General features: G+C 41.2%; 1 protein-coding gene and 2 pseudogenes across 1 annotated transcript; 2 read left to right on the forward strand and 1 right to left on the reverse strand.

Moving 5' to 3' along the window:
- The first annotated feature begins 13,107 nt into the window (after positions 1–13,107).
- SPESP1 (sperm equatorial segment protein 1) lies at positions 13,108–50,905 on the forward strand. The gene is made up of 2 exons (XM_012768349.3): positions 13,108–13,391; positions 49,639–50,905. Exons 1-2 carry the CDS (start codon positions 13,328–13,330, stop codon positions 50,718–50,720), a joined length of 1,146 nt encoding a protein of 381 aa, XP_012623803.2. The 5' UTR covers positions 13,108–13,327; the 3' UTR covers positions 50,721–50,905.
- LOC105873424 (band 4.1-like protein 2) lies at positions 28,792–30,644 on the reverse strand (annotated as a pseudogene).
- Positions 32,304–32,905, forward strand: LOC142871415 (TLE family member 5 pseudogene; annotated as a pseudogene).
- Positions 50,906–72,089: the final 21,184 nt, after the last annotated feature.

Consider the following 72,089-nt stretch of genomic DNA (forward strand, 5'->3'; position numbering starts at 1 on the left):
AGATGAGAAGGGCTGCTCGTCTTCTTTACAGCTCCGTGACGAAATGCATGGGTTGTGCAGATAAGCTGCATAGCCACTCCCATCACTAGGTCTTATTTTGGGGGTAGGACTTATATTGCACAAATGCTTAGAAATGCTGCTAGGGCTTGTTTTATAGGTAGGTCTTATTTTCAGGGCAACACGGTATCTGCTAAGGGTCTAGTAGTATCTAGAATATATTAAGAACTCTTACAACTCAACAACAAAAGGAGAAGTAACCCAATCAAAAAATGAGGAAAGGACTTGAATTGACATTTTTCTAAAGAAGATATACAAATAGCCAAAATGCATCTGAAAAGATGCTCAACATCGTTAGTCCTTTGGGAAATGCAAGCCAAAAGCTCAATGAGACACCACTTCATGCTCACGAGAGTAGCTATAATTAAAACAAATATTTCATATGAATGGAATGATACAATGTGTGGCCTTTTGTGACTGGCTTCTTTCATTTAGCCAGTGAAAATTTTCTTTCACACCAGAAAACGACAAATTTTTGTGAGGATGTGGAAATCCAAACCCTTGTATATTGTTTCTAGGAATGCAGAACTGTCCAGCTGCTGTGGAAAAGTTTGGTGGTTCCTCAAAAAGCAACATAAAGAATTACCATTTAGGCGGGGCGCGGTGGCTCACGCCTGTAATCCTAGCACTCTGGGAGGCCGAGGCGGGCGGATTGCTCGAGGTTGGGAGTTCGAAACCATCCTGAGCGAGACCCCGTCTCTACTAAAAATAGAAAGAAATTAATTGACCAACTAAAAATATATATACAAAAAACTAGCTGGGCATGGTGGCACATGCCTGTAGTCCCAGCTACTTGGGAGGCTGAGGCAGGAGGATCGTTTGAGCCCAGGAGTTTGAGGTTGCTGTGAGCTAGGCTGACGCCACGGCACTCACTCTAGCCTGGGCAACAAAAGTGAGACTCTGTCTCAAAAAAAAAAAAAAAAAAAAAAAAAAAAGAATTACCATTTGATCAAACCATTTCAAAGAATTGCCCCAAAGAATTGAAAATAAGTACTGAAACAAATACAGTTACAACCACATTCATAGCAGCACTATTTACAACAGCCAAAAGTGAAAAGAACCCAAAAGTCCATCAGTAGACAAAAAGATAAACAGATTGTGGTGGATACATATAAGGAATATTATTTTGCCAAAATAGGAATTAAGTACTGATACAAGCTATGATATGGAATAACCTTGAAAATGTTATGCTAAGTGAAAGAAGCCAGTCACAAAAGGCCACACATTGTATCATTCCATTCATATGAAATATCCATAGTAGGTAAATCCAAAGAGACAAAGCAGATTGCTGTTTTCCAGGGGCTGCAGTGAGACAGAAATGGGACATAAATGCTTATCAGGTATGGAGTTTACTTTTGGGGTAAGAAAATATTTTGAAACTAAGGCCAAGTGCAGCGGCTCACGCCTGTAATCCCAGCACTTTGGGAGGAGTTGTGGAGGAGACTTGCATGAGCCCAGGAGTTTGAGACCAGCCTGGGCAACCTAGCAGGGCCCTGTCTCTATAAAAAATTACAAAAGGAAATGTTCTGAAACTAAATGGAAGTAGTAGTTGTGCAACATTGTACACTACAATATTGTAAATGTACTAAATGCCACCAATTTATTTATTTTAAAATGGCCAATTTTACATTATATGAAGTTCACATCAAATTTTTTTAGAAGCATCAATGAGATGCTGCCTCCTACTCTTCTTTGATCTCCTACTCAGTGTGAGATTAAAGGGAAATAAAGACCTTAAAATCTGGTCTGTCTTTGTGTGGCCACTGATGCGGAAAAGGTGCCAGGACGCGGCCGCTTGCCACCTCCCTGTCGCTCCACATCTCCCCGGGCCAGCGATGCACGTGGCCAGAGGAAGGGCCCCGGGTGGAGCCTCCTGGGGCCCAGCGAGCCGGAGTGCCTCCGGCCCTCGTGCTGCTGCTTGTTTCCGGCCACGCTGCTTGTGTGATTCTGATTGGATGTTAAAGCTTGTTGCTGATTGGATGTTAAAGCTTGATGTTGATTGGATGTTAAAGCTTGTAGTTGATTGGATGCTTTTTGAGCCCTACCAAGGGTATAAAAGCAGGAGGAGAACAAGAAAGTGGGGGTGTCAGAAGATTGGAAGACGGGAAGAGAGCTGTAGCACTGTGCTGAGCCTGCTGTGCAGGAATAAAGACTGTTCTCCGACTCTGAGTCTTTGTGTGCCACTCAGTTCTTTCTCCGGTCAAGAGCTATAACACTAGCTGTACACGTCGCCACAACATTTTGGTTCCCTGACCGGCAAAGCCGGCTGAGCTGGCCCCTTGAAGCCACCAGGACTGTACCCTTGATGGCGGATGGCGCTGAGCAGCGTCTCTCTCCTTCAGCGCTAAGAGCTGTTGGCTAAGGGCCAAGGCCTTGCTGAGGGAGGGGAAGCAGGGGCACCGACGCAGGCCATGCTGCGCCTGGCAGGTGCTGGCCTCCACGGTGCAGGAGCAGGAGGCTGAGTGGGCTGAGCCAGCTGGAGCGGCAGACCAAGGCCAGGACGTGGGACAAGGTAGGGTCCCCAGGACATGCCTGAGATAGGCCCGTCAGTGGGACAGAAGAGGAACCCGATCAGCTCCTGGGGTGTAGGCCTGTCAGTGGGACGGAAGAGGAACCGGATCAGCTCCTGGGGTGTAGGCCCGTCAGTGGGACGGAAGAGGAGCCTGATCAGCTCCTGGGGTGTAGGCCCGTCAGTGGGACGGAAGAGGAACCCGATCAGCTCCTGGGGTGTAGGCCTGTCAGTGGGATGGAAGAGGAGCCTGATCAGCTCCTGGGGTGTAGGCCTGTCAGTGGGATGGAAGAGGAGCCTGATCAGCTCCTGGGGTGTAGGCCTGTCAGTGGGATGGAAGAGGAGCCTGATCAGCTCCTGGGGTGTAGGCCTGTCAGTGGGACGGAAGAGGAGCCCGATTGGCTCCTAAGGACAGGGATCCCCCAGGGGAGGGGATGTGTAACCTCTGAGTGAATGTGAGTGTAGGGAACAGTGACTGCTTGCGGTCATTGTGTCGGTAGCCCCACAGCTTCAGCTTCGGGGTTTGAGTGGGACCTAATCTGGGGTTCTGCGGTGACGTCGGCATACCGGGGATTGCCAAGATGCACCTAAGTTCCCTTGAGGGATGCAGCTAGGCGGACACCTGAGAGAAACCCCTACCCCTTGTCTAGAAAGGGGAGGGGCCAGAGCAGGGCCCAGAGTCTGGGCAGGGACAAGGTTCAGAAAGGAGTGTTGTTGGGTGGTGTAGGGAACAGGAGCGCTGTTTACATCCGTTGAAACGTGGGAGGGTCCGAATCCAAGCCAACAGTTGTGAGGTGCATGCTGATAAGTGTCACACGTTCAGTATGGAGAGTGGTGACTGGGACTGCACCCGACACCCACCACCACCGGTTTCTCCACCGCGGGCATCTCCACCACTCGTCCGCTGGTTGCGATCTGCCCCGGCCTTCCAGATGCCTCTGCGTCAAGTGCGAGGTCCGCTGCAGGTTCGGGATGACAGAACCATCCAGCCGGGGAAACCTGCCCTGCATTATCAGCCTTTCTCCACCACCAACCTATTGAATTGGAAACACCATACGCCGTCCTACTCGGAGAAACCGCAGGCCCTCATCGACCTCCTGGAGTCTGTCTTCCAGACTCACTGTCCCACGTGGGAAGATTGCTGGCAACTCCTGCTGACTCTTTTCGGTACTGAAGAATGGCGTGGGATCATGACTGGAACTCGGAAGTGGCTGCAGGAGCGGGCACCGGCGGGCACCCTGGATGTGGAGCAGTGGGCATCACGAGTGGCGCCTGAGACCAACCCAGAGTGGGACTTCAATGCACCAGAAGGACAAGCAGCACTCGAGCGGTACCGAGAGACTCTTCTCCAAGGAGTGCGAGAAGGGGCCAAAAGGGCGACCAACAAGAACAGGTTGCCCTAATTACACGAGGAGTCACCCTATGACGTCTACGAGCGCCTCTGTGAGGCATACTGAATATACACACCTATTGACCCGGAGGCAGCAGAAAACTAGAGAATGGTGAATGCAGCGTTCGTGAATGCAGCATTCGTCGTGCAATCGGCCTCCGACATCCGGAGGAAGCTGCAGAAACTCAAAGGATTTGCAGGCATGAGTATCACACAGTTAATGGAGGTGGCCCAGAAGGTGTACGTCAACTGGGACCGGACCGCTCAGAGGGAGAAAGAGCAGAGGATGAAGAAAAAGGCTGCCCTCCTGGCCGCTGCCCTCAATAGACCTGACCTGTGCAAGTGGCTCGGACCCCCACAAAAGGGGTAAACCAGAGGACAGGCCCCCCTGGCAAGAGACCAGTGTGCCAACTGCAAGGGGTTCGGCCACTGGAAGAATGAATGCCCCCACAAGGGAAGTCAGCTAGTGCAGCCCAGACCCCCACAAAAGGGGGGAACCAGAGGACAGGCATCCCTGGCAAGAGACCAGTGTGCCAATTGCAAGGGGTTTGGCCACTGGAAGAATGAATGTCCACACAAGAGAAGTCACCTGTTATAAGGGAGGGCCTCGTTCAGGATAACCCAACAGAAACTGGAAGGCCAAGAGCTAGTGGGGCTCGCTGGCATTGCCAAGTTGGGCCTACTGGGTTCCTTCAGTCCTCAGGAACCAACAGTCAAGACGCAAGTAGGGGGCCAACAAATGACATTTATGGTGGATGCTGGAGCAGAACACTCAGTTGTGATAAGGCACGAGGTCCTCCACATGCCAGACTGTCCAGTGCCTCTCTTGGAATGGGACTTGCTGAGCAAGTCTGAGGCAGATGCCATCCAGAGGACCGAGGAGCTGGAGGAGGCCAAAAAGAAGCTGGTAGAGTAAGATAAGGAGTGCGCTGACCTGAGGCGCAACCACCAGCAGGCAGTGGGGGCCCTGCAGGCCTCGCTGGATGCTGAGAGCCAGGCCCACAATGAAGCACTGAGGCTCAAGGAGAAGATGGAGAGTGACCTCAGTGACCTGGAGCTGCAGCTGGGCCATGCTACCCAGCAGGCCACGGAGGCCCAGGTGGCCACACGGCTGCTGCAGGCCCAGCTGAAGGAGGAGCAGGCAGGGCGGGATGAGGAGCAGCGGCTGGCAGCTGAGCTCCGAGAGCAGGCGCAGGCCCTGGGGCACCAGGCTGCGCTGTTGGCTTCTGAGCTGGAGGAGCTGCGGGCTGTGCTGAAGCAGAGTGAGCGCAGCCAGTGGCTGGCAGAGCAGGAACTCTTCAAGGCCACCGAGCGCCTCAACCTCCTGCATTCGCAGAACACAGGCCTCCTGAACCAGAAGCAGTAGCTCGAGGTAGATTTGGCCCAGCTGAGTGGGGGGGGGGGTGAGGAGGCTGCCCAGGAGAGGCGGGAGGGAGAGAAGAAGGCCAAAAAGGCCATCACTGATGCCGCCATGATGGCTGAGGAGCTGAAGAAGGAGCAGGACACAAGCGCACACCTGGAACGGATGAAGAAGACGCTAGAACAGATGGTGCAGGAGCTCCAGGTCCCGCTTGAGGAGGCTGAACAGGCTGCCCCAGAGATGAGAAAAGGCAGGTACCTATGGGGGTACTGGTGCAGACTGTGGGCCCCTGGCAGTGGCCAGGGGCCTGTCTGTCCAAGAGGCTGGACACGGTACTGTTAGGATGGCCGCCTTGTCTGCGGGCACTGGCAGTGACCATCTTGCTGGTCAAGGATGTGGACGGGTTTGCACTTGGGCAGGGTGTCCGTGTGCAGGTCCCGCACACAGTGTGGCTTTGGTGAACACATCGGGGCACCAATGGCTTTCTAGTGGTCAGCTGGCACAGTGCCAGGGACTGCTGTGTGGGGACCCACAAGTCACCATCGAGACTGTGCGGACCTTGAACCCTGCCACCTTCCTTCCTACCGGGCCAGGGGCCCCGGACCATGAGTGTGCTGAGCCGTGGAGGAGGTCTGTGCAAGCCAGCCAGACTTGAGGGATCCGTTGCCGGCGCCCAACCTGGAGCTCTACACGGACGGCAGCAACTACAACCAGGATGGCAAACGGTTGGCTGGCTACGCAGGGAGCGAAGTCATCATGCCAGCCCCTATGCCTCAGGGATGGTCAGCCCAGAGGGCAGAGTTATGGGTGATCCAAACTCTCAGGTATGCCCAAGACATAAGGGCCAATGTATATGGTTTGTCCCTAAATCTGGCTGGAAGCCAAGGACTGAATGGGACCACTGGTCTGGACTCTCTTGGGAATTGGACTCGGGGCCTCCACCCCAAGAGACTGGACTAACTTGCTTTGGTAATCCTTTTCTGGGTTTACATGGTGTGCCTCTGTGTTCTTGGTTGGGGCTCTCTGGGGGAGAATATGTAAACCAGTCAGGAATTGTAACTACCAAAGTCAAAGGGCTAAAAGGTCCTTCTGATGGTAACCATGGGACCCTGCTGGCCCAATGCAGTTATTAGATTCATAGAGAGGTTGCTGCCTCTATGGAGAAAATGTCAGGCGCCGGGACCGGCTGCCTGCCGCCTCCCCATTGCTTTGCATCTCCATGGGCCAGCGCCGCACGTGTCTGGTTGGAGAGCCCTGTGGTAGAGCCGCTGGGCCCGAGGTGGAGCCGCCCGGGGCCCTGCGTGCTGGAATGCCACTGGCCCGAGTGCTGCCGCCTGTGTCTGGCCATGCTGCTTGTGTGATCCTGATTGGGTGTTAAAGCTTGTTGCTGATTGGATGTTAAAGCTTGATGTTGATTGGATGTTAAAGCTTGTAGTTGATTGGATGCTTTTTGAGCCCTACCAAGGGTATAAAAGCAGGAGGAGAACAAGAAAGTGGGGGGTGTCAGGAGATTGGAAGACTTGAAGAGAGCTGTAGCACTGTGCTGAGCCTGCTGTGCAGGAATAAAGGTTGTTCTCCGACTCTTCCTGTGCCGCTCGGTTCTTTCCTCGGTCAAGAGCTGTAACACTAGCTGTACACGTTGCTGCAACACCACCATTGAACCTTCTGTGGACAGCACTGACTACTTGGGAGACCACTAACAGTGTTGGCCAATTTCAACATAAAAAACTAAGCATTCATCCTCTGTGATTATACATATAGCTCACTGACCCTGCAAAAATTAAAGTGGTAAGCAAGTTTTCCATCTTCATTCAATCTGTGCTCACCAGGGTCACCTGCTGCATTTGCCTCCCTCTAGTACAGTGCTTCTCAGCTCCAGCTATGTATTAGAATCACTTGCCTAAAATCTTCTATACTCTCTAATTCTTTTTAAAAATCCAAACGTCCAGGCCCTACCCCCAAAATTCTGATTCAATTGGTCTGGGATGGGGCTTAGCCCTGTTTTTTTTTTTTTAAATTAACTTTTTATTTTGAGATAATTATAGATTCATATGCATTTGTAGTAAATAAGACAGAAATAACCCATGTGCCCTTTACTCAGTTTCCTCCAATGGTAGCTTCTTGCAAACCAAGATGTGTACAATATCACAGCCAGAATATTAACATTGATACAATAAAGATACATCACCAGAAGGATCCCTTGTGTGTTGTCCATTTATAACCTCCTTTCTTCCCTTCTCTCCCCTCTCCCATCTACTACCTTTGGCAACTACTAACCCATTCATTATTTCTATAATTCTGTGATTTCAACAATGTTATATAAATATACGATATATAAAAATACAACATATAATAGTTGGGGATTGGCTTTTTTTCATTGAGCATAATTCCCTGAAGATGCATCCAAGTTATTGCATGGATCAATAGTTCATTTATTTTATTGCTGAGCAGTATTCTATGATATGGATGCCTCACAGTTTGTTTAACCATTTATCTACTGAAGGACAGCAGAGTTGTTTCCAGGGTTTTGGTTATGATAAATAAAATTGCTATGAACATTCATGTACAGGTTTTTGTGTGGATATAAGTTTTCAGTTCTTTTGCATAAGTAAGTGCCCAAGAGTGCAACTGTTGAGTCACATATTTGTTGCATGTTCAATTTTATAAAAAACTACCCAACTGCCTTGCAGAGTGGCTGTACCACTTTACATCTCACCAGCAATGTATGGGTTTCTCTGCATCCTCAGCCACATTTGGCGCTGTTATTCTTTTTATTTTAGTCTCTCTGATATGGATATCTCATGGTGGTTGTTTTAATTTGCATTTCCCTAATGGCTAATGATGTTGAACATCTTTCCATGTACATTGTCCTCTGTATGTCCTCTTCAGTAAAGTGTTTGTGCCTTTTGCCCATTTTCTAATTGAATTTTTTTTACTGCTGAATTTTGAGAACTCCTTATATTCTTGATACCAGTCCTTTGTTAGATTTGTGGTTTGCAGAATTTTCTTTAGATTTGTAGCTTGTCTTTCATCCTGTTAACAGGGTCTTTCTCAGAGCAAAGGTTTTCAGTTTTGATGAGATCTAATTTATCAACTTTTTCTTCTATGAATTATGCTTTTGGTACAAAGTCTAAAAACTTTTTGCCTTATCCTAGATCCTGAAAATTTTCTTTTATTTTTTTACTCAAAGTGTTATAGATTTATATCTGTGATCCATTTTGTATAAAGTGTGAGGTTTAGGTTGACATTCATATTTTTGTTTATGCAGGTTCAATTGTTCCCAGCACCATTTGTTCAAAGGCTATCTTTCCTTCATTGAATTGCTTTTGCATTTTGTAAAAAATTACTTGGACATATTTGTGTGGTCTATTTCTGTATTTTCTATTCAGTTCCACTGATATACCTGTCTATTTCTATGCTAATACCATACAGTCTTGATTATTGGTTATTTTTAATTTTTAATTAATTAATTAATTTTTTTGAGACAGAGTCTCACTCTGTTGCCCAGGCTAGAGTGTGTGGTGTCAGCCTAGCTCACAGCAACCTCAAACTCCTGGGCTCAAGTGATCCTCCTGCCTCAGCCTCCCGAGGCTACAGGCATGTGCCACCATGCCCGGCTAATTTTTTCTATTTTTGGTAGAGACGGGGTCTCGCTCTTGCTCAGGCTGGTCTTGAACTCCTGCTCAAATTATCCACTTGCCTTGGCCTCACAGAGTGCTAGGATTACAGGTGTAAGCCACCGCACCTGGCCCTATTGGTTATTTTTTTTTTAGAAGTTTCTTCACTAATTCTCAGTGAGGTAAGAGAATCATTGCTGGAGATAGAAGAAAGGTTCCAAGAGACTGACCAGTCCAATTATCCCTTATACAGAGAGGAGGGTTGTGAAAATGTGCTGTACTAAGAGTCAAAAGACCTGGATCTTACCATCTTAGCTCATCAACATGTGGCTAGGTAGCCTGTCTAAGTCATTTAGCCTGAGTCTCAGTTTTCTCATCTATGGAACTGGGATACTAATACAGTACTTGTTCAATCCACTCTCCCAGTATACTTGTGAGTGTAAAAGGAAATATAGAGTCTACACTTTAGACTAAAGCACAATTCAAATATAAAGGGTTATTATATCAGGGATAAGCAAAATGAGATCCAAAGAGATTAAGGTCCACCTTACCCAAAGTCTATTTGATTTGATGGTGCCTGCCAGAAAGTGTCACATATTATTCAACACATACTTACAGAGCCCACGCTCTGTAGGCACTGTCAAAAGTCCCTGAGGTACAAACAGAAAAAGACTTTGTGTCCTTAAGAATCTTCCCATTCAGTGGGACATAATTCATTTTTCGAAAGTTAAGTGAATCCAAATTAAATTTGTGTTGAGGACTCTCTTAAAATTCCAGGATACTCCTAGGTGGATAGATTCAAGGAACAATAAGTCATGGTTCTGCCCTCTCTGTAAGTCACCAGCTACCCTCTCAGACTTTCACAGGGCTGCACGCTGACTTCTGTAGAGCCAAAAGGAAAGAGAGGGGGTTTTCCTGGACAGAGCTAAAAATACTCCAAGGCTCACAGGCTTGCAACCCCTTCCCGGCTATCCCCACCCACATTCCAGGATTGTTTTGCCATGCACATATTAAAATAAAAACATCCTGGAAAGCCAATTCAGAGTCCTGGATAGTGAATAAAAATTGCATTTTCCCTAGCTCAGGTGGGGCAGAACCTGCCAAAAGAGAGCACTCCCAAGAGCCAGCCTGCCTCTTCTGTGTGACCCAGGGTCTCATTTTAAGAACTAATTTCAGCCCCAGACAGTCTGCAATGTAGCTGCATATGAATTGGCTTTAACAGAGAAAGACTGGATGTGCAACGTTCCTCTAGGTAGCTGGCACTGAAGAAAATCTTATTTTGGAGAACAAAGTCTATTACTATTTAATCATCTTAAACATTATTGAATGCTATTCAGTGCATTTAGAATGCAAAGCATGGGAGGAAAGCAAAACACACAATAGCAAAACTTGCTGTAGCCCAGCAAATTAAAATCCAGTTTCTAGTCTCACAGTTCAGAGAGATGCTCTGAAGTAATTCCATGCGCCATCCTCGCCGTTGGTGAGGCTCTGCTGCCCCCAGGTGGCTGAGATCCTTCTCTGACAAAGCCACTGGTGCTGTCATGCTCATAGCCTTACGGTGATTTTCAGGGCAGTGTGGATGGATGGATGACGGATGCATGGATGAAGAGATGGGTAGATTCATTTATTTACCTATTAATTTAATATGTTGAATTTCAACTATTTTCCAGGCACTAGGCCAAGTGCTGTTAGAAAGTGACATTTGAGATCAGAGATATAAAAAATGCATTAGAGTTAAGTAGGCAAGTGCTACCGTCAGAGCTGCCCTGTGTATTGATCCCAGGAGAGTAATGGGTGGCGGAAAGGATTGGGGAAGTGACCTCTCATGATGGGGGAAGGCCTTCCCAAACATGCCTCTTCCAGAGAGACAAACATATCGCTCGCTAAACATAGCTTATTCACTCAAATCCACTGGGTTAATAAGAAGGAAAAGCAGCAAATGGGGGTTTAGACAGACCCTAGAAGTGTAGGGAAAGTCCAAGGTGAGGACATGGAGAAAGGGAGAGTAGGCAGAGCCCTTGGCTTCACTGAAAAACAAAATGTAACAGATTATACCATATTTGACATGGCAGGTCCTCAAAGACGATGCCACCCAGTCTCAGTAAGCAACTATCCTATTGATGGATATGGAAACTGGTCCATGCCCTTCAACACAGTGATTTCACAATCAGGAATATACTGTCCAGAATTACTTGCAAGATATATAGACAAAAGAGCACATGAGGCTGCATGTTATTTGTTTCACCTTAAATAATGCCATCAAGACACTTAGAGATGATTTTCTTTTGGAGACTGAAAATTCTGCTGGAAGTCTTCTCTGTAGCTGGCTTACTATTATTATCTCCTTTTAAGATTCTCTAAAAGCCTATGTAAAAATTCCCTAACCTTTAATTTTAATTGAACTCAAACCGGCATTTATTGAGCACCTGGTGAATGCAAGATTTGGACTGGGCTGGGGGGGTGCAATGCAGGGATAACTTAGACCTCCCTAAACATTGACTTGTAAAAACATAAAATACAGTAAGTCAATGAAATAACAGCTATAACTTGGCATTATGGAAACAGAGGATAGAGAAGATATGATTATTCTAATTGGAGAAATGACGGGGAGATTCCCAGGAGATGTAGCATTTGAGTCTTGAAACACAAGAGGATTTTAATAGCTCGTGGGGGTGGTGCTCTTTTCCTGCAGGTTGGAAGAGCATGACTTTTTTTTTTTTATTAAGTCTTCACTGAGCATCATCAATGTGCTGTGCGAAACAGAGAAGCAAAAGAACCACTATAAATGGGAGATTTTTAAAAAATCACTGAGAAAAGACATACAGTAAATGATGCTGTGTGATTAGTTATCAGAACAGTCTACAGAATCCAGAGGTGAAGCAGAAATGCAGGCTAAATACTTTTTCTGGGTAGTGAATTTGCCACTTTAAACATATTTCAGTAAAGTCGGTAGGAGAAAGCATGAGGCATAAGAGACATATTCCTACTTATTGGCCCTCCTTTCTCCAAGCATCTAGCTTTTTTAAAAAGTTACTGTTTTAATTTTTATTAATAATTACATGAGCAATGCATAACATATACTATAATCTTGTTCAGAAAAATTCAAGGGATAAGAAAAGTACTTTTAGTAAAAAGTAAGATTCTCCCTTCAAAATCTCATTCTTCCTTAATTACATATCTCTTCCTAGAAGCAAGCACTGTTAGTTTTCTGTTTCCCTTCAGAATGATTTGTTAAATCCTTGTGAACATACACTTAGCGTGTGATTTTGCATAAGTGGATGTAAGTATTTTTCTTCACTCTTGCGTTTTTTTCCCCACATATTTTGTAAATTTTTCTATGTTAGTACATAGACCATCGATTACATGGAGTTAAAACACTTTTTTTTTTGAAGCCAAGAGTCTCGCTCTGTAGCCCAGGCTAGAGCGCCAAGGTTAGCCTCGCTCACAGCAACCTCAAACTCCTGGGCTCAAGCAATCCTCCTGCCTCAGCCTCCCCAGTAGCTGGGACTACAGGCATTTGCCAGCATGGCCAGCTAATTCCTATTTTTTTAAATAGAGGTGGGGTCTCGCTTTTGCTCACGTTGGTCTCGAACTCCTGAGCTTGAGCCATCCTCCTACCTCGGCCTCCCAGAGTGCTAGGATTACAGGCGTGAGCCACTGCACCAAGCCATAACGTAATATTTCCAAAAACAAAACAAAAAGTCCTGAGCCCCCCTGTGCACTCGGATGTCCAGTGTGACTCGACATGGTTAAGTAGAATAAAGGCATCGAGAAAAAAGCAAGCGAGTGCAAAGTTAATGCCCCTGCCTACCTCTCCTCCCCCGCCTCCAACAACCGCCTCCCCCCAGCTAGCCTGAACTATTTTCAGTTCTGGGGCGCTCCAAGCTTCCCTCCCTTTAGCCGACCTCCCGCCCGTTTTGGGGGGCGATCTTCCTCCGCGCTCTGCAGAGCCTGGTGCCAGCCCCCCTGCAGCCATGCCGTGCTGTTCTAATTGCTTCTCCCATCTCTGTGCGTTCCTTCCGCGCAGGGACCGTGTTCTAGTCGTGGTGACATCCCAAGCCTGGGACGGGCGGATCCCTCCGACCGCAGCCCACACAGCACCTCTGGCAACCGGGCTTCGACTGGAGCCCAGCCCGCGCCACGCGCGCGCAGCAGAGTGCGAGTGAGCATGCGCACTAGCCTGCACGTGGCCTCCGGGCGGGGGCGGACCTTGGCGCCCACGCTCCCCTCCCCCACTCTGCTGCGCTTGCGCGCTACGGACAGCCGTTGCGGGGCGTCCTGGGCCCTGAGGTAGGACGGACGGAGTTGGCACCTCCCTTTTCGGCCCTGAGGTAACCCGGCCTGGTGGCCCCAGGACGGTCCCGTCGCATGGCGGAGTGCTGCGGACAACGCCCATGAAGCCCTTAGTCCTCTTAGTTGCGCTGTTGCTATGGCCTTCGTCCATGCCGGCTTATCCGAGTGAGTGACCGGCCTGAGGGGCAGCGACCCAGGGGACACCCCTCCGGGAACCTCCGGGGTTCCGGCGCTTCCTTTTCCGGGTCGGGTCCTCCCAAACCGGCCGTCCACGGTTCTGGCCTCGGCGCGGAGGCGTGTCCCTGTCCTCCCCTCAGCCTGCTGCGAGGCTGGGAGCAGGAGCGCAGCGGCGGGAGCGGCGGGGCTCTCAGGGTGTGGCCGCCTCCCCTCCGCCGGGGACTTGCCCGGGTCACGATGGGCATCTTCCCAGCCATCCTTGCGTGTGCGATAAGAGCAGGGGTCGGCAAACTGCGGCCAGCCAGGCATGCCTGTTTTTATATGGCTGGCCTGCCGCCGAGAATGGTTTTTACATGTTTTAATGTGAATATGAAATGCACTCCTTGGTGACATGTGAAAAAGGATGAAATTCAAATTTCCTTGGTTATAAATAAAGTTTTATTGGAAAACAGCCACGCCCATGCCTTCATGTATTGCCTGTGGCTGCGCTCCCTGTTTTAACTGCAGCCTTAAGTGGTTGCCACACGTCTGGCCAGCAAAGCCTAAAGTATTTACTATCTGGCCTTTTACAGAAAAAGGTTGACGCCTGTTGTAAAAGTGGGAGAGCGTGAGCATTGTGGGGAGCGACCTGACATAGGACACTCACTGAGCTGAGGATGCACACCCCTTGAGCATCCTTTGGTGCACAGGATTCAAAGCCTCAGTCAAGCAGACTTACGACTTAGGAGTTCACAAGGAGCTCTTTTGTCCTTCCTGGAAAGCTGGAAACCAGAAAGGTCAAATTCAAGCTGCTAAGACTTTACAGTATTAACAACGTCTTGTGAGCACCTAGAGGCATTTAAGTATTTAAGTTGGTTATGTGAGGCTAGCCCATCTAGTCTTACATTATAGCACGTAATAATGCTGGAGTTTTGTTTAATTCAATTAATAAATTTATCAGGCAGGTGTGGCAAAAGTACTGTAGTGCATGCTAATTATGCAAAATTGTATTTTAGAGTTGTTAAAAGGTCTTAGATAAATATGAGATTTAGGAAATGAAAATACAGCACAACCTAAATTATCATGAATAGTAGTGGAAGTTCTGGAAGAAGTAGCCTAGATAACTAAAGTTAGTTCTTTAAATATTAGCTCTTAACAATTTTTAGCTGTTTTAAATAAAAATCTTTGTAAAATTTTCCTTCCTGGCCATAAAGGACCAGAACATAATGAAGGTGATATTTTTTTCTGGATGATCTGATGGTCTTTATTACTAACACCAGGTATTGCATTTTCGTAGTTGTAGATCATAGGTCATAACTGACTAACATATATGGAGACTTTAATTGAAGTGACATTAATACTTTTACACAGTACACTCTGGGACTGCATGGTAGCAGTCCCTGGATCCTCACTTAACTCAGTATGGTCTTCTGTCTGACTTCATAGTTTCATGGCTTTTTCTTTTCACCTTCTTCCTTGAGCTTTCTTAAGGCTTATAGGAAATGAAAACATACTTCTCAGAAAAAGAAATGATTTTGTGTTGAATAAATAGATGATATAAGTCATAAAGAAACTGTGTACAGGTTGTAGTTCATAGAAGATACCTTGGAAAATGTAATTTTCCTCTTTTCCACAGAAGTGGATTAAGGGATATGTAGGGCAGTATTACATGGCTACTTTCTCTGTATCTGTCTCATTCTTTTTCTCTGAGTAATTTTAATTTTGTTTTTTAAATAAGTATTATGCCCTGCCAGGCGTGGTGGCTCACTCCTGTAATGGGAGGCCAAGGTGGGAGGATCACTCAAGGTCAGGAGTTCAAGACCAGCTTGAGCAAGAGTGAGACCCGGTCTCTACTAAATATAGAAAGAAATTAGTTGGAAAACTAAAAATATATAGAAAAAATTAGCGGGGCATGGTGGCACATATCTGTAGTCCCAGCTACTCGGGAGGCTGAGGCAGAAGGATTGCTTGAGCCCAGGAGTTTGAGGTTGCTGTGAGCTAGCCTGACGCCACGGCACTCTAGCCCAGGCAACAGAGCAAGACTCTTTCTCAAAAAAAAAAAAAAAAAAAAAGTATATCAAAAGAAACCAGGCTTATCATTACGTTTGATTTAAATCAGTCATGTATTGTTTTATATGGTCATTATTGGAACAGTTGTTGGTGGGTCAAAAGAATGCTCCCTTATGTCAAATATAAGGCACATAGGTTTTTATTATGAAAAGTACAGCTTTGACAATTTTTTTCTAGACTAAGATAGTTTTGAGCTTAATACAAATATCAAAGGCATGTTAAGTAACTACATTTGTTGAAAACCTTAGTACTACTTGTAATTGCCCATACATTTCCCAAGCCAAGGCCCAAGCCAAACTTAGTACTGGTTTAATCTAAATTCAGCTTGATATGAATGAAGCTTGGGTATATAGAAGTCAATACTCCTCTACATGCACACACATCCTGATGGTGCTGGATAAACACTTTTTTACTATCTGCTTAAACTTTTATATATTCAATTAATTTCCTGTATCTAATTTTTCTGTAGTTTTAGTTTTAAATACTTTTCAATTTTTTTAATTTATTTTTTTAATTTGCAGTTTTTAAAAGCTTGCCTCTTTAGTGTATTTTCACTGTACAACTTTCTTTAGTTCTTAATGAGAATTCTTTTTGCTTTAAAACAATGCACAATAACTTCTAAAGTAAAATTAACATAATTATGCATTTAAATAATATTAACTACTTAATTAAAGGTATATAATTTGCCTTTTATAATGTTAAGTCACCCCATATTCATGGGCCTGAAGCTGCAAATGCAAAACTGTGAAATATTATTTTTGAGGGTTTTTTTTTTGCTATCTCCTGAATAAATTTTTTTTTTCCAAGTCATCTCTTTGGATAGGTTAGCAAAAATAGAATTAATGGTATAGGTTTAAGTCTAGGATGACAAAACCTTTTAACTTCTCTAGATTGGTATTAAAAGAGGGCTCAATAATGAGTATTTGGCCTCTATCATTGTCCTTAGTAAGGCTTTTGTCCTAATGAACCACACAAGGGGAAGGAAGTATTAAGGTAGCAACTAGCAACAATTGTTAAAATCTATCACCAAATGAATTCAAAGGAAAAACAGATTTCTCTTATTTCAAATACATTCTAAAGGTAAAATTCACTTGGTTCTGGTGCTGCAAGTTCACTTTATGCTGTTTAGTGCCTGAGGCTATAGCATTTAGGGTCTCTCAAACCTGTGAATGGAATGTCAAGACACACTTCATTAATGTTTGAGATAATGAGGAGCATGTACTCTAATCAGTGAATGTTTAGAGATTAGCCAATGGGAAAGTAGCAGGAAATTTCATTAGCCTGTCCATTAATGTTTTATGGAAAAAAAATGGTTCTTTTTTTGTTCTTTTTATCATATTAGCCCTCATATATATATACTTTAATCTCCTGATAATATATGTAAAATTAAAAATAAGCAGTAATTTTTTATATATGAATTATAAATACAAATATAATACTAGTTATTTGAAGAGAAAGTATTTTCTTTTTTTAGTATATCTGTGGCTTTTTGTAAACACAAAATTTATTGAACTTAACTATAATTTTTTCTGAGGCTCAGCTACTCATACTTGACCATTTGGAGCTACTGTGAACTGCCTTCTGAGTTCTTTTGATATGATTCCATGTTTTTAAAGACTTCTTGTTTTCTGACATTAACTGGTTATTCCAGGCCCGCTTTGTATCTTCCCTGCTCTGAATGGAATCAGCTATTCTTCTAAGGAGACAGAGTAGTAATAGAACATTGTCTTAAAGACCAAAGTGCTTGGGATACATACCAGACTTATGTGGTGAGGTGATACTGTAATTTTGGTATCTGTTTAGAACTAGAAGAGATATGTTTAAAAGTCATGAGTTTATTTTGGTTCCAGCTACATTTTAACATTACTCATCTGATAACTTCTTAATTTTTAAGTGTTATCCAAACTAAAATTGTATTCCTTTTAAAAATATAATTTAATGAGGCTGTTTTGGTTATCTATTATAGCATAAAAGACTGCCCCCAGATTTATTATTTCTCATGATTCTATAGGTTGACTAGACTCAGCTGGGCAGTTATGCTTCATATCAGCATGGTTGAGGTCACTCATGCAACTGCATTCACCTGGAAGTTCATCTGAGATGGTATCATCCAAGATGGCCTCTCATCCTCTAGGGTCTTTATCTACGTTACTTCTTATCTTTCAGTAATCTAGCCCAGGTTTCTATACCATGGCAATTTGCTTCCAAGAAGGAGATTTACAAGCCCCAGCATACAAGCTCTTATCAAGCCTATGCTGTAGAGACTTGCCAATGTCCTACAGGCCAAGACATTGGGGCAAGCACATATTCAGCGTGGGAGGACACTACGGAAGAACATGAATGCCATGAAATTCAAGGCCATAAAGTGACATTTCTTTAGCTGTAACACTTGATTAATATGAACATAATTATTTGTTTACTTGTTACCAAAAATTAAAATTTGAATTAATAATAAGTTATAGGAAAACTGATGGATGAATAACAAGACATAATGTTTTCTTTGTAACTGTTCTTTAAGTATACTTTATTAATGAAGCACAGTTACTACAACTTTGATTTGTGTTGGAAGTACATTACTTCAGCTCAATTATTTAAGTTCATTTTAATTTGGAGGTGTTAGCATTTTAATTGGCAGTTCTTTCATGGTGATAGTTTTCAGGTATAAATTCTTGTAGCACTTGACTGCTATTGAATAAGGGAAGTCTATTCTTTGTGAGTCCATTTCATGACATGGATATAAAATACAAGCAATTTTTTCTCCAAAGTTAAGGACATTTAGCCAGAGTCTGGACCATCTATAAATTGATCAATGCTTGGGTATGTTTAAGTTTTATACACATGAGTTCTTTATGGATAAAGACATTCTATTTTTCACTTTTGTTTTAGTATTATAAGAACCCTGGTTTTATTTGAATATTTTAACAAATGAGCTTCCATAATTCTTGGTTAAATTAAGTGCAATAAACAGTTGCCATATCAAGGCAGAGCAAAGTAAAATGGCCATAGCAAAGTAAAAATGTATGAGTTCTTAAAGTACCAAGTTCAGATGTATTCCATTGCACTTAAGCTTTTTGTTAAGTTAAAATTTTAAATTCAAAGTTTTCAAATCTATCTTTTCCTATTTACTCAGCTACCAAGTTTGCCCCATTTTATGTAGTGTTTTGCTACTACCTTTAATTTACCAGATATTTATTCTTATCTCAAACCAAGTGTTTAAATTAACAATATTTTTGGTTTTAAATCTTAAGTTTTTTAAAATAAATTGTATTTAAACATATAGTCAGCATCCATTTTATATTGAGAGATAAAGCTTGTTTTTTTAGAATTCCGTTTTGATGTTCAGCATTTTTGAGTCTATCTCTTTTGATAGCCTAGGTATTATATTACAGATACATAACTTGTCACAGTCTATTTGTGTCACCTTTTATTAGTTTGAGTGAAATGTAGAAATATTACCTCCCTTTATGTCCTTTTATCCTCCCTCCTTCATAATATATTATTGTCTTAAATATTTCCTTTATATACATTGAGAAGCACATCAGAGAGTGTTATAATTTTTGCTTCAGCTGTCAAACATGATTTGGGAAACTTAAGAGGAAAGGAAAAGTTTATTGCATTTACCCATATTTTTGCTCTTTTTGTTATTCTTTCTTCTTTCCTAGTGTTCCAGAATTTTTTCGTGTATCATTTACTTTCTGTTTAATGAACTTCATTTAACCATTCTTTTAGGGTAGGTCTTCTGGCAACAACTTGTCTTAATTTTCCTTTATCTAAGAGTGTCTTGGCGGGGCGTGGTGGCTCATGCCTGTAATCCTTCCACTCTGGGAGGCCTGGGCACGCGGATCTCTTGAGGTCTGGAGTTCGAGACCAGCCTGAGCAGGAGTGAGACCCCCATCTGTACTAAAAGTAGAAAGGAATTAATTGGCCAACTAAAAATATATAGAAAAAATTAGCCAGGCATGGTGGCGCATGCCTGTAGTCCCAGCTACTCAGGAGCCTGAGGCAGGAGGATCGCTTGATTGAGCCCAGGAGTTTGAGGTTGCTGTGAGCTAGGCTGACTCCATGGCACTCTAGCCCAGGCAACAGAGTGAGACTCTGTCTCAATAAAAAGAGTATCTTGAAAATTTCAATTTGGTTCTTTATTTCTTCTGTTTCTTTGCTGGGACTTTCTATTTTTAATTTGTTTCAGGCATGTCCATGATTGCTTGTTGAAGCACTTCTATGATGGCTGCTGTAAAATTCATGTCAGATAATTCTAATATCTGTCTCAATATTGGCATCTGTTGATTGTATTGTTTTTTTCATTCAAATCGAGACTTTCCTGGTTCTTGTGATGAGTGATTTTTCAATTTAAACCAGGAAATTTTAGGTGTTACATTGGAAGATTCTGGATCTTATTTAAATCATCTGTTACAAATTTAAATAGGCCTCTGACATGACTTCTGCCTGGAAAGAGGTGTGTTTCTTTGTTACCACAGGCTGGGGATGAAGTCTTAGCTCCTCATTCAGCCTTCTCTACTGGAAAAGAAAGTACTAATTCTTACTTGGTAGCAGCACTTCTGTGGGGTAACGGGAGAAGGTTCGGGGTCCCTCATTACAACCTGACAAAGGTGGTAGTAAGTCTAGGTTTCCACTCAGCCTTTGCTGATGGGCATAGGGCTGTACTTTTTTTCTATGGTATTTGGCTGGAATAGTTCAATTATTGTTAAAATTTTCTGTCTTGCTAGGCTGCCCCCTTCCTGCACCTTTGGCTGTGGAGAGAATAGGCTTTTTTCTTGGAACCTTTTTTGTCTGTGCACATTGGTGTTTCTGGGTTATCAGCTTCTCTAGTCCCTAGTGTCGAGTATATGTGGCCAAAAGAAAACCCAGGGAATTCACTGCTATGTCATTTGTCAGGTCTTGAAGTCCCTAGTTGGTCTGCTGCCTTCTTGCCACCTTTCAGAGTCTTATCCTTGTTTTATGCATATTGTCCAAGTTTTTTAACTGTGCTTAGTAGGAGCAATAGGGAAAATATGCACCTTCTCTATCTTAGAAGCAGAAGGCCAGATATATTGTTTTAAACCATTTTATTAGGGGCTTTTGGAAGAGACATGTGTTTTGCGGGTAAATAAGAATACCTAATTAGAGCATGCAAGGGCATTATGTGATGGTCTGTTTTAATTTTTAATTTTTGTCAGAATGTGTTGGAATTAGGTTTACAATGCTTTGGTATATGTTATTTTACAGTCTGTTAGATAAAGTACTAGTTACTGGAAAGGAAGGAAAAGTCTTAATTGACCCTCAGAGAGATATAAGACGTTTAGCTAAATTATTTAGATAGAATTTTATGTGAGTAGTGATTCATTAGACTCTATTTAAATCATTTACAGGGAATATAAATAAATTCTAGATTTTGAGGGTTTTTCTAAAATTCTCATTTTTAAAATTTTTATGGACAGTTAACCAATGTACATTAATTTATTAGCAGCATTCTTTTTAGTTCATATACAGTTTGATGCCAGACTTCAAGTTTTTTGTTTTAAAGGTCTTTAGGTAAATATATATGTTAACTAAAATTATTTTAATTTACAAATTCACAATTAAGAAGGTCAGAAAATATAACCAAGTTAATGTCAGAATAAAATACAACTCATGTGTTATCAGGGAATTATATACTTAGAAATTATACGCAGAACATTTTAATGGAAAAATTTTATTGTCTTTATGATTTTACAATATTGTGTAGGTTTATAGTAACCATTTTCTAAAATACCAAGTATTTGGCTTATAACACATTTCAAGTGAAATTCCGTATTCACGATATATTTATGTTTTTCAGTACAGTTCTCAAAAAGTTTAGCTATATTAGCTGAAGTGCAAAAATCCAAATTCTGTGTGGATATGGATATGCCATATTGATGTTCTAGTTTTGTATCCTGGGATAACTACACAATCACTGCAAATGAAACACACAAAAAATACTTTCTAAAAAAGTAAATTTTTTAAAAGCCCTAAATTTCACCAGTATCTGTTCTTCTGAAGTTTTAAGTTGTAGCATTAAATAAGGAATCCCCAAAGAAATGCTAAAATTACCGAGTTTTATTATAAACCTATATTTTATTACTCTTAGAAGTAAAGATATTACATAGGAAAGTTTCCAGATTTGGGATTATATATCTTTTTTTTTAGCGTATTATGGGGGTACAAGTGTTAAGGTATATTGCCCATGCCCCCTCCCCCCTCGAGTAAGAGCTTCAAGCATGTCTATCCCCCAAATGTTGCAGATCTTACTCATTGTGGTTGTATATACCCATCCCCTCCTCCCCCCTCCCATTCTCCCAACACCCGATAAATGTTACTCCTGTACGTCCACTTAGGTGTTGATCTGTTAATACCAATTTGCTGGTGAGTACATGTGGTGCTGGTTTTTCCATTCTTGAATACTTCACTTACTAGAATGGGTTCCAGCTCTATCCAGGAATATACAAGAGGTGCTATATCACCATTGTTTCTTAAAGATGATGAGTAGTATTCCATGGTATACATATACCACATTTTATTAATCCACTCATGAATTGATGGGCACTTGGGTTGTTAACACAGCTTTGCAATTGTGAATTGTGCTGCTCTAAACATTCGAGTGCAGGTGTCTTTTTCATAAAGTGACTTTTGATCTTTTGGGTAGATGCCCAGTAGTGGAATTGCTGGATCAAATGGTAGATTCACTTGTATCGCTTTAAGGTATCTCCATATTGCTTTCCACAGAGGTTGCACTACTTTGCAGTCCCACCAGCAGTGTAGGAGTGTTCCTGTCTCTCTGCATCCATGCCAGCATTTGTTGTTTGGGGACTTTTGGGTAAAGGCCATTCTCACTGGAGTTAAGTGATAACTCATTGTGGTTTTGATTTGCATTTCCCTGATGATTAGAGATGTTGAACATTTTTTCATATGTTTGTTGGCCATTATTCTGTCTTCTTTTGAGAAGTTTCTGTTCATGTCCTTTGCCAATTTTTTGATAGGGTTGTTTGATGTTTTTCTTGCTGATTTTCCTGAGTTCTAAATAGATTCTAGTTATCAGCCCTTTATCAGATGTGTAGCTTGCAAAAATTTTCTCCCATTCTTTGGGTTGTCTGTTTGGTCTCTTGACAGTTTCTTTGGTTGTGCAGAAGCTTTTTAATTTGATCAGGTCCCATTTGTTTATTTTTGTTGCTGTTGTGATTGCCTTTGGGGTCTTCTTCATAAATTCTTTGCCTAGGCCAATGTCTAGAAGGGTATTTCCAACATTTTCCTCTAGAATTCTAATAGTTTCACACCTAAGATTCAGGTCTGTTACCCAGCATGAGTTGATTTTTGTGAGAGGTGAAAGGTGTGGGTCTTGCTTCAGTCTTCTACATGTGGCTATCCAGTTTTCCCATTTATTGAATAAGGATTCTTTCCCCCAGTGTATGTTTTTGTCTGCTTTGTCGAAGATTAGTTAGCTATATGAGGATGGTTTTATATCTGGGTTCTCTGTTCTGTCCCACTGGTCAATGTCCCTGTTCCTGTGCCAGTAAAAAGCTGTTTTAATGACTATAGCCTTGTAGTGTAGTTTGAAGTCTGGTAAATTGATACCTACTATTTTGTTTTTATTGCCTAGGATTGATTTTGCTATATGGGGTCTTCTCTGGTTCCATACGAAGCATAAAATTATTTTTTCTATATCTGTGAAAAATGATGATGGTATTTTGATAAGGATTGCGTTGACTCTGTAGGTCACTTTGGGTAGTATAGACATTTTAATAATGTTGATTCTGCTGACCCATGAGCATGGCATATTCTTCCATCTATTTATGTCCTCTGCTATTTCCTTCTTCAGTGTTTCATAGTTCTCCTTGTAAAGGTATTTTACCTCCTTAGTTAAGTATATTCCAAGGTACTTTATTTTCTTTGTTGCTATTTTGAAGGGAATTGAGTCTTTGATTTGGTTCTCACTTTTACTGTTGTTGGCGTATATGAATGCCTCTGATTTCTGTGTATTGATTTTGTATCCTGAGACTTTACTAAATTCATTTATCAGATCAAGGAGTCTCATGGTTGAATCGTTGGGGTTTTCTAGGTATAATATCATGTCATCAGCAAAGAGTGAGAGGTTGATCTCTTCTGCTCCCATTTGGACGCCCTTACTTCCGCTCTCTTGTCTGATTTCTGTAGTGAGGACTTCCAGCACTATATTGAACAGAAGTGGAGATAGTGGGCCACCCTGTCTTGTTCCAGTTCTAAGTGGGAATGCTTTCAATTTTTCCCCATTCAGTATGATATTGGCTGTGGGTTTGTCATATATGGCTTGTATCATTTTTAGGTAAGCCCCATCTATGCCTATTTTGTTGAGCGTTCTTATCATTAAAGGGTGTTGAATTTTGTCAAATGCTTTCTCTGTGTCTATAGAGAGGATCATATGGTCTTCGTTTTTGCTTCTGTTTACATGGTGAATTACATTATAGATTTGTGTATGTCGAACCATCCCTGCATCCCTGGGATGAAGCCCACTTGGTTGTGATGAATTATTTTCTTGACAAGCACCTGGATTCGATTGGCTAGGATTTTGTTGAGAATTTTTGCTTCTGTATTCATAAGGGATATTGGTCTGTAGTTTTCTTTTTTTGTTGCATCCTTTCCTGGTTTTGGTATCAGGGTTATGTTCGCTTCATAAAATGTGTTGGGGAGAATTCCATCCTTCTCGATGTTGTGGAATAATTTCTGCAGGATAGGCACCAGTTCTTCTTTGTAGGTGTGGTTAAATTCAGGTGTGAAACCATCTGGTCTAGGACTTTTCTTTTTAGGAAGGTTTTTTATTGCTGTTTCAATTTCAGTACTTGATATTGGTCTGTTCAGGAATTCTATTTCTTCCTGTTAAGCCTAGGGAGGCTGTGTGTTTCTAATAAATTGTCCATTTCCTCCACATTTTCCAGTTTGTGTGCATAAAGGTTTTTGTAGTATTCATAAATTATATCTTGTATCTCTGTGGCATCAGTTGTAATTTCTCCTTTATTGTTCCTGATGGAGCTTATTAGAGATTTTTCTTTTCTGCCTTTTGTTAGTCTAGCCAATGGTGTGTCAATTTTATTTTTTCAAAGAACCAACTTTTTGTTTTGTTAATCTTCCATATAGTTTCCCTGTTGTCAATTTTGTTTAGTTCTGATTTGATCTTAATGATTTCACTTCTTCTGCTGGATTTGGGGTTGGTCTGTTCTTCTTTTTCCAGCTCTTTGAGACAATTTATTAGGTTGTCTATTTGTGGTCTTTTCGACTTTTGGATATAGGCATTTATGGAAATAAACTTTTCACTCAGGACTGCTTTAGCAGTGTCCCACAGGTTTTGGTAACTTGTGTCACCTTTGTTGTTTAGTTCAAAGAATCTTTTGATTTCCATCTTGATTTCCTTGTTTATGAAGTGATCATTCAGCAGAAGGTTATTTAGTTTCCATGACTTTGTGTAGAAATGAGGACTCCTGTTAGGATTGATTTCTACATTTATTCCATTGTGGCCTGAAAAGTTACATGGTATAATTTCTATTTTTTAAAATTGTTTGAGATGTGCTTTGTGTCCTAGGATATGGTCAATCTTAGAGAATGACCCATGAGCTGATGAGAAGAATGTATATTCAGTGGTTTTGGGGTAGAATGTCCTGTAAATGTTAGGCCCATTTGTTCTAGGGTTCTGTTTAAGTCCATTATTTCTTTGTTGATTTTCTGTTTGGAGGAACTGTCCTTTGCTGTCAGTGGGGTGTTAAAGTCTCCGACTATTATGGTGGTGTTGTTTATCCATTTGTTTAGATCAAGTAGAGTTTGATTTATGAATCTTGGTGCACCAAGGTTGGGTGCATATATATTTAGAATTATTATGTCTTCTTGTTGAACTGTACCCTTCACCATTATATAGTGACCTTCTTTGTCTTTTATTACTTTTGTTGATTTAAAAACTAAGTTATCTGTAATCAGCACCACCACACCAGCTTTCTTTTGGCTTCCGTTTGCTTGAAATATTGTTCTCCACCCCTTTATCTTTAGTCTAACTGCGTCCTTGCAGGTTAGATGTGTTTCCTGAAGGCAGCAGATACTTGGCTTGTGTTTTTTTATTCATTCGGCCAGCCTACATTTCTTGAGTGGGGAGTTCAAGCCATTCACATTTATTGAGATAACTGATAGGTGGGGCAGATTTCTGTTCATTATGTTGGGTTGAACTTTGTTGCTTTGTTTTCTCTCTTGAGCCATTGTAGTGTCTGGGCTTTGATATTTAGCTTTGAGTAGATTTACATTCGTGAGTGTTTATTGTGCTGATCCGTGGGTAACACTGTTTTGAGTACTTCTTGAAGGGCTAGTCTTGTCTTGGTGAATTCCCTCAGTCTTTGCTTATCTGAGAATGTCTTGATTTCTCCTTCATATACAAAACTTAGTTTTGCAAGGAATAAGATTCTAGGCTGGGCATTATTTTGTTTCAGAAGAGTGAGAATGGGCCCCTAGTCTCTCCTTGCTTATAAAGTCTCAGTGGAGAAGTCTGGTGTTATTCGAATTGGCTTTCCCTTGTATGTTACTTGCTTCTTTCATCTTACAGCTCTTAGAAGGGCCTCCTTAGTTGATATTTTGGTCAGTCTGATGACTGCTTGTCATGACGTCTTCCTGTTTGCATTGAATCTCCCAGGGGTCCTCTGAGCTTCTTGAACTTGTATATCAAGATTTTTAGCAAGGCCTGGGAAATTTTCCTCCATTATGTCTTCAAATAATATGTTCAAATGTTGAGTGTTTTCTTCTTTTCTTCTTCACCTTCTGGTAACCCTATGACCCTCACATTAGGTTTCTTCACATAATCCCACGTCTCTTGTAGGCTTTGCTCTTTTCTCTTGTTTCTCTGCTCTATCTCTGTTACTGATTTATTTAGTTGGAAGATATTATCTTCAATCTCTGAGATTCTTTCTTCTGTTTGATCTACTCTGTTCTTGAGGCTTTCCACTGTATTTTGTAGTTCCCTGAATTGATTCATTTCCAGGAGTTCGGTTAAACTTTTCTTCATTGTATCGATTTCTTTAGTGAATTTTTGTTCCAGGTCCTGGAGGCTTTTGTGGTTTCTTTGTGTTGGTTATGGAGTTGTTCTTGCAGGTCGTTGAATTTTCTTATGATCCACATTCGAAATTCCTCTTCTGTCATTTTGGTTGCCTGATTTTGGTTGGTGTCCGTTTCTAAGTGGCTGGTGCTCCTCTTTGGGGGTGTGGTTTCTGTTTAATTATTCATATTTCCGGAGTTCCTTCGCTGATTTCTTCTCATGTCCATCATTTGTTGCTTCTTTCCTTTAGGTTTTCGTTTGGGCATTCACATGCCTTGTTTAGTTTCTGAGCCGGTAGGTGGTATCTATGGGTGAGATTCAACCACTCCCTGTATGATAAGTCAGTGCCGTGAAAAGGGTGTGCAGAATGTTCTCCCTGTCAGTAGGTGGTGCTTGCTTGGAAAAACAGGCTACGCTGTTGTTTTTGTGTCCTGTAACCAGCTCTTGTTCCTCTAGAGAGGTACTCTAGTGCTTCAGGTGGTCGGTGGGGCTCTGGGACTTCCAGGTGTGTCCTTTTCTCCCCCTCAATGAGGGCTGGTCTAGGAGTGAGTCTGGGTGGAGCTGGGTTGAGTAAACCTGCCCTCAGGCACCACTGATGCTGTTGGCAGGGGTCAAAGTTCTGTTCTCTGCTTCCAGGAAAAGCTGTCAGGAGGGGCTGGAATGGCCCCGCTCAGTCATAAAGTCTATGTGTAGGGTCGGGCTGTCTGAGACCCACAGTCTGGAGCGGGCCTCACTTCTTTCTACTCTCCCCAACTCTGCCGGCTACTCCTGGGCCTCTGCCAGCAGGCCAGACCTCACGCCACCGGGCCTCCCCTGGCTCTCTATATATTTTAAAATTATATTTTCCCCCATTCTTTTACTAAAGAAGAGATGAGAGTGTTTTTGTTTTTCTTTTATTCAGCTTAGAAACTATTGCTTTCTTGGGCAAGATTCAAGATAATATGTTTTTTCTTTCCTTAACCACTTCGGTACGAGCGTTGACTATAGTCGACAGCCACAGATGAATGCGCACAGCAACTTTAGCCGACAGCCATGATATGAAGGCTCACAGCCAAGCATTGACTTTAGCTGACAGCCGGGATATGACTTTTCTAATTTTTCATTTATCAAAATAAAATTGTGAACATTTAAAAATAACGTAATGAAAACATATATGTATGTGTTACCTATTCTGATTTACATTACAAGTAAAGCTGCCTGTAAAGTAAAACAAGCTTTCAGTGCTTTAAAGCTTTCCTCATCACACAAGAGCAAAATGGATTCATTGTCAATGCACAGCACAAGCTATCGTGCTGACTGAGCGCCGGCTGTGGGCAAGGTTTCGCAGCCAGTGAGTGCCATACCGAAGTGGTTAAGACTTTAGTCTTTTTTCTTTTTTTAGAGAATAAACTTTATTTCATAACAGTATTACAGAAAGGAAAATATCATTTAATACGACTTGAAGCTGCTATAAATCTGTTCTGGCTTCATAACTATACATAAAGTCCAAAAGCAAGGGAAAAATGTTCAATACAGTTAATAAGTAAAAAGTCATAGGACTGGAAAGTCAAAAGGATCCAATATGAAAAATATCCCCAGTGAAATTCTCAAACATTAGAAAATTTTCAAAATGCTAAGAAATGCCTTTTAAATCTGTATTAATATTTTATCATACAGTATATTTACTGCCCTTGGAAAATTCTATAAATATTTACTGTAAGAATTCAATGGAAAGAATCTGGAAAAAGGAAAGGCACTACCTAAATTAGTCACAGAGTTTCTTTTTCACACGACGGCACCTGTTCAAGTGAATAGCACTTTACCAGCATGGGCTGGCTTTGTTCACTGTTGTTTGATCAAAATAAGCCATAAAAAGCAAGTAGTTGTACACAAAGCAAACAGGAAACAAAAACAAAAGCCCTTAATTTTATAAAAGAAAGAACTAAGAATATCTAAAAGTGATTATAAAACAAAATACTTTACCATACCAGAGTGCTGCTCTATGGTCTTTCTGATCACTTAGCCAGCACCTTCTATATCTGGTCATGATCAATATCTGCCTCTTCTGTGACCACAATGCATTTGTTAATTCTTGTTTCACACATGCCACCTTTTCCAGTCTTGGTGATGTGTGTGGTGGTTGCTGTCGACACGGACTCAGGTGTGATGGTTTACGTAGTCAGTAAGTTGCCTGAATCACCACTAGCTTCACCATCAGTCTATGGACATTCAAATGCCATGGTTTTGGTCTCAGTTTAGACAATGAGGACTTCCTTGGTGGAGATTCCAGTCCTTTGTGAAGCATCAGAAATTGTTACCATCTGTTTTTACCACTGGTGGCTTTCCTTCAATGAGTTGCAAATGTGGGGCTTTAGTTGGGCTTCTCACTTCCCTCCTTCTGTCCCCATCTTGTACCATAGTAATACTGACAACTTCAGGGGCATGTGCTGAAATCATCTCCCCAGCAGAGGCAGAATTCTTCATAAGACTTTGATCGATAATGCCAATCAGAGCTCCATGAAGACTCCTGGAGGCCTGTTTACTAGACGTATGCTTGAAGTGTGGTGCTGGCTTATCTATGAGGGTACTTACCTGGAGGGTCTCTACTTGGGTCCAGCTTCTGTAGGGGAATTTGGACCACAAGGTCAAGAACTTGGTCTTCAGTGGTTGTTTAAACCTGTAGAAAGTATAATGCTCTATGCACATTTTCCATAGCCTTTTTGCTGCCTGGTATTTTGGCAGTTTGAATCTAACAGTGTTCTCTAACTATTTTATCTCTGCAGACCCAAATCTAATGTAGAAGTTACTGTGCATATAGGAAATTTTCAAGATTTTTGCCCAAGCCAAATAATAGAGTGTGAGCCCATCTCTGTAAATAAGGAGGCCGACAGCACACAAGCCCAGTTTGTAGTCCATGCCTCTGAGTCCTTGGCATCATATAGGTTAATACCATACATGGTAAGTCTTTTTGCATTGTCTAGGAACCAGTAATCAGCTTGCACTGGAGACAAGCCCTGTGTGCTTTGTACAGCTCTGCCACCATCTCTTCCAGCTCCTTAGTCTGTGTGGGGGCAAACTGGTATTCACTGAGGTCAATGCTGCCAAGAACTTTTGGGTCATAGTCTCTTAAGTTGAGTAACAATGGAGCAGGGCAGGCAGCCAGAGGCAGTGTTCTACTACAGCTGAAGGCACAGTAATATCTTCAGTCAATTGAAAAGGATAACAAGGATAAAACTTCACATTAAAAGTGAACGTCCAGGGAAGATTTTGCAGTTGTCTCTTTATTTTTTTGTAGGATCTAGCCAGTTTTTCTGCTCAGGGTTTTCCTGAAACATAAGGCCAAAGTAGTCCTTCTCCAAGAGATTGAGGTGTCTTCATACTTTGTCAAATAACACTTGTCCTTAGCACATTTCTTTATCTGCCCAGGTGTGTTTCAGTGGTCCCATGAGATTCTCCACATATACATCCCTCCAGGTCACAGCTATATTCAGTGCTATCTGAGAGGATCACCTTATACTGGACAGTTTTGGTCTTCTTAGTGGCTTTTTCAGAGGCCTTCTCTGCTTTATAGCTCATTGGTCTGCACTTTCTTGGTCTCTCTTTTTTCTGCTGTTCCTTCTGATTTGTCTTCCTTTATTTCCTTTACTTTCTCCTCTTCTCTCTCTTTACTTACTAATTCAACAGGCTGTGTGTGCCTCAGCTCTGCTCATGGAAGGTTTTTCTTCCTGGACTTCAACCTTAGTCTTCAGTCGTTTCCTCTGAGCTGCTGCTTCAGTATCACCCTGGGCCTGTCTCTCTTCTGGAAAAGGTTCCTCTTTATCTAAGACCTGTTTTTCCACAACAGCATGAGTGGACTCTTTTTTATCTCCTCCATCTTTGGCCACTAATAAGGTACGATACTTTAGTTTCTTAAGCCATGGGGCTAGGAATTGAGAAATACTCCTTTTCACAGATGGCTCCTTCTGTCTCTTCTGGTGGAAGATACTACTTTGGCTTTCAGCTGTAGGAGAAGGCTGGGAACCTTTCTTCTCCTCAGGATCAGATGACTGATTCTGCTGGGTTTCTGCTACTTCTTTAAGTTGCTCCTTGGTTACATCTGTTCCTAACTGGGCAGAGTCCTCCTTCACTTCAGATGCAGAGCTTACTTCAGTAGCCATGGTTACAGCTTATGCTGTAGTCCTAGCTACTTCGGAGCTGAGGCAGGAGGATTGCTTGAGCCCAGGAGTTTGAGGTTGCTGTGCGCTATGATGCCACTTCTCTCTTGCGCAGGCAACAGAGCAAGACCTTATTTTTGCTGAGTGTTCTCTGCTTTTCCACATGCTCCATAATCTTTTCTTCTACATAAAGATCCTTCTGGGCCTGTTTCTCAGAGTCAGCCTTTTCTCCCAAATTCAAGTACTCTTCCTCATTGGTTGGCTGGGGATGATCAGCAGCAGGACAGTCGGGGTGGCCCTTTTCTTTGAAGAGGTTCTTGGGGAGAAGCTGGTGCTGTGAATGTGTTGGAGTTGCTTCTGATGCCTGAACAAGTGAATCACCATGTACACGCTTGAGAACAGCATGAATCCTCGGTGTCCTGATGTGATGCTCCTGATGCTCTCCGTGGAACTCCTTGCAATTCTTCAGCCAGAAGATGAAGGGAGTGGAGTCACCAGCGGCTGGTGGAAGCAAATGGTGTGGGTGGCCAGCATAGCCAGCAGCTTCTTACCCATCCACTGGGGCCAAGTCCAGTAAGGATCCCCTGCTATTGAGGGCAGGGCTTGGTGGGTAGAAAGCAGGCCCTATCCCTGGCCAGCCTGTGTGCCTGGAATCTGGTCTCATTTGTATCTTCAGCCTTGGCCTACCATCTTTCTCACATCCAGAGAACAGAGCACCTGCCTGCTCACTGCATGACACTGAGTTCTACTCAGCTCCATGCATGAGGGCTCCAAGGCGGTGCCAGCCACGATGCCTCAGCTACAAAGACTTCAGCAGCCCATATCTATCAAAACTTTAGTCTTTAAGGAACTGGGTATGTTACTGTATAAGATTTTTAATGTTAGGATTTTATTACTATCATTACAGTATAGTGTAATTTTTGGTATGCTACCATTTTTTAGGAGCACAGAAGCTACATTTTTCTTTTTGGAGTGTAAGTTTTATCTGGGGGAAAACAATTGTTAGTTAAAGCAATTAACTCATAATGGCATTTTAACTTTACTGATGACATTTTTCCAGAAGCAGATAAAGGTGTTATGTTAAGGGTTTTTTACAAAAAACATGCTGATATATCTTCATTCTTGTAAATAGGTGTAGAAAAAAAATATTTGTTTTTTACATCTTTATTGTGTTTTTATTTATTTATTTTTTAGGGAGATGGGATCTTGCTCTGTTGCCCAGGCTGGAGTGCAGTGGCATAATCATAGCTCACGGCAGCCTCAAACCTGGGCTCAAGCAATCCTGCTGCTTTGGTCTCCCAGAGTGCTGGACCTGTTTTTATACCTTTTACCAATTGGAGTTTTACATATGCAATTAGGTATTTTAACTAGTTTGCAAAAGTGTATTTTTAAGAACTTGAAACTTCCAAATATGTTAAATACTTGATTTGTTTACAATATATTTGCAAAGATAACAGAGCACTAAGTTTCTTAGGAAGGTTTGCTAAGTAGTTACTTTAAAAAATGAAAAAAGGCAGAGGAAACAGTAGTGACCAGGCTTGGAGGCGGTGGCAGCTGTGGCCCCTGGAGTTGTGGTCAGTGCTGGGACAAAGGTGCAGCTGCCCTGCAGCCGGAGCAGCCCAAACTGGGGTGCACAGTCACATGCCCCCCACGGCGACTTACATGATGTTTCCACAAAGCAGGCATTGGGGCTCCTCACACCTACCCCAGCAACTCAAATTCCTCATCTCGGACTCCTGTGATTGCATCAAAGATGAATTTCAGCTGCTGCAGGCTTAGTGTCAGAGCCTAAAGCTGGAGTGTGACGAGTTGGCCAATGAGAAGTCATAGATGCAGTGTCACTATGTGATGTACTATGAGGTGTCCTACACCTTGAACATTGAGATGCACAAGCAGGCTGAAATAATCAACAGGCTGAATGGGACTTGTGCCCTCTCCCAAGAGGTAGGGCAGAACCTACCCTACCTCTCCCACCAGCAGCAGGTCTTGGGAGCCATGGAGAGGGCTAAGCACATCTCTGCTCCTGAGCTGAACTTCATCATCTGACAGCTGCTCCAAGCCCACCAGCTGGCCCAGCTGCAGGCTCTGTCCCTGCCTCCAACCCCATTGCCTGTGGGGCCACAGCCGCCTTCGCTGCCAGCGGTCCGTGCGGTCACCGGCCTCCTCTTGCTGTCCGCACAGGGCTCTCAGGCCCATTTTTCCAAGGAAGACAAGAACGAGCATGACGGAGACACCAGGAGGATGATGGCAAGAAGTCAGCTTAGCAGGCAGGGGGACACGGGTAGTTTGGGAGGGCCGGGACAAAGAGTGAAAGGAATGTTTAGCGCAAGACACAGTATAGCTTGGGATTGGGCAAACTGTGGTAGTGTTTATGGTAGCCACCTACTGGGGCCCTGGCCCTGTTCTTGTGTTACCTCCTAGCTTTGTTCCTGTCTCCTGAAGCCCTGACCTCCTTCCTCTCCTGCAGCCCGAATAGGTGAATGAATACCTGCTCACAACTCAGATGAGGCAAGCTAAGGCCTGGAGGGGCAAATGGGAGACCAGGTCAGAAGGGAGCAAAGCCTCAAGAAATCCAACACCCCCAGTACTTCCTCTGCTCTGAACAAGTGTAACTGACAGTCTCCTCACTGGGTCCCTCTGGACACATGCCAAGCTCCTGCCCTGGAACTGCATGCAAACACAATGCTAGCTGCCCCCTCCTCATCCTGGGTACCCTGAATCTCCACCCTGGGTTCCAGGTCTGCTCCACCTTCACCTCTGCCTCATGCTCCACTGACCACATACACTAATTCCAGACAACCCCATGCTCACCTGGTCCTCTCCCCTCACCCGTGAAAGAAGGAGCAAGCTTAGCTGGGACGAGCCAGGTGGTGGCAGGTGTTCCAGGATTTCCCTTTGCCCCTTCTCAAAGATGAGAGTACTAAAAAACAACAACAACAATAAGAACCCTAGCAGATTTACATGTGTAAGAACCATTGTTTGTATTAATAGTTTAAAATGACTGACTAGACCTAAAAATTACATAATTTAAAAAAATTTACTATATCTTTAGCTACAGAAACTGTAGTTGTCACCTGAGATAGGGAATCCAAACCACTCCTAACTCTTTGATGAAAGAAAAAAATCTTGAGTTCTATTTTCAGATCCATAATCTTAAGAACTCTTATATTTTCTTATTTCAAAGTAATATAAGCTAGGTATAATGAAACTAGGAAATATAGCTCTTAGTTTATAAATGTCTGCAATTAGCTTTACTAACTAAAATGAAAATAACACCTATTGGTAAAATTAAGTTTTTTATAAACTCTAGTTCTAAAAGTTTTTTGTTTTATCCATATTGTAATTTCCAGTAATCATAATGCAAAACACTTACAAGCATGATATTTAAAATATATAGCATACATACAATAACATACACAAATTGCAAGTGTTCAGCTAATGAATTTTTATAGTTAACACCCCTGTGTAACCAATGTCAAAATCAACAATCTAAATTTTACCAACCTAGACTAGTTTACAAGCATGAAATTTTATTTATTTATTTATTTTTGAGACAGTATCTCTGTTGCTCTGGCTAGAGTGCCGTGGAATCAGCCTAGCTCACAGCAACCTCAAACTCGTGGACTCAAGCAATCCTTCTGGCTCACCCTCCCAAGTAGCTGGGACTACAGGCATGTACCACCATGCCCAAATAAATTTTTCTATATATTTTTAGTTGGTCAATTAGTTTCTATTTTTTAGTAGGGATGAGGTCTCGCTCTTGCTCAGGCTGGTTTCAAACTCCTGACCTTGAGTGATCCTACTAGCTCAGAGTGCTAGCCTCCCAGAGTGCTAAGATTATAAGCGTGAGCCACCATGCCTGGCCTAGCATGATATTTTAATGTATGCAAATATTTAAAATCTTGCACAAAAATTTGAGTGACTAAACTTTTCTAAATTTCTTACACTTACAAAATTGGGTTTATTCAAAGAGAACTTACATATGAAAAGGTTATTCATGAAACCATACAGTGTGTCATTAGGTTAACCAAATAAAATTCTTGAACTGCTTAAATTTTTTGCCCATCTCATAAAGTGTACTAATGAAGAAGAAACTTCCATTATACTCTATTATTATAATGCTGCTACTAAGAAAGAATTATCAGAACATCAATAATCTCAAAGTAAAATTAAAGAATTAAAATAGAGATCATCAGATGGGTGTGCATTTAATGACAAAACAGTTGTAAAATTGCAAATAACTCTAAACAAGATAATTTGACTATTCATTGCTTGGAGTGGAATGCAGTCAAATTATACAAAGGCAGTTGTAATGGTCAACCTTGTTGTTCAGCCAATACCTTTATTCTAAATTTTAATATTAATAAATTTTTATATATAGAACCAGTAATTATGCCAGTGTTAACCAAGGTTTCTGGCTAAAATAATAGCTTATAGCTTATCATATTACAAAAAGGAATATAACTATAACTTAGAAAAGAGGTTAAAAATTAAGGTAGGTATGCCTTAATGGTAAAACTCAGTTGGAAAAGATCTATAATTTTCTCAAAATAATTAATCAACAATTAATGCCTTTACATATGTATTAATTGATTTTAAACAAGGAGACCAAGACAATTCAGTGGAGGGAGAATAGTCTTTTCAGCAAATGGGGCTGGGACACCAGGCAAAAGAATAAAGTGGGACTCTTACTTCAAACCATGTACAAATATTAACTCAAGGCCAGGTGTGGTGGTTCACACCTGTAATCCTAGCACTCTGGGAGGCCAAAGTAGAAGGATCATTTTAGGTCAGGAGTTTGAGACCAGCCTGAGCCCTGAGCCAGAGCGAGACCCCTCTCTACTACAATTAGAAAAATTATCCAGTCACAGCGGCACACATTTATAATCCCAGCTACTCAGGAGGCTGAGGGAGGCTGAGGCAGGAGGATCACTTGAGCCCAGGAGTTTGAGATTGCAGTGAGCTGTGATCATGCCACTGTACTGTAGCTGGGGAAGCAGAGCAAGACTCTGTCTCCAAAAAAAAAAAAAAAAATTAAGAAATAGGAAAAGGATCAGACTGGACATTTTTCCAAAGGAGATACGTAGATGCTCAATATCATTAACCATTAGAGAAATACAAGTCCTTGTGTCATTTCTTTATGACAACACTGTGTAGTCGTTGTGCACCCACTTAGAACTAAGGTAGGCTGTGTTCAAATCCCATCTTTACTTCTTATAAGTTGAATAACAATCTTAAGCAAATTACTTATCCTTTCTGAATATCTTCCTTTGTTTCTTTATAAAAACACTCCTCACATTCAAAGCCGTTACTTAGTACAGTGCCAGGTACATAGTAATCATTCAGTCAGTGAGAACTGTTATGATCTTTTTAATCACTATCTTCCATTTTTCCCTTCATATTTCCTACCACTTTTGTTCCTACAGTTGTTTAGTACCATTTTGTTTACTTTCCTATCATTTCTGTGTGTGACAGTTCTGCCAGTACTATTTCAAGAAGAGAAGTGCAGGCAACCTCAGGCTTTAGCTACAGCCCCCATATTTGAGATTCCAGCAGAGCCTCAGGCCTGATCAGCAGTTAACTACCCAGCCTACAAGAGGCACTGGAGGGTAGCATCATGCTTTCTCCAGCTGGAGATTGTCACACATCCTGTTTGCTTAGATCACTAACTGGTGAATATAGAGGGCATATTATAAGGTATACTAGCATATATTAATACTATGAATATCCAAAGTTTAATAACCAACTTCTAGCAGGGTTGTTTGTTCTTTGTAAGAATTTGAATTTTATTCAGTTTTCTAGCACTTGCTGAAGAATGGAGAAAAACAGGTTTTCTTGGTGGCCAGGACCATCTGTAGGGGTATTTAAGGCTCCACTATCTTTTCCTATGTTGCCTGCAAACATTTTTATAAAAATCAAACTGGTTTTCAAGAGCAGTCCTGACAAGTAGAACTGAAAAGGTCAACATGAAGAATGTAGATGTTTTAGGGGGACAGAAGCAGGAGGTGGAAAGTGTGTGAGGAGAGAGGATAGATATAACAATAGAACAATATGGAGACAAAAGGAGGAGGAAGGGAGGAAGAGTGATGTAGGAGGGAGGGTGCTCTATTGCTAGGCAGCCGTGAATAGGCTTTTTGGTGTTGCCTGAGTAACAGCAGAAGGGGATAATGAGTACTTCAATAATTTTAGGAATCAGCTAGTATTAAGTATCTCCTTTTCCTGTCCTTTGACACCCTAACTCACCTAATAGCCACCTAGGTATCCTGTTTACTATTTTGAGAAGAAACAAGCTAAATGACTTGAAAATCAAGTGTTTATCAGATTATAATCTAATGGCAATGTTTTTTTTTAAAGCATTTAAACCATTGTTAGTTGTACATTTTAGATTTATTTATGATAGTTGCCCAGAATTAAAATCTTTCTCAAACAGAATTTAAAAAATATTTTATTATGGAAAAATTTAAATATATACACAAGTAAAAATAATAGTATAATAAATCTCCATATACTTATAATCAATTTCAGCTATTATGAACTCATGATTAATCTTGTTTCATTGATTAGCTCCACCCGCATTCCTTTTTCTCTTACCTCCTTGACTCCTCCACCCCAAGTTTTGGGGCTTGGATTATTTAGAAGCAAATTCTGAGCAGGCTGTGGTGGCTCATTGTCTCACCTGAGAGTCTGGATCACTTGAGGCCAGGAGTTTTGAGACCAGTCTGGGCAACATAGTGAGACTCCATCTCTATAAAAAAGATAGCCAGGTGCAGTGATATGCTCCTGTAGTCCCAGCTCCTAGGGAGGCTGAGGCAGGAGGATCACTTGAGCCCAGGAGTTCAAGGCTGCAGTGAGCTATGATTGCACAACTGCACTGCAGCCTGAGTGACAAAACGAGACCCTGTCTCTTAAAATAAAACAGCAAATTCTAGACATCATACAGTTTCATTAGTAAATATTTCAGTATGAAACACTAAAATATAAGGTATATACTTTAAAAAACATAAAAACAATACAATTTTGTACTAAAAAGATAATAATTCCTTAATATCAAATATCTGGTCAGCATTCAAACTTTTATTTTATTTTATTTTTTATTTTTTTAAATTCTTTTTTTAAATTATTACTTCATATTATGGGGGTACAGATATTGTTAGGGTTACATATCTTGCCCCTGCCCCCCAACCCCGCTATGACAGAGCTTCTAGTGTGTCCAGCCTCCAGGTAGTGCGCACCGAACCCACCGTGTAAGTACATATCTGCTCCCCACTTCCCTGCTCCCCACTTTCCCCTGCCCACTTCCGGATTACAGATTTTTTTCATACATTTTGGTTACAATGTATATCTTTACCTCTCCCTAAAAAGGGATAGAAGTAATCCCTTCCCCCCCACAATGCTCACCACTTCCTTAAGATGTGGTCTCCCCTGCCAAATCCCTGTTGAACACTATCGGTTTTTGAGCACTGTAGTTTTAGTCAGCCAGTACCAATTTGATGGCGAGTAGATGTGTTGCCCATTTTCCAGATCTTGTGTCATCTCGCTTTGTATTACGGGCTTAAGCTTCATCCAGGATAGCATAAACGGTGCTAGCTCACTGTCGTTTCTTAGGATTGAGTAACATTTTAGTTATCCACTCATGAATTGACGGGCACTTGGGTTGTTTCCATGACCGTGCAATAGTGAATTGTGCTGCCATAAACATTCGGGTGCAGACGTCTTTATAATAGAGAGACTTATGTTCTTTTGGGTAGATGCCCAATAAGGCTATTGCTGGGTCAAATGGTATTTCTATTTCTAGCTGTTTGAGCTATCTCCAAATTCTTTTCTACAAACATTGCACTAATTTGCAGTCCCACCAGCAGTGTAAGAGTGTTCCTGTCTCTCCGCATCCTCGCCAGCATTTGTTGTTTTGGGATTTCTTGATACAGGCCATTCTCACTGGGGTTAGGTGATATCTCATTGTGGTTTTGATTTGCATTTCTCTAATGATTAGAGATGTTGAACATTTTTTAATATGTTTGCAGGCCATTATTCTGTCTTCTTTGGAGAAGTTTCTGTTCACTTGCATCGCCCATTTCTTGATGGGGTTGTTTGATTTTTTCTTATTTATTCTTTTAAGTTCTAGGTAGATTCTTGTTATTAGACCTTTATCGGAAGTTCAGAGAGCAAATATTTTCACCCACTCTGTGGGTTGTCTATTTGCTCTAATGATCGTTTCCTTGGCAATGCAGAAACTTTTAAATTTGATCAGATCCCATTTGTTTATTTTTGATGTGGCGGTGATTGCCTTGCGGGTCTTCCTCACGAATTCTTTGCCTAGACCAATATCTGATAGGGTATTCCCAACATCATCTTCTAGGATTCTTAAAGTTTCATGCCTTAGATTTAGATCTGTTATCCATCTTGAGTGAATTTTTGTGAGAGGTGAGAGGTTGGGATCCTGATTTGCTCTTCTGCATGTTGCCAACCAGTTTTCCCAGCACCATTTATTGAAGAGAGAATCTTTTCCCCAAAGTATATTTTTGTGTGCTTTATCAAAGATTAGGTTACTGTATATAGATGATTTCATCTCTGGAATCTAAGTTCTATTCCAGATATCAATGCTTCTGGTCTTATGCCAGTACCAGGCAGATTTAACTAGTATTGCTTTATGTACAGTTTGAAGTCAGGAAGACTGATGCCTCCCAGTTTGTTATTTTTACTTAAGATTTCTTTGGCTATACGTGGTTTTCTCTGGTTCCATACAAAACGAAGAATTATTTTTTCTAGATCTGTTAAGAATGCTGGTGGTATTTTGATGGGGATTGCATTGATTCTGTAGATCACCTTAGGTAATATTGACATTTTAACAATATTGATTCTACCAATCCATGAACATGATAGATTTTTTCATCTGTTTAAATCATCTGCAATTTCTTTTTTTAGTGCTTCATGGTTCTCCTTGTATAAATCTTTCGTATCTCTCGTTAAGTATATTCCTAGGTATTTAATTTTCTTTGGGGCTATGGTAAAGGATATTGCATTTTTGATTTGAGTTTCTGCTTGATGGTTCTTGGAATATATGAATGCTTCCGATTTGTGTGTATTGATTTTATATCCTGAAACTTTACCGAATTCATTTATCAAATCTAGGAGTCTCTTGGAAGAATCCATGGGGTTTTCAAGATATAATATCATATCATCAGCGAAGAGTGAGAGTTTGATCTCATCTGTTCCAACTTGGATTCCCTTAATACCCCTCTCTTGCCTGATTGCTATAGCTAGGACTTCGAGCACTATGTTGAATAGGAGGGGAGAGAGTGGGCATCCTTGTCTAGTTCCGGTTCGAAGAGGGAATAATTTCAATTTTTCCCCATTTAGGATGATATTGGCAGTTGGTTTGTCATAAATGGACTTGATAAATTTAAGGTAAGGGCCGTCTATGCCAATTTTATTAAGAGTTTTTATCATACAGGTATGTTGGACTTCGCCAAATGCTTTTTCTGCATCTATTGACAGAATCATATGGTCTTTGTTCTTGCTTTTATTTATAAAGTGGATTGCATTTATAGACTTGTGCATGTTGAACCAGCCTTGCATCCCAGGAATAAATCCCACCTGGTCATGGTGGATTATTTCTTTGATGTGCTGCTGAATTCTATTTGCTAAAATTTTATTTAGGATTTTTGCATCTATATTCATGAAGGATATTGGTCTGTAATTTTCTTTGTTTGTTGCATCCTTTCCTGGCTTTGGTATTAAGATGTTATTGGCTTCGTAGAATTAGTTAGGCAGAATACCATCCTTCTCAATGGTGTGGAATAGTTTCTGTAGTATAGGTATGAGTTCATCTTTGTATGTTTGGTAGAACTCTGAAATGTAGCCATCTGGCCCAGGACTTTTCTGTTTGGGGAGGTTTTTAATTACTGCTTCAATTGCTGAGCATGTGATTGGTCTGTTCAAGAATTCTGTTACCTCCTGGGTGAACTTAGGGAGGTTGTATGAGTCCAGGAATCTGTCCATTTCATCTTCATTCTGTAGTTTTTGGGCATATAGATTTCTATAGTAGTCAAACATAATGTTTTGTATTTCTGTGGAGTCTGTTGTGATCTCTCCTTTTTCATTTCTTATTGAGTTTATTAGAGTCCTTTCCCTTTGAGTTCTTGTCAGCCTAGTGAGAAGGCCATCAATTTTGTTAATCTTTTCGAAAAACCAGCTTCTGGTTTTGTTGATCTTTCCTATAATTCTCTTGTTTTCCATTTCATTTAATTGAGCTTTGGTCTTAGATATCTCTTTTCTTCTGCTTGGATTGGAATTGGTTTGCTCTTCTTTTTCCAATTCCCTGAGTATATTCATTAGGTTGTCAGTGTCTACTCTTTATGTTTTTTGGATGTGAGCATTTATTATTATTAGTTTTTCTCTCAGATATGCTTTTGCTGTATCCCACAGGTTTTGGTAAGATGTGGCTCCATTGTCGTTTTGTTCAAAGAAGTTCTTGATTTCCCTCTGAATTTCTTCCTTGACTCAATAGTTACTCAACAGTAGATTGTTTAGTTTCCATGACTTAGTGATGTAGTGTGTATTTCTGTTAGAATTGAACTCTAATTTTATACCATTATGGTCAGAGAAGACACATGGTTTTATTTCTATTTTCTTGAATTTGTTGAGATCTGCTTTGTGGCCTAGTATGTGATCAGTCCTGGAGAGGGACCCATGGGCTGCTGAGAAGAATGTAAATTCAGCTTTATTTGGGTGGAATGTTCTGTATAGATCTGACAGACCTTTTTGGTCAAGAGCTTTGTTTAGGTCCCTTATTTCTTTACTTAATTTCTGTTTGGAGGATCTATTCAGTTCATTTGGTGGTGTGTTGGAAGTCCCCTGCATTATGGTAGTGTTGTTTAAAGTGGTATTTAGCTCAGACAAGCTTTGCTTTATGTAATTGGGTGCTCCTGCATTGGGTGCATAAATATTAAGAATTGTTAGATCTTCTTGTTGGATTTTCCCTTTCACCATTATGAAGTGGCTGTCTTTATCCTTTTTTACTTTTGCTAATTTGAATCTAATATTGTCTGTGACTAATATAGCTACCCCTGCTTTCTTTTGACTTCCATTTGCCTGGATGATAGTTTTCCATATCTTGATCTTTGGCCGGGTGGCATCTTTATGGTTTAGATGTGTTTCCTGTATACAGCAAATACTAGGCTTGTGGAATTTTATCCACTCTGCCAGCCTATGTCTCTTCAGAGGACAGTTTAAACCATTTACATTTGAGAGGATTGAAATTGGAGTAAGATTTCCATTCATATTGATGGGTGAAGTCCTATTGCTTTGTCTTAGATCTTGAGACATCATGAAGTTCGAGGTCTAGACTTAAATTCTTTGAGGGTTTTATTTGGAGGAGTGTCTATTGCCCTGTTCACCATGGAAGGCCAGTCTGAGTATTTCCTGTAGGGCTGGTCTTGTCTTTGCATATTCCTTCAGCAATTGCTTGTCTGAAAAGGATTTTATTTCACCCTCATAGATGAAACTTAGTTTTGCCGGATAAAGAATTCTAGGTTGGGCTTTGTTCTGTTTTAGAAGATTAAGGATAGATACTCCCTCCTGGCTTGTAAGGTTTCAGATGAGAAGTCTGCGGTTTGTCTGATAGGCTTTACTTTATAGGTCATTTGTTGTTTTCGCCTTGCTGTATGGAAGATTGCTTCTTTCACATTTACTTTGGTCAGCTTAATAACCACATGACGAGGCGATTGCCTATTCACATTGTGTCTCCCATGAGTTCTGTGCACTTCTTGTATTTGGATATCCAGATTTCTAGCTAGGCCTGGCATATTTTCCTCCATTATGCCATAACATAAGTTTTCCAACCCTCGTGAATGTTCCTCTTCCCCTTCTGGAATCCCAATCAGTCTCAGATTTGACTTTTTAACATAATCCCACACTTCCTGTAAGCTTTGGTCTTGTCTCTTGTTTCTGTGTACCCTTTCTTCCTCTGATTTGTTTAGCATGTAGGTGTAATCTTCAAGCTCTGAGATTCTTTCCTCAGCATGATCTATCCCGTTTTTGAGGCTTTCTACTGTATTATGGAGTTCCTTGGATGTTTCCTTCATTGCCAGAATTTCTGCTTGGTTTCTCTGAAGTACTTCTCTATCTTTGGAGAATTTTTCATTCATTTCCTGGATTGTTTTTGTGGTTTCTCTATTTTCTCTTCTATTTTCTATTTTCTCTTCAATTCCATTGAGCTTTCTAACAATCCATATCTGGAATTCTTCCTCTGTTAGTTTAATCATATCATGTAAGTTGGTGTTAGTTGGTGTTAGTTGTGTGGGGAATGAGTATTTTCTTTTGGAAGTGACTTTTCTCTCTGATCCTTCATGATTCCTGATGTCTTTCACTGGTTCTTCCTCATCTGGATACTTTGCTGAGGACCAGAGGTGTTGGAACTTGATTATGGGCTGTGTTCTTGATTTCCAAAGGAATGATCCTTAGAAGAGCTGGGGAGTACGTGTTCTGGTCCTGTATCATCTTAGAGGAGTTTGAGCCTGTTGGATCATCTTTGACCTGATGTTTTCACCTTCTGTCCACAGAGTTTAGTGGGTTTGGGTCCCTTGCTTAGACACCCAAGGGATCGTTCACTCTAGTGAGATGGAGACCAGTTTCCACCACTAGGTTGCAATGGGAGGCACTATGTTAAGCTCTGAGTTTACTCTTTCTTTTGATCTCTGTGGTTTGTGGGAAGGAATTAGTTATCAATGTATCCCAAGATCTTTGTATTACGCTCTAAGCCTCTAAACAGAATATACAGGTATCTCAGTGTTAAGCAAATGTCTTGCCACTTCCAAAGGTTCCTCGAGTCCTCAGGAATAGCAGCCTCCTTCGCTACTCCACTTTGCTACATACAATAGGCTCTGCTCTTTGGGAACAGATCGCCAACAGCTAAATGCAGCAAGAAACCACCCAGGTTCTAGCTTGCAAGAAAGCCGCCGAACAAAACACCACTCTCACCTTTCTACCCTTTTAAATTCAGCTTCCAAGTCCATCTGCCAGGTTAGGGCAGAGGGTGAGACTGAGCTCACTACCAGGGCAGGCCTCCGCAGCATTTCCATTCTACAGGGTGGCGGTGGCACGCTTTGGTGGTGCTGACCCCGCATGTCCCCTATTCAGTGGAAGGCTAGGTTGGGTTTGGCAGACTGGCTTCAAACGACCGCTGCACTCCCTAATTCTCCTGCTCCCAGAGACCCAGTGGTTTATGTATGGGGAACTACCCTCTATCTACCCAGCACCAGTCAAAGCTTAAACGGTAACCAAAGGCCAAGCCTCCTTTAAGGTAGAGTCCCCACTTCCTGGACCTGAAAGTGTCCTGGGGTAGAATGCCCAATTCGGCACTCCTTTCTGGGGTGCGGGGAGGCGGCCACTTACTTCAGCACCTGTAGGTTCAGCTCCTGCGCCTGCTTCAGCGGAGAGGTGGGAGCTCGAATAGCTGCCTTCTCCAGAAGCACGAGCAGTTCGCTTGGCCTAGGGTAGTGGGGGTGCCTGAGAAAACACTTCTCCTGCTGCCCTCCGTGGTGTCTCCAAACGAGGCAGGGCCGGGAAGCAGCTGCAGGGCTCAGGCTTTTTCCCCACCGACTACCCCCGCAGCAGAGTGCTGTAAACTCAAAGAGCTGCCTTCTCCAGAAACACGAACAGTTCAACTGGTCTAGGGCAGTGGGGGTGCCCGAGAAAGGCCTCCCACGCGGTTCTCCGCGGCTCCAAGCAGTGGGGCTGGGATGCGGCTGCAGGGTTCAGACCCTTTCTGCACCCGCCACTGCTTCAGCAGGGCGCTGCGGAGAGTTCCATATGCTGCCTGCTCCAGACTCCCCTCCAAACCGCCTGTCTGCCCACGTTGCCACCTCCCCCCACCTTCAGGCAATTCCCTGCCTGTGTAGGAGTGGGGGTCAGTGGGGAAGGGATCGTCTCCCTGTGCGCGGGGAAGGAATGCCAGCCCGTGGGGCAGCAGACGTGCGAACGCACTCCCTCCCCACAGTTTTTCCGACTCCCCAGATTTAGTGGAAGAATTTCGGTTCACCTTTGATTATTGTCCACGATTTCTGTATCCCAGTATCTCTTTGCAGTCTTGAGAAGCTAATCCATAGTAGGTGTAGATGACTTGCGTGTGGTTGTCTGTCCTCTTCACCTCTCACCCTGAGAGCCGAGAGCCAGGAGGTCAGCCCTATTCCGCCATTTTCCCCCTTTCGCATTCAAATTTTTTTGAGCGTCATTTTTCTAGTTTGTTTAACAGAATTGGGATTCAAATAAGATTTATACTTGTAATTTATTGATATAGATGTTATTTCCCTTTTAATCTATAGTTCTTCTTTCATCTCTGTTTTTCTCCTTGCAATTTAATTGTTGAAGAAACTAGGTCACACATTCTTTAGTTTCCCACAGTCTAGATTTCATTAATTACATAGATATGACATAGTTGAATATTTTCCTTATTGTTCTATATGTTTTCTGAATATTGCTAGTAAGATCTAGGAAGACCTGTTGGATTCAGGTTTGATTTATTTTTGCAAGACTAATTTATAAGTGGTATTGTGTTCTTTCATCAGAAAGCACATAATGTCTAATTGGGTATTCTTTTATGATATAGGCAGCCATTAAAAATTATTGCAAAATGATCATAGTTTAATTATAAATGGCTTCTTTATTAGCTGGAATAGTTTTGAAATTGAAACATTCCTTCCATTTGAGCTGTTTATCCATATGCAATTGGGTATACTTCTGTATTTTCTGTTCTTTTCTATTCATCTATTTATGTGTAAGTGCTATACTATTTTTGTAATAGAGGCGTTATAATATATTTTAATATCTAGTAGGGCTAGCCTTTGTTCTTATTTCAAATGAACTTCATGATCAATTTTACTAATTCCAGAAAAAAATTAATGATAATTTTAGGAGCATATTAAATGCATAAATTAACAGTGAGAATATGATATCTAAGCACCTTTATGATGTTGAATTTTCTTGTCTGAGAACATGGCATATCATTCCATTTGCTGAAGTTTACATTATGTCTTTCAAAAGATTTTATTATATTTGTTTAGTTTGCTGTGACTGCTATAACAAATTACCACAAACTTAGTGGTTTAAAACAACAGAAGTTTATTCACTCACAGTTCTAGAGGTCAGAAGTCTGAAATCAGTTTCACTGAGCCAAAATCAAGGCATTGGCTGCCTCTGGAAGCTCAAGGAAAGACTATGTTCCCTGCCTCTTCCAGTTTCTGGCAGTTGCTAGCATTCTTTGACTTGTGGCCACATCAAGTCTAATCTCTGCCTCCCTCCACATTACCTCTTCTGTGCATGTCTCACATCTCTCTCTCTCTTATAAGAATATTTGTAATCGGATTTAGAGTCTACCCAGATAATCCAGGGCAGTGGTCCCCAACTTTTTTGACACCAGGGACTGGTTTCATGGAAGACAATTTTTGCATGGTTGGGGGTGGGGTGTGGGGGGGTGGGGGTGGAGGCAGAGCTCAGGTGGTGATATGAGTTGAAGGGGAGCTGGGGAGTGGCTGTAAATACAGGCAAAGCTTCGCCTTTGTGCCCGCTGCTCACCTGTTGTGTGGCCAGTTCCTAACAGTACTGGTCCATGGTCCAGGGGTTGGGGACCACAGATCCAGGATAATTGCCCCATGTCAAGATCCTTAATTTAACCACATCTGCAAAGACCTTTTTTCCTTATAAGGTAACATTTATAGGTTCTAGGGTGATATCTTTGGGTGTTCATTATTTAGCCTACTATAATTCCTCATATAGATTTTGGGCATGTTTTTAAAAATCTATCATTAGATATTTTGTTTCATTTTTTTCTGTTATCTAAATGTCATCTTATTTCTCACATCTTCTAACCAGTTTATATTTATATATTGATTTTGGTATGTTGATTTTTATAACTTGCTATTTATGAAGTTCTTATAATTGTAATAACTCTTCAATAGATTTCTTTTGCATTGTCTAGATTTATAATTATATCATCTGTATATAGATAGTTTTACCCCTTTTCCCCAATTCTCATGTCTCTAATTATTTTCCCTTGTCTAATTGTATTGATTGGTATCTCCAACATCATGTTAAATAGTCATGGAGATTTTAGGTATCCTTGTCTTGTTCCTGTTTTTAGCAGAAAGACTTCTAGTGTTTCTTACTAAATAAGATCCAAAACATACTTTTAATGTTATTTTTAGGTAACATTATATTTCCTAGATATTTTTTAGGGAAATTTATATTTTAAAATGAGAAATATAAGCAGTTACCTTTATAGAGAATAATATTATCATATTAGTGCTCCATAGCTTTTAAAGTGTTTTTAAATATCTAATGCATTTGGTTCTATGAGATAGAAAGGCAAATATAGTATATTAATTTTATAGTAAAATAAATGTTCAGATACATTTAGTAATGACCTAAGGTCATGATGCTATGAAATGGTAGAGCCAGGACCAGAATCAAAGATTTCATTTTCACTGCATGAAGCTACATATTCATTTTACTCAATATTTTCCTCTAAGAAGACTCTGATTCAGGACAATGCATTTCATAAATATGAGTATACATAAACAAGTTATTTTTCTTTCTAAAATGTGACTTTTATGTAATTTTTACTTGTAAATTAAAAACAATGGAAAAAAGAAACTACTTGAAATTAAAAAATAAAAAATAATTGTAAGTTTTAATGGTTTACTGTATTAAATGATTGGGGGGGGTATGCATGTGTTTGTGTGTGTGTTTAGGGAATAAAACATTATAGATAAAATCTATAGTCCCTTTAATGACCAAATTCAGTCCCATTCTCTCTCCTCAGAGGCAATTGCCCATATGGGTTTTAGTCCATTAAAACATTTGCAATTCACAGACAAAATATATGATACTATGTGAGTGATTTTAAAACAATTATTATAAGGATTATATCAAAATCCACCTTTATGTTCTGTATCTTCCATTTTCACCCACCATCCATTGTATAGATCTTGGAGTATACAGGATTTTATAAGCATGACATAAAATGCAGAATCTTCTTATAGGATCTAGATCTCCAGACAAGTCCACCATGACTTTCCACCATGACACTGCCTCACTAAACTGTTCTCTTTAAGAATTTTTAAAGGCTGGGTGCTGTGGCTCACGCCTGTAATCCTAGTACTCTGGGAGGCTGAGGCGAGTGGAATGCTCTAGGTCAGGAGTTCAAAACCAGCCTGAGCAAGAACGAGACCCCATCTTTACTATAAATATAAAGAAATTAATTGGCCAACTAATATATATAGAAAAAATTAGCTGGGCATGGTGGCGCATGCCTGTAGTCCCAGTACTCGGGAGGCTGAGGCAGAAGGATCGTTTGAGCTCAGGAGTTTGAGGTTGCTGTGAGCTAGGCTGATGCCACAGCACTCTAGCCTGGACAACAAAGCGAGACTCTGTCTCAAAAAAAAAAAAAAAAGAATTTTTAAAAATTTAGAAATATGTTTTTAATTTTGATTAAACTTCTATCTGGTCTTTCTAAGTTGTAAGAGAATAGTTAATGAAGAAAGAAGAAACATGTAAATATAAAGCAATTTTTGAGTATTTTGTGCTTACCAAAAAGCCTAATGAAAGTACCTCCTGAACAGTTGTTATTTTATTTAGCCTACAGAGGTAGGAGTGTGCCTTAGAGTTTAATATTAGAGATATCATTATCATATTATATGATAATGATATAGGTGAACGATACAGGTGAATGATAAAAGGTAAAAAGTGACTTACTTCCCTGAATTAAATCATTTTGTATCCATGATAATGGCAAAATCAATTTAAAATTTCATGTGATTCGAAATGCCCCCCATACTTAAAATACCCCTGATTCAGGAGTAGGAGAATTTAACAGAATTCCAGAATATCTTATTCAATAATACTTTCTGGTCTCCACATTGGATATGAGAAGCTTTACAACTCAGATGCTGCAAAATAGCAGTATAAATAGAACTGCCATTTTGTTGTTAAAAGTGAAGTGTTGATGATTTAGACCAGGAATTGGTAAACTTTTTCTGTAAAAGGTCAGATAGTATTTTTAGCTTTACATACCATGTGGTCTCTTGCAACTACTCTACTGTTGCAGCCAAAAGCACCCATAGACAATACATAAACAAATGATTGGGTTCCAATAAACCCAAGTCTGGCTGGGTTCTAGTAAAATTTTGTTTACAAAAATGGTTGAATGAATATGACCCACAGACTAGTTTGATCTTTGTTATGTTGAAGGCAGTAGTATACTGGTAAATGTTTAAAACTGGCTTTTGGTAGAGAGGAGGAAACCCTGATCTATAGCATTTGCTTATTTACATGGTGTAAATACTCCCACCAGTTGATTTCAAGCTGCCAATTTGACATCACTGAAAAGGGAGGTAGAAAGACATGCGTAGTAGCACACCATTGTGTTGCATCTTCATCATCCATGTACACTCCATATGAATACTCTCAAGAGCATAGGCAATAGTAAAATAATCAGGATGTGATGAGTTTGGGATATTTATTACCTTTGTTTTTAATATAAATTGATTTGCTTACAACTTTAGATAATTTTTAATGAGATCTGTGTTCAACATCTGGTTAATGGAATTCCTAAAAATTTAATAATCACTCTAGTGAGCCAGTATGAGCCTATTCCAGCACACCAGTGTGTTAGAGGACATAATCAAGAATTTTGGTTTAATAAGTTGCCTGTTGAATCATAAGATATATGGGAAAATAAGAGCGAAAAATAATATGGAGAATTGTGTTAATACACAACTTTTACACTAGTTTTGCTAATCTATTTTAATAAGAACCTGAAAAAATAATTGTATTTATTTAAGTGAGAATTGACCCTATGTCAGAGGTGTATTGCTTCTTGGTTCTTTATCTCCTATTTTTAAGTGATAGCATATGAAATAAATTTAGGTCAATAGATTCTCTCAATGTGTCATATACAGTAATAAATATTACTTATATATTTATTTGTTTTTTTTTCTTTAAGGCATAACTGTGTCGCCTGATGAAGAACAAAACTTGAATCATTACGTACAAGTTTTAGAGAACCTAATACTGAGTGTTCCCACTAGGGAACCAGCCCGTGCAAAAAAATCAAAGTCTTCAAAAAGTGCCTACTCTATAGGATCGAGGGTTTCAAAATTAAAGGAGATAATTACACCTGGAGAAAATTCACCTGAGAATGCTGTTATAATCAGTCCTATCAGTGAAGGAACTACACCCCTCCCTACTAGCGGCTTCACACTAGGAGGAGGGAGGAAAAAACGCACTAAAAGTACAGCATTCTGGTCGATCAAACCAAATAACATTTCTGTTGTTTTACATGCAAAAGAACCTTATATTGAAAATGAAGAGCCAGAGCCAGAGCCAGAGCCAGAGCCAGCGCCAGCGCCAGAGCCAGAGCCAGAGCCAGAGCCGATTGTGAAACATACTAGGGCACCAAAATTGTTGCCAACTGTTGTGAAAAAATTTACAACTCCATGGGTCACCACAAGGAAATCAACTTTCACCTCTTTCAGTAGAAGCACTGAGATGGAGATCTCTGCAGAGTCAGAAGATGTCCCTCAGCTATCAGGCGAAACTGAAATAGAAAAACTTGAAGAACCAACATTTGACAAACACTCACAGACTTTGAATAATGATGACATTCTGAAAAAAATTTCAGATATTAATTTACTGGTGCAACAGGCACTTCTTACTGACACCAGCGATCCACAATTAAAAGAAGACATCCAAGCCTCCAAAGAGCACCTAAAGCGAAGCCTTGCTCTAGCAGCAGCGGCAGAACATAAATTAAAAACAATGTATAACTCTCACTTGTTTTCAGGAGAAACCGGTAATGAAATTGATGACATTGAAACTGTTATTAACATGCTGTATAATTCTAGATCTAAACTAGATGAATATTTAGATATTAAATATGTTCCACCAGAGATGAGAGAAAAAGCTACTACAGTATTCAATACATTGAAAACAATATTATGTGTAGGTCAAGCAGAAACTGGAAGTCTTATTAGGAGGTTGTTAAGCAATAATATAAAAATCCTAAACCTACTTGACATACCATGACAAAGTTGATTTAAGCAAACTGCATTCATTCACAGGAGAAATAAGCATATTAGTGATTTCACAAATTGTACAAAAATATTTTCTGTTGTAGTTCAATGTGCTAACATCTTTATATGTCATGTGTCATGAAAATTTTTCACACACACGAAGACTCTAATAATTTGCAATAAAATTTTGGTTCAGGAGTTTGTAGTTTTTTTCTCATTAATTTAAAAAGTTGTGAAGGTCTAATCTTCAAAATGTTTAAGCTTTGATTTTGCTTGGATAAATAAGTTAAATTTATCGATTTTATGAGTTAAGAGATTGTGTGCATTCCATATATGTAGCCAGTTTTAAATAATTGCATATACAGTAACTGTAAAAGTTTTGGGTATATGGTCTTTATTACTCCTTCAGAGAATCCCTGGGGCTTGTACCAGAACTTTTATTTGGATACATGTATGCCTCCTTTGAAAGGTGAATGATATATTATGACACATCCCTATTCTTTTGTCATTAAGCACTTTTGGAGTATCAGTGAGGGACTGTAACCTGGATATGTAATTAAGTCATTGTAACTTTTTCCCTCTTTTTGTTTGTATACCTACTACAATTTGTACTTTGCCAATATTTTGTTGGGGGTATGATTGATACCATTAAGTTTAACTATAATTTTATAATTATGGTTCAGATAACTGTTCATGATTTGACCAGTATTATATTCAAATTCATTGATTTATTCATTAATCAAGCCAGTCATTTATAGTTTAACAAAGACTTATTGACCTTCTACTATGTGCAGGGTGAGATGCTAAGCTTTTTGGAGGTACAATAATAAGACCTAGTTCTTTCCTTGAGATTATATCATAGCAGGAAAGATAGACATTAAACAAACAATTTCAACAATTTAAAAATTTCAGTTGTGACAAGTTGTTATGAAGGTGTGAGATATTTGACCTCACCTAGACCAAGAATGATGGGAAAGCTACCCAAAGAGAGTGGCAATTAAAGTGAGGTCTGAAAGATGAGGTGTAAGGAGAAAGGGGACATTCCGCATATGTGAATGCTCTGTGTTGAGAGTAAGGATGGTAAGTTCAGAAGTACCTGGAGTATGAAAAGGCAAGGAAGAGCACGTACACATACATGGGGAGCTGGTAACATACAACACAGGGTCAGAACAGATTCTGCAGGGCTTTCACTGCATATTGAATATTTTAGCCTTTATTTTGTGACCAATGAGATGCCATTAGTAAATTTTAAACAAAGGACTGGTATGATCAAACTTATGTTTTAAAAAAAACACTCTGGCTACAGTTTTAGCAGTAGGCAAAAGTAGAAGGACATTGCACAGGCCAAATTTATCTCAAAAGTAAATGGAAAGAAGTGGCAATTAAGAGTTAGAATCAACAGGACTTGGTGATTGAATGGATATAGGAACTGAACTAATTGCAGAGATCAAAAAGAATTCCCACCCAAGTAGCTGTATTGTAAAAAGGGTTGAGACATTGGTTTTCTTCATAAAAACACTTTATTGTATACTGTTTATTTTTTTAAAATAATTTTACCTTGGAAAATTCCAAACATTTGCAAAAGTAACCAATAATATAACGAACCCATGTACCTGTCAACTTAAAACCTCAGAGAGAGAGGCTCTCTAGAACAAAAGATTTTGGGGGTGGGGAATAGAAAAGGGTTACAACTTGGGGTGTTCAAATCATGAAAATCATAAGCACATACCTGAGGACCATTAGGACAAAGAGGAGTTTTTAAAGACATAGAGAAGAAGTCCGTTTTGAAACAAAGCTCATTGGCGGAGGTGACACTTGGTAGGCAACTGTCCTGGTCAGAGCATCTTATCTGAAAGGATGAAGGCTGGGGAAATTCCTGAGATAAATTCTGAGTACAGGATACAAACAAGATGTGTAGGTATTTCCAGAATATAAGCATGTGGGTCTCTTCTTTATGACTTCCCTACTCCCAGTTTGGTTAGGGGTTTGACGCAAGTGACTCAATCTCGTTATTGCTAACTTCCACATGCCCACCATCTGGTTTCAACAATTTTCTACTAATGACCAATCTTCTTTCATCTATACCCCCCACCCCTTTCCCCCGTTCCTATTTTATATTGAATTAAATCCCAGGTACTTTATCATTTCATCTGTGAAGCTCGACAAGTTTTTTTTTTTTAAACACAACCACAATATCACACATAAAAATTTGATGATTTTTAAAATATCCTCAAATATCTAGTCAATATTCAAATTAACAATTGTCTAATAATTTTTTGAATTTTGAGTTTGTTTATATGAATCAAAATCAAATAAAGTTTGATTGGCTGGACTCATAAGTCTCTTTTAATTTAAAGATTTCCTTAACACCTCTTTTTTCCCCTTGAAGTTTACTTATTAAAGAGATTGGTCATTTGTCCTATAGTTTCCCACAATGTTAATTTTGCTGATTGCATCGCCATAGCGTCATTTACCATGTCTTGTCCTTTCTGTAAATTGGTGGTTGGATCTACAGAGTCTTCATTAGACTGAGGTTTGTCTTTTCTTTTTTCTTTCTTTTTTCTTTTTCCCTCCCTCCTTCCCCTTCTCTCCCTTTTTTTCTGTAAGATGGTGTTTTATTCTTTCATCTGGTTGTGTCTCTCTGTGTATTCTTAGCAGATTTTGATGATCATTGCCTAGACAGATTAATTGATCAGGTGATACAAAGTGGAGATATCATTCCCTTAATATTAGGTTATTAAGTATGAAATGTCTGATTTCCTTAAGTACTAAGTTTGACAGTTGATATTTCTAACATTTCACTTTGACACTTCTTGTTTTGTTTTTTATTATGAAGGTACATCCTCAGTCTTTCAAATGCACATTTTGGCTTATGATTATCTTTAAAAAATGTTTGGAACAATTTTTGTGAAACCATGCATAAATAAAATATTCGTGTTATTTTTCAAATATGAGTTAATGTTATGGAACCAGTGCAGCGTAGACAGCTTGAAATATCAACAAAGTGTTTGGGAAGGATGTGGATAATAACACTCAGTACATTGATGGTTTGAGAAGTTCTGTTCTGGTGATTTTATTCTTGAAAATGAGCCACCTGGGTGACCTGAGATCAAGGTGGATAATGATGAGCTGAAAGCTGTAGTGAGAGCAAATCCATCTCAACCTAGGCGTGAATTAGCAGCAAGGTTTGACATTACTATTCCAACAACATTGGACCATTTGCAACAAATTGGCAAGGTAAAGAACCTGGATAGATGGGTTCCACGTGAATTAAATGAGCATCAAAAGAGAAATCATCTCAAAGCTTGCCTTTCTTTGTTGTCACTATATAAAGGTGAGCCATTTCTACACCGTATTATTGCATGTGCTGAAAAATGGATTCTTTTTGACAATTGCAAGTGTTCGGCACAATGGTTGGATGAAGATGTACCGGTAGTGCCAAAACACAGTCCAAAGGCGAATATTCATCAAACAAAGTTAATGGTGTCTGGTGATCCAGTGCTGGTATTATCCACTATAGCTTCATGAAACCTGGTTAATAAATTACATCAGGTGTCTACTGCAACCAGCTGGACAAAATAATGAGGATGCTTGCAATTAAGCAGCCGAGATTGGTCAATAGATACAGTCTAATCATCTTGCAAAACAACGGTCAACCACAGGTCGCACAGACAGCACTGTTCAAACTACAGCAGCCGGACTTAGAGACTCTCTGTCATCTACCATTTTCACCAAACTTTGCATCAACTGACCACCACTTCTTCCAGGCTTTGGACCACTTCTTGCAAGGAAAAATACTCAATTCTCAATAAGCTGTGGAAAACACCTTTCACGATTTCATTGCCACTTGCTTTCCAGGCTTCTTCACTGTTGGCATAAACAAGCTACCGTTTAGATGGCAAAATTGTGTCGATAGTTTAGGTGCATACTTTGATTAATTGTACTGCTTCTTGTTTGAGACATAATAACCTACACTTTTAATTCCAAATTGGACGTTTCATATTTAATGAACTAATAACTGAAATACATCTATAAAGAGAAACTTGCTTATGTGTTATTTGATCCTCCAGTGTTCCAGTGTGTATTGGAAAGACATCGAATGTTTGAATCTTTCTCTTTGTTTAACAATTTTCAGAACCATTAATTCATAGAATCCTCTAAAAATGACCTTTATTTTCTTTTTCACATTAGTAGTCTTTATTTTTTTTAAAAGCAATTTCAGGTTTACAGAGAAATTGATCAAAAAGTACAAAGAGTTTCCATGTCCTCCCTCCCCTGTCCCCCAGTTTCCTTTATTGTTTACATGTTGTGTTAGAGTGGTACATTTTTTACAGCTGATGAACCTACATTGACATATCATTGTCACCTGAATTCCATAGTTTATGTTAAGGTTCGCCCTTGGTGTTTTACATTCTATGCATTTGGACAAATGTGTAATGATGTATATCCACCATTCTAGCATTATACAGAGTAGTTTTACTGTCCTTTTAAAAAATTTTTGTGCTCCACGTATTCATCCCTCGCTCTCCATTAACCCCTGGAAACAACTGCTGTTTTTACTATCTCTATAGTCTTGCCGTTTCTGGAATGTATATACAGGTTGACTATCCCTTATTCAAAAGGTTTAGGATCAGAAATGTTTTGGATTTTGGATTATTGTGGATTTTGAAATATTTGCATATACATATCTTGGGGGTGGGATCCAAGACTAAATATTTCATTTATATTTCATATGCACCTTACACATATAGCCTGAATGTATTTTATACAGTATTTTTAATAATTTTGTTATGAAACAAAGTTTGTGTATATTGAACCATCAGAAAGTAAAGGCATCACTATTTCCACCACCCATGTGGACAATCTGTGGTTGTTTGACATCACCATCATTCCTGACTTTGAATTTATATGCTACTGATAGGCAATCATTTTTCTTTTTCTTTTTCTTTTTTTTTTTTTTTTGAGACAGAGTCTCGCTTTGTTGTCCAGGCTAGAGTGAGTGCCGTAGCGTCAGCCTAGCTCACAGCAACCTCAAACTCCTGGGCTCAAGTGATCCTGCTGCCTCAGCCTCCTGAGTATTTGGGACTACAGGCATGTGCCACCATGCCCGGATAATTTTTTCTATATATATTAGTCGGCCAATTAATTTCTTTCTATTTATAGTAGAGACGGGGTCTTGCTGAGGCTGGTTTCGAACTCCTGACCTTGAGCAATCCACCCGCCTCGGCCTCCCAGAGTGCTAGGATTACAGGCGTGAGCCACCGCGCCTAGCTGACAATCATTTTCTTACATTTATTTACATGTAAGTATTTAATACATAACATTAAAAAATATGACATACTGTTAATGAAGGGAAAAATTTGTCCGGTGTGGAATTTTCCACTTGTGATGTTATGTGGGCTTTCAAAAAGTTCTGGACTTTGGAACTTTTGGATTTTGGATTTTTCACATTAGGGATGCTCAACCTGTAAATTGGAATTGTGCATTCTGTAACCTTTTCAGACTAGATTCTTTCACCTAATAATATGCATTTAAGTTTCCTCTATGTTTTTTAATGATTTGATAGTTTATTTCTTTTTGGTGCTGAATAATAATTCTTTTGTCTAGATGTACATAGTTTATCCATTCACCTACAAGAACATCTTAGTTGCTTCCAAATTTGGGCAATTATGAATAAAGCTGCTATCAGCATTTGTGGTCAGGTTTTTGTGTGGGCGTATGTTTTTAACTCCTTTGGGTAAATATTAGGTTGGTGCAAAAGTAACTGCAATGTTAGCATTGTTGACATTTGTCATTTGATATTGGAATACATTTTTAAATAAATGTAGTTACATTATACATCATTTTAATGCAAATTTCTCACTTTATGGGTTTTTTTTTTTGCTAATGACTTATTACTTGCTGTTTATTTTATATTTATTTTAGACTATGGAAATGATGATAGACAAAAAGCAAATTTGAGAAATTTGAGTGATTTTCTTCTTCCAGTTCAAACTGGGTGGTAAAGCCCTGGAGACAACTCGCAACATCAACAACACATTTGGCCCAGGAACTGCTAAATGTACAGTGCAGTGGTGGTTCAAGAAGTTTTGCAAAGGAGACAAGAACCTTGAAGATGAACGCAATGGCTGGCCATTGGATGTTGACAATGATGAATTGAGAGCAGTCATCAAAGGTGGTCCTCTTACAACTACAAGAGAAGTTGCCAAAGAACTCAAGATCAACCCTTCTACCGTCGTTTGGCATTTGAAGCAAATTGGAAAGGTGAAGAAATTCAGTAAGTGGGTGCCTCATGAGGTGACTGAAAATAAAAAAGTCATCGTTTTGAAGTGTCATCATCTCTTATTGTATGCAACAACAATGAACCATTTCTTGATCAGATTGTGATGTGCAAGGGAAAGTGGATTTTATACTACAACCAGCCATAACCAACTCAGTGGTTGGACCAAGAAGAAGCTCCAAAGCACTTCCCAAAGCCCAACTTGCAGCAAAAAAAGTGTCGTGGTCACTGTTTGGTGGTCTGCTGCCGGTCTGATCCACTACAGCTTTCTGAATCCTGGCAAAACCATTACATCTGGACCGGGCGTGGTGGCTCACGCCTGTAATCCTAACACTCTGGGAGGCCGAGGCAGGCAGATTGCTCGAGGTCAGGAGTTCAAAACCAGCCTGAGCAAGACCCTGTCTCTACTAAAAATTGAAAGAAATTAATTGACCAACTAAAAATATACATACAAAAAAATTAGCCGGGCATGATGGCACATGCCTGTAGTTCCAGCTACTGGGGAGGCTGAGGCAGCAGGATTGCTTAAGCCCAGGAGTTTGAGGTTGCTATGAGCTAGGCTGATACCACGGCACTCACTCTAGCCTGAGCAACAAAGTGAGACTCTGTCTCAAAACAAAAACAAAAACAAACCATTACATCTGAGAAGTATGCTCAGCAAATCAATGAGATGCACCTAAAACTATAACGCCAGCAGCTGGCATTGGTCAACAGAAAGGGCCCAATTCTTCTCCACAACAATGCCCAACCACAGCTCGCACAACCAATGCTTTAAAAGTTGAATGAGTTGAGCTACACAGTTTTGCCTCATCCACCATATTCATCTGACCTCTTGCCAACCACCTACCACTTCTTCAAGCATCTCAACAATGTTTTGCAGTGCAAAACACTTCCACAACCAGCAGGATGCAGAAAATGCTTTCCAAGAGTTTGTGGAATCCTGAAGCTCAGATTCTTATGCTACAGGAATAAATAAACTTATTTCTCATTGGCAAAAATGTGTTGATTGTAGTGGTTCCTATTTTGATTAATAAAGATGTGTTTGAGCCTAGTTATAATGATTTAAAATTCATGGTCTGAAGCCACAATTACTTTTGCACCACCATAATACCACCGAGGGTGATTGCTGAATCACATGGTAAGAGTATGTTTAGCTTTGCAAGAAATGCTTAAATTGTCTTCCAAAGTGGCTATACCTTTTTTTGCATTCTCACCAGCAATGAGAGTTTCTGTTGTGCATGTTCCACATCCTCACCAGCATTTAATATTGCCGGTACTCTGGATTTTGGCCATTCTAATAGGTATATAGTGATTTCTTATTGTTGTGACCTATTTTTTAAATCAAACTTTCAATTTTGTGATAATTACAGATTCACATGCAGGTAAGAAATAACACAAAGATCCTTTACCCATCCCACCCAATATCTTTACAAACTATAGTGTAACATAACAGCCAATATATAGATATTGATACAAGATACAGAATATTTCCATCACCATAAGGATAGCCACATCCACTTCCCTCTCATCTCCACCTCTCTCTAACCATTGGTAACCATTATTCTGTTCTCCACTTCCATAATTCTATCTTTTCAAGAATGTTATATGAATGTTATCAAATAGTGCATGACTTTTTAGTGCATTGGATTTTTTTTTCATTCAACTTAATTCTCTGGAGATTTATCAAGATGTTTTCATGTGTCACTTCACTTTTATTCCTGAGTAGTATTCCACAGTTTATTTAAATATTATCTCTTTAAGAACTTCTGGGTTTTTCCAGCTCTTGGCTATTACCAACATTAGTTTACATATTTTTATGTGAACATAAGTTTTCATTTCTCTGGGATAAATGCTCAGGAGTGCTATTGCTGTGTTGGATGGAGTCGCATATTTAGTTTTATAAGAAACCATCCACTGTTTTCCAGAGTATCTATACCATTGTATATAATAACCAGCAATGTATGAGTTTCTCTGAAAACTTGACAACCTTTGGTGTTATTTCTATTATTTAAAGTTTATTTATTTCAAAGTATACACTTCAGTGGTTTTTAGCATAGTCACAAAGTTGTACAGCTGTCACATCTCAATTCCAGAACATTTTGTCACCCCCAAAAGAAACCCTGTACCCATTAGCAATTACTCCCCATTCCTCTGCCCCCCACCCCTTGGCAGCCGCTAATCTGCGTTCTGTCTCTGTGGATTTGCCTATTCTAGACATCTCATACGATGCAATCATGCAATATGTATTCTTTTGTGATTGGCTTCTGTCACTTAGCACAATGTTTTCAAGGTTTATCCATATTGTGGCATGTATCAGTATGTCTAATATTTATGACTGAATAATATTTCATTCTGTGGATATACATTTTATTTATACATTCATCAGCTGATAGACATTTGGGTTGTTTCTACTTTTTGACTCTCAGGAATAATGCTGCTGTGAACATTCACATACATATTTCTGTGTGGGAATATGATTTAAATTCTCTTGAGTGTACATCTAGGTGCGGACTTGCTGGGTCATACAGTAACTTTACTGTATAACTTTTTGGGAGCTGCCAAACTGTTTTCCGAAGAAGCTGAATCACTTTACATTTCCACTAGCAATGTATGAGACTTTCAGTTTCTCCACATACTCCCCAACATTTGTCATCTTCTGTCTTTTTTATTATTGCCACCGTTATGGATGTGAAATGGTATGTCATGGTGGTTTTGCCTTATATTTTTCTTTTTTTTTTTTTTTTTCTTTTTTTTTTATGTTCCTTATATTTTTCTAATGGCTAATGATGTTGAGTATATTTTTAATGTGCCTATTGGCCATTTGTATATTTTCTTTGAAGGAATGTGTATTCATAGCCTTTGCCTATTTTTATTTTTTTTAAATAAAAAATGTAAACTTTATTTCTTCACATAAGCTCCATCAAATTCAAGACACTCTAAAATCTTTTTTAATTTTAATTATATGGGTACAAAGTAGTTGTATATATTTATAGGGTACATGTGACAAATTATAGAGGCATACAATGTGTACTAATCAAATCAGGGTAATGGGGTATCCACCATCTCAAATATTTGTTATTTCTTTGTGTTAGTAGTATTCCAATTCCACTTTTTCAGTTATTTTAAAGTATGCCATAACTTATTGTTGACTATAGTCATTTTATTGTGCTATCAAATATTGTTGGTTCTATGTAACTATCTAACTATATTTTTCTACCTGTTACCCATCCCCGGTTTATTCTCATCTCCCTGCTACTCTTCCTAGCCTCTGGTAACCATCATTCTACTCTCTGTCTCCATGAGATCGATTGTTTTAATATTTAGCTTCCACATATGAATTGAGAACATGTGAGATTTTTCTTTCTGGGCTTGGCTCATTTCTCTTGACATAATGTTCTCCAGTTACATCCATATTGTTGCAAATGGCAGGATCTCATTCTTTTTTATGGCAACACAATATTGCATTGTATATATGCACCACAATTTCTTTATCCATTCATCCACTGATGGACACTGAGGTTGATTCTGTATCTTGGCTATTGTGAATAGTGCTGCAATAAACATGTGCATGCAGATATCTTTTCTATATACTGATTTCCTTTCTTTTGGATATATACCCAGCAGTGGGATTGCTGGGTCATGTGTAGTTCTATATTTAGTTTTGTGGGGAACTTCCATACTATTTCTACTTTCAGTTCTATCAGTTTTTGCTTCACATGCTTTGCAGCCCTGTTGTTTGGTGCATATACATTTAGGATCATTAAGTCTTCTTTGTGCACTGAACATTTTATCTTTATATAATGTCTCTCTGTGTCTCCAGTAATTTTGTTTGTTATGAATTCTACCCAATTGGTATTAATATAGCCATTCCTGCTTTCCTGTCTCCATTGGTCAATCACCTGAATGCCAGAGAGCAAGGAGCCCACTGATGCTGTTTGGAGAGCTCAGCCTCCTGGGTCACTCAGCAGGGTGGAGATAGACAAAGAGTAGATCTGAAGAGGCAAATCCAGTACACGTTGCTTAAAAGCAAATAAAATAGCTTTGAAATGACCAGTCTAGAACTGTCTCCTTGGCAATGGTGTATATCCCACAACTCACATTCCAGTCATCTGGCCCCTTTTGTTTTGGTGTCATCCCTTTTGGCGTGTAGGACAAGGATCATGTGGGAGTTGGCATATTTGGCTACTCTTTCTTTCACTGTCAATGTAAGTAATGAATTGTCTGAATCTGAAAGTGGCTCACTATATCTTTACTGGCTGAATCTGTTGGGCCTTGGCCTGGCCATGTCCTGTGTGTGCCTGACATAAAATACTCCTTTTCACCTCGAAATCCTGTAGGTCCAAGTTCTGAGTGATTACTGTGGCTCTGTTGAGTTTTATCACATCTGTGTTACTTATCTTTTAATAAACAGTATATGCTACATAGAATTTAATTGGGAGAGCTCTCAGTAATACAGTGGACCCTGATACAAATGGACTCCGCTACACACGTTTGTTTTGAGAGTAAGTTCTTAACAGTAAAAAGCTAACGGAAAGTAAGTTCTGACAGTAAATAAGTTCTTAACAGTTCTCAACTCCAAAACCATACAGTGCTAAAATCCACCCTCTATTCCTCACCCAGGGGAGGTTCTCTCTTTTGCCCCAGCTTCTATCATCAGCTGGGCCCTGCACCCCTAACCTCAGGACTCTTTTTGTCGTCTCTCCTGCCAAATCTCAGTACCTTCCATCTCTCCAACTCAATTCGGCATTAAGCTTTGGGTCCACCTTCACAGATCAAAATGTTTAAAGAGACTCTGATAAGCATTTATCAGTTTCCTCAGAGTCTACATGTAGCAGCTCAAAAAAATTGCAATAGCTTTGACTCTATATTTTGCTTTCTTTCTAACATAAAATTTTTGCAGCAGGGTACCTTCCCCACTATGGTAAGAGAGGTTTTCCTTTTCTGCGGAGCATGTCCCAGGAGTGGTGGGAAAGACCTGGTCTCCCAGTTGCATCACTAATCACAGTAGTAATGAGAGACTTCGCCATCTCAACATCAGCCAGAAATCTAATATTAAATGCAGCCCGACAGGGAGCAAAGGCAGAGTTTATGGCCAAATAGCTTGGCTACTAGTGCAATCTCTGAATTCTTGCTTTGAACGAGTGCCTAGGATTCTGGAGACAGGATTCTGGATTTATCTTTGCTGCAGCAGGTTGGGTTCCTCCCATCCTCATCTAGTTCTCAGGACCCCAAGGCTGGCAGCTGAGCAGGCAGCCAACACTGGGGGGCATTTCCAGTGCCTGGGATCCCTCAATCCTGGACACTTGGTTCCTACGTAGGCAGCAGGAGATGGGGAGAGGACCAAACTTCTTGCGTTTGTTTTCCTCTCATGACTTCTCAGAGGCCATGCTGACATTCCTTGAAGAGAAGGTCAGACAGACTTTCTAGTCTGGGTCGCCAAAACAGGATCCGGAGGACACGCCAACCAGTGACCTTTGGGTTTGACTATCCTTCACAGAAACACCCGCCCCTGCCCCGGCTCCAGAAAAACTGTGATAGTGTGGTGCTGAAAATCAACATGTCCTTCAAAAAGCCTAAAATGTGGCTGGGTATGGTGGCTCATGCCTGTAATCCCAGCACTTTGGGAGGCTGAGGTGGGAGGATTGCTTGAGGGCAGGAGTTTAAGACCAGCCTGGGCAACATAGACCTCGTCTCCACAAAAAATGAAAGCTTATCTGGACATGGTGGCGCACACCTGTAGTCCCAGCTGCTCAGGAGGCTGAGGCAGGAGGATCATATGAGCCCAGAAATTCAATGCTGCAGTGAGCTCTGATCACACCACTGTACTCCAGCCTGGGCAACAGAGCAAGAATATGTCTGTTTAAAAAAAAAAAAGGTCTAAAATGTGACAACTTAGAAACATAGGAGGATGCCCCGAACTATTGACAAATAAGAAAAATTGTTAAAGCATCACTCTGAGATCTTTCAGAATCTCAGTGTGTTGAAAATAGAGAAGATGTGCGAGTTGAACTGATCCCAGCCCTTCATTTTACAGATGGTAAAGCTGAGGTCAAGAGTGGGGTGGCTTTGCTCATGGTCACCCTGCAAGCCAGCGGCACAACCAGGACTAGCCACAACCCTTACCGCTCTCTGGAAAAGGTCACCATGCTTTCCCTTTCTCATTCTGACTGCCCCTAAGAGCTCGGGTTTTGAATTTTGCATTTGTATTCCATCATATCTAGTCCTCTTCCCACTCCCTGGTTAAAACCACTGTGTCTATACATCTTGAAATCTCAGTAAAAAAAAAAAAAAAAAAAAAAAAAAAAAAAAAAAAACCACTGTGTCTTCTGCTAGGATGGTGGGGATGATGACAATAATATTAAAAATATTATTTTTAATAATAATATTTATCATTTAAATAAATGTTATAGTTTATTATTTAATTTTATAAATAATTATTATTTTATAAATAATTTATTGTTTATTATTATAAATAAATTATTAAAATAAATAATCAGCTGATACTGATTGAGCTCTTCCTACTCATCAGGGCCTACTCTAAGCTTTACAAGTAGGAACACTTTAAAATCAAACAACAGCCCTTTACAGAGGGTATTAGTATCACTCTAGTATTATTGATGAGGAAACTGAGGCACACAGAGGTTAATTAATTAATTTGCTCAAGGTCACAGAGCTGGTAAGTAGTGGAGCCAGGATTTGAATTTGGGCAGTCTGACTTTGGAGTTTATGCTTTTAGCCACTTTATCAAACTGCCTTCAGTGTATGTTAGCATAATGGTTACCATTATTATCCCATTTTACAGATCAAGAAACTGAGTGTTGGCAAGATTAAACAAGGTCACGAGGCTAGTAAGGAGCAAAGTTGGATTTCAAACCAGAGCTGTTTGACTCTACTGCCCACGCTCTTAAACACTGGTTATACCTCCTTCCTGTCAGAGTAACCTTCCCACACCATGCTGACTACATCGAAATCTCCAACAGGAGGGCCCCCAAAGCTATATTTTTAGCTAGAACATAAATTGATGAACCACTGATAGTAGCGGTCAAGATTGAGGGACTTCAGAGCCAAACAGTGCAGAGTGCGGGATCCTGGGCCTGTCGCTTGGCCTCTTTAAGCCTCATTTCTTTCTTCTCTAACACAGGGTGGTAATTGTGTCTAATGATAGCCAGCATGCATTAACTGCTTACGGTTGCCCAAGCTCAGGGCTTCACGTGCTTGGTTTGTTTTGATCTCAGTGCCTATCTCGTCGGGTTGTGGCGACAGGTTAATGGATAACATGAACAGAGTGCTGAGACGGTGTCTGGAGCCAGTCACCACCCAGTAAGGATCAGCCGCCAGTATGACCCTCGGTTCTTTCCGTGTCTGCCTCTCCGGGTAGGAAGATGCTTGCACCTATGGTGGTGCCCCATTCGTTTCTGTGTCTCTCCAGGTGTCCCACCCGTCTGCCTAAGTCTGTTGACAGGGATGGGAGAGTGTGTCCTCTGCTGGGCTTCGTGGTCCCTGAGGACGGCCAGCCCCTTGCCCTCCACTGTGTTCACACCGCTCCCAAATTCTCCCCTGAGTCAGAGCAATACATACTTCCGCGATCGTGTTTCTGCTGTAGGGACAGGGGCAGCGTAGGCTGAATTTTTGGAGCTTTGCAGATAAGAATGAAAAATTTGGGCAGCTTGGAGAAGCCATTGTAACAGTACCGTGTTTCCCCGAAAATAAGACAGGGTCTTATATTTATTTTTCCTCAAGAAGACACCCTAAGGCTTACTTTCAGGGGATGTGTTTTTTTTTAAGTACAGTACAATAATCTACATTTATTCAAATATGGTTAAGTCGTCTTCTTCTGGAACATCATCATAACTCTCCAAACTCCAAATTCCATCCTGAATTTCTTGCGACTCTATTTCCTTTAGAACGATTGGCCCCAATCTCTCATGTCGAGCAATAGAGCTCCCATGGGGCGGATGGGAAGGGCTGCTCGTCTTCTTTACCGCTCTGCCACGAAATGCATGGGTTGTACAGACACGCTGTGTAGCCACGCCCACCACTAGGTCTTATTTTCAGGGTAGGGCTTATATTGGGCAAATGCTTAGAAATCCTGCTAGGGCTTATTTTATGGGTAGGCCTTATTTTAGGGGAAACACGGTATTATGTGTGACGAAGGGGCTGAGATGATGAGGCCAAGGGAGTGGGTGGGCAGGGGACCCCTCCAACTTTTCCCTCTATGTTTAAGTTCTCGCAGAGGCTCATCACCACTGCTGTGGGAGTGCTTCTCTTGCTGCCACCCATAAAACGGGGTAGCCACTGCCTTTGCTCTAAGGGTTACTTGAAGAGCAGGCCAAAGGACCGCATACTTGTGAGGCTTCTGTCCACCCCACCGCTCTGTACCGGTGCAGGACAGGAGTCAGGTGGGCGTTTTGGTTCTCGGCACGTGAGTTGCCTCTCCCCCCAGTGGACAGTTCCCTCTCCCAGGACTCGGGGCCTCACCCGCTCCAGGTTCTCTCTTCTTGCTCCTGGGTTCATTCAGTTTGAGCCAGGCTGAGCATCCCTAACTTGCTTCGGGGTCCCTTCCAGACCCTCTTCCTTATCCTTGTCCCCTTGCTTGCAGATTCTTGGCTGAGCTTTTAGGTTTTTACAGAAATCAGTCTTTCTGGTGTTCCAGATCTTGGTCTAGCAGTGCCCTGCCCCTCTGGTAAGTCTCGCTTAGCAATCCAGGGGCAGGAATCGCCACCGAGGCACACAGGCTGCCCGGTGGTCTTACCAGCATCTGGGGACGGGAGTCTATTCCTGCCTTCCTTTATTAAAAACACGCATGTTGCTCATCTCCTGGAGCATCCTGTCCCATTTCTTGCATCAGGCAAAGATATTGCCCTTCAAAGGAACCACATTCAATTTGATTTCCTTTCTGACATCATGTCATTCCACACACATGATTTTCTGATCCTTTCTTGACCCTCTGAATGTCTCCAGCTGGTGGGGATCTAACCCAGACTGCTGAGAAACCGAACCTGCAGGTGGTGCTAAGAGCAACTCCCAAGGAAGTTGCTAGTGGGACAGGTGCCTGGCAGCACCTCGGTAAGGTCACTGGCGGGTCCCATGGGGGAGCTCCAGAGCCCTGGGAAGGGGCCTGAGGAGCAGGGGCCACCAGATCTGACTAGGGGGGACCAAACACCCCAGTTTGCCTGGGACCAGGGGTTTCCCAGGACTCAGGACTTTCAGTGCTAAACTAAGAAAGTCTTGGGCAAATCAGGATTGCTTGGTCCCCATATACCCGGAATGGCTCAGTCTCAGGAAGTCAGAAGGGCGTCCCTCCACCTCCTTCCTGTCTCAAGGCCCTCACGTTGATTTTGCTCAACAGATGGGGCATAAACATTGGCTTTGCCTGAGCTCAAGTGCCCCACCCCTGACCCAGGTGAACAATGGCCTACCTGAGGATGTGGTAAAGCAAGACTAACCACGGAGAACAGAGAGAAACTGCCATGACTATTTTAGCGAAGGAGGCAAGGTTCCATCAAGATAAGAGAAACTCCAGGAAGTAATGATATAGCCCATTCCTGATGAATTTACTATTGACCGATGATGCTCATGTATGGGGTCCTATAGAACAGCAGTCCCCATTCTTTTTGGCACCAGAGACTGGTTTCATAGAAAACAATCTTCCCCCAGACTGGGGCAGGGCAGATGGTTTCAGGATGATTCAAGCATTCATTGTGCAGTCAAACCTCTCTGCTAATGATAATCTGTATTTGCAGCCGCTCCCCAGTCTAGCATCACCGCCTCAGCTCTGCTCCTGATCATCAGGCACTAGATTCTCGTAAGAAGCCACAACCTAGATCCCTCGCATGTGCAGTTTACAGCAGGGCTTGTGCTCCTATGAGAATCTAACGCCATTGCTGCTCTGACAGGAGGTGGAGCTCAGGCAGTGATGTGAGTTATGGGAAGCTGCTGTAAATACAGATGAAGCTTCACTGGCTTGGCCATGATTTACCTCCTGCTGTGTGGCCTGGTTCCTAACAGGCCACTGACCGGGACCAGCACTGGTCTGGGGCCCAGGGGTTGGGGACAACAACTGTGGAATGTACAAAACAGATTTTTTTTTTCTTTTAATAGATTTAGGAGGTATGAGTTGAATTCTGTTACATGTATAGATTGTAAAATGGTGGAGTCTGGGCTTTTGGTATACCTGTCACTCAAATAGTGTCCATTGTATCTCACAGGTAATTTTTCATCCCTCACCTCTCCCATCCTTCCCCGCTTTTTGAGTCTCCGATTTCCATTATACTACCCTGTGTGCCCTCAAGTAGTCATAGCCTAGCTCCTACTTATGAGTGAGAACATGCGGCATTTATTTTTCTGTTCCTGAGATACTTTTCACTTAGGATAATGGCCTCCAGTTCTATACAAGTTGCTGCAAAAGACATTATTTCATTGTTATCGCTGAGTAGTATTCCATGGTATACATATACCACATTTTCTATACCTACTCGTCAGTTGATGGGCACTTAGGTTGATTCCATGTCTTTGTGATTGTGAATTGTGCTGTGATAAACATAATTTCAGGCATGTTTTTGGTATAATGATTTCTTTTCTTCTGGGTAGATACCCAGTAGTGGATTGCAGGACTGAATGGTAGATCTACTTTTAGTTCTTTGAGAATTCTCCATACTGATCTCCATAGAAGTTGTACTATATTCCCACCAACAGTGTATAAATGTTCCCTTTTCACTGCATTAGGGACAACATCTATTGTTTTTTTGACTTTTTAATAATGGCCAGTCTCATTGGAATAAGTTGGTATCTCACTGTGGTTTTAATTTGTATCTCTCTCAAGATTAGTGATGTTGAGCATTTTTTTCATGTTTCTTGGCCATTTGTACATCTTTTGAAAAATGCTTGTGCATGTCACTTGCCCACTGTTTAACGGAGTTGTTTGTTTTTTCTTGCTGAATTGTTTGAGTTCCCTAGATTCTGGATATTAGTTCTTTGTCAGATACATAATTCGAGAATATTTTTCTCCCATTCTTTAGGTTGTCTGTTTACTCTTTTGATTATTTCTTTTGCTGTGCAGAAGCTTTTCAGTATAATTAAGTTCCATTTGTCTATTTTTGCTTTTATTTGTGTTGGGGAGCTAGTCATTCTTTGCCTAGACCTATGTCCAGAAGAGCGTTTCCTAGTTTTTCTACTAGGATTTTTTTTATTGTTTCAGGTCTTACATTTAAGTTTTTGATTCATCTTGGGTTAATTTTTGTATATGGTGAGAGAAAGGGATCCAATTTCATTCTTCTACATGTGGCTCTCCAATTTTCCCAGCACCATTTAGTGAACAGTGTGTCCTTTCCCCAGTGTATGTTTTTGTCTGCTTTGTTGAAGATCAGTTGGTTGTAGGTATATGGTTTTATTCCTGGGTTCTCTATTCTGTTCCATTGATCTAGGTGTCTACTTTTATGCCAGTATCATGCTGTTTTGGTTACTGTAACCTTATAGTATAATTTGAAGTCAGGTAATGTGATTCTTTCAGTTTTGTTCTTTTTGCTTAGGATTGCTTTGGCTACTCTGGCTCTTTTTTGGTTACAAATGAATTTATAATTGTTTTTTCTAATTTTGTGAAAAATGAAGTTGGTATTTTGGTAGGAATTACATTGAATTTGTAGATTTGCTTTGAGCAGTAAAAACAGACATTTTCTTTAGGTGGACACAGTGGGGCAAGGATTTAGAAATGTGTTCTAGACACTTTAATGCATCTGCTTCACAGGCCCCGGCTGTCTATCCTTCACCGCTCGGCGCCTGTGTGTGCATACACACGTACACATCCGTGCACACACATGCACACACACACTCAACCACCCCTCTCCTCTTCTGCACATCCCTGCAGTTCCTTGACCTAGCTGCTCTTCTGTCTCAGACCACAGTTGCTACCAGGCTTACAGACGCACACAGGAGAACTGAGATGCTTGGGGGAGTGGCTTCAGCCCCAGCAATCTCCCTAACCTCACAGATCTGCCGATGTGGGCTTTTGGTGACTAAAGAATTGCAACGTCTACCCCTGAGGGGCACGGACTGAGGCAGAGGTATGGTCAGTTGAGTGGAGACCAGTTCACACAAAAGTACCAAAACCACTTTAAATAGCAAGGCCTGATAAAAAACAGAGGACAAAGCTGAAACCTGTGCGTTGACAAAAACAAGACCTGTGAGTGCCCACCCAGGCCACAGGACTCGAGCAAGCCCCTATGTGTGGTACAGCACAGAGTGTAGGAACACAGGCTTGGGGGTCAGACAGCTTCACACTTTGGCCACTTCCTGGATTTGTAACTCTGGGTCAATTGCTTGATCTCCTTGGCCCTCAGTGTCTTCAAGTGTGAAAAGGGATGATCAAAACAGCTTCACAGGGCTGTGTCAGGAAGGCACAAGATAATGTCTGTGGGCATATGGCACACCGCCAGTGGCATAAAAATGTATTCCTCAGTGTACTGGCCATGTCTTTTTATTTTCTGTATTTTGATGTTTTGATATCCGGGCCTTGCCGACCCTGGGGGGACTTCCTCTTCCAGTGGCTAATTCTTAGAACAAACAATTTGCCCACCTGTGACTGTGACTTTCATACACAAACCAGCCAACCCACAGCTTTGTCAGGCCCTTATACTCCAGGCCACTAACCACCCCAGAGCCAGGTACCAGACAACCAGGGACAGCCCCTCTGTCCCAGAGCCAATTATTCAAACTAGCTAATCCTAAATCTACTCACCCTGCCTCGCCCTTTCCCCCTGCTCCTCTCTACCACTTCACCCAACCCCAGCACTTCCCCATGTGGCCCTGCCCGGAGTGCTCTGTTGCCTGCTTCTAGCAGTCACTATGTATAACAAACTTCTTCCTTCCAGACAATCATTTCTGTGCCTGTGCATCATACTATGCTTGGTTTAGAAAATCCCAAGTACCCTTAAAACAGTTAGGCACAGACCTAACATGTATTCTTTGTGCATCATCTCATTGACCCCCAGCACAACCTGCAAGGTAGGTGCAGTTATATTTTACAAATGAAGAATCAGAGGCCTGAGTACATGCAACTAAAAGTCACAGCAGCAGGACTCAGAATTCAGACACTGCCAACCTGACAGCTTGCACTCCCACCCTCCTCTCTGTTCTGCCTCAGCCATTATTAAGTAGTTGCCTCATTGTTATTCCTGCTTCAGCAGGCAGGGGTGGGGGCAGCCAGGGACCTGTGAGCCTCCATGTGAGAGAGGTCCATAGGAGAGCTGAGCTGCAGCTCTGGTCCTGGCCCTGGGCAGCCCCTGCTGAGAGCTGTAAATGGTCCACAGAGGAGCTGGACCCTGAGCACAGCATCTTAATGGATGTGAAGGCCCTGGGGTGGCCCCTGCTGAGAATTCTCTAGCCAGTGACCTGTTTCCAACCACCTCCCCCTCCACCATCTGTCAGCTGAGGTTTTAGGTCACCAGCAACAGAGACCATGCTGGGTAGCTTAAGCAACACTGAAAGACTATAGGGATGGGGGGTGGGGGCTGTTCTTGGAATTGATGAAGTTGGAAAGCCAGGTCAGTGCTTCCACATGCCCAAGGGGAGCTGATGGCTAGGAAGACAGCAAAGTCAGCTTCAGGAACAGTAAGATCAAGCACCCTGCCCCAGGACTCTCAGTACTGCCACCCCCATGTCATTATGTCTCTCTGACAATGACTCAAGATTCAAAGTCATTGAGCAAACTTGCGGGTGATGGATGTGTTCTCTCTCTGTAGTGATTTCAGTGATGATTTCATGGGCATGTGCATATGTCAAACACCAAATCTGAAAACATTTAAAATATTTGTAGTTTATCGTATGTGATCACACCTCAATACTGCCATGTAGGTAATGTGGTCTGGGGACAGCCCTGATGCCTGGAGCTGGAGTGGCAGCGGGCCGTGGAACAAGACAAAGAGAGTCAGTTGGGGGCAGAGGCAGACAGGCCAACCTCGCACTCTGCAGAGGCTGATTGGCCAGGACAGGAAAACTGCAACCCTCTTGCCAGCACCTGGAGAGGCTTCTAGACCTCTTGCTGGGTCTTGGTTTGTTTGTAGCTTGTTTACTTTGTAGCCAGTGTTAAGTTTTGATAGAGGCCCCATTTATTCCTCCTCCCTTAGCTGAGCCTGGTACTCAGCTCACCCTCTAACGGCCTTCCCCAGCTGCCTCTTTGGGGGATCTCACCAAGCCTCAGTCCAGAAAAGGGGAACCCTCCAAGGGGCAAGGGGAACCCTCCAAGGGGCAAGTTCCTCCAAGGGGAACCCTCCATTGTTGCTACAGGTTTCCCAGAAGCAAATGCTGAGACGTGACTTCGTGTGCACATCACTTATGAAGCTCCCAGGGGATGCTGGCATCGGGATGGGGAACGGAGAGAGAAGGAGGAAACCAAGCAGGGGGCACCCTCAGACAGAAGTCCCATGTGGTGGCTTTGGCCTGATCCCACAGCGGGAGTCTGGAGCGTGAGCTATGTCCCAGGCTGAGGCGAGGTCCTGGGCTCTGGTGCTCCCGGCACCCACTGGGAGAGGAGAAGGATGGAAACCCCAGGCACTCCCAGCACTCTGAGCTTCGGGCTGAAGCTACTCCGGCAGCCTGGGCCAGCTGTCCCCAGAAGTCACAGGTGGAGAAATGACGAAAGGGGCACCGACATTGTTCTCCACAACCCAGGATCTCTTCTATCAACAAGTCCTAGGGAGACCAGGGCTTGGTGGACACAGACCATGGAAAGGCGTCTGAGACCCAGACTACTGCCCTATCCTGTCACCCGTGGAATAAACCAGGCCCAGCTGACACACATACTCTACTGCTCTACTCTAGGCATTTGGAAAGCTCACTCTTCAAAAAGTGCTGGATCTTCCATTTTAATTAGGCTGCTAATTTTGTCACACTGCTATTATCTCCTGCTGGAAAGGTACGGGGTATCAGCCCATAGGGTGGGACGGAGGGCAGGGAGAGGCTGTGGGGAGGTCAAGGCTTGGAGGGGTCAGCTGACTGCACAGGCAGGCGTGTGCGCTGCCCAAACAGAACAGAGGGCGAGACTGGAAAGGCCACTGGGGGTCATTTAGTCCAGTGGCCTCATTGTACAGATGGGGAAACTGAGGCCTA

Source organism: Microcebus murinus, chromosome 6, assembly GCF_040939455.1.
Source record: "Microcebus murinus isolate Inina chromosome 6, M.murinus_Inina_mat1.0, whole genome shotgun sequence".
NCBI classification, from domain to species: domain Eukaryota; kingdom Metazoa; phylum Chordata; class Mammalia; order Primates; family Cheirogaleidae; genus Microcebus; species Microcebus murinus.

Excerpts from the sequence above, each read along its gene's own strand:
- SPESP1 (XM_012768349.3), top strand. The coding sequence starts at position 13,328 with ATGAAGCCCTTAGTCCTCTTAGTTGCGCTGTTGCTATGGCCTTCGTCC. Across the intron at positions 13,392-49,638 it reads GTCCATGCCGGCTTATCCGA|GCATAACTGTGTCGCCTGAT; the intron begins GTGAGTGACCGG and ends TTTTTCTTTAAG.